This window comes from Hibiscus syriacus, unplaced genomic scaffold (genome assembly GCF_006381635.1).
Source record: "Hibiscus syriacus cultivar Baekdansim isolate YM2019G1 unplaced genomic scaffold, ASM638163v2 tig00112215_pilon, whole genome shotgun sequence".
In the NCBI taxonomy this organism is placed as follows: domain Eukaryota; kingdom Viridiplantae; phylum Streptophyta; class Magnoliopsida; order Malvales; family Malvaceae; genus Hibiscus; species Hibiscus syriacus.
Window position 1 is genome coordinate 280,870 of NW_024063268.1, and position 72,089 is coordinate 352,958.

Sequence of the window (72,089 nt, forward strand, 5' to 3'; positions counted from 1 at the left end):
TCAGTTTACATCATGTATAATAATCATTTTTACATTATTTGTGTAGCACCTAAATCTAAATCTGACCCAAAATTCAGAGGATTTGAATATTACACGGAATTACCAAAGTGGCTAACCATTTTTTTTGAAATCATTACTCATTTTTAAAATAAAACATCCATCAAATTTATAGTCGAAAACATAATCATTTAAGTTTTACAAACAAACGAGAGTTACGACTAAGTTACACATAAGGTCTATGAAATACATGCCCTCTAAAATAACTAAGATGTTTTAAAGTAATTGCTCTTGTACGATGCCTTGTAGGAAGTCTTGGTCTAAGTTTGAGTTGGACTGAGTTTGGTTTGAGCTAAAAAAGACTTAAAAATACATGTTTTTGAGTTGGGGTCAAATTTAGAGGGACCAATGAAGTAAGTATACCCTTGATAATTTCAAATTTTGAATATCATTAATGGGTATAAGGTTACACGGTTGAGAAGAAGGAAAAAAAGTGCCCATTTTCTTCTTATTTTCTTCAACCTTTTTTGTCTTCTTTTCCTCTTCATCTTCCTTCATTCCTTCCCAAGTTGAAGCTCAAAGGATAGAACTTTTTTAAGCTTATCCATAGTCTAAGATTCTTGAGATAAGTGTTGTAATCTACATTACTAGAGTTATATTTTAAGCTCTCTTTCTCATTAGTTGGTCATGATGGTGGCTATAGGTGGGAGTTTATACTGCTTTTAGAAACCCTTAGCTAACCACCTTTTTTTTATAGTTTTGAGCCTTTGGGAACCTTCTTAACTTGCTTTTAGGTTCCTAAGTGAGTTAGTAACTCTATTATTTGTTTTTAATTAGTTAGAGAGATTGGAGAAAGCTAAAAGAGCAAAGACAAGAAAAAACTAGTGCTTGGTTGAACCTTGGGTAGTTTTCGACAACTTAGGATTAAGGTAACACATTTCTAATTCATCCATACAACTTGTAAGTCATTATGTGTGTTTGGTTAGCTAGTATGAGTTCATAGAGCATGTAAGTAGATTTGTGGTTAAGTATGCCTTGTGATAATTTATATGTTATGCAACATGGAAAATGACCTATTATGACCCCTTTTAAGTTACGCAAGTTTTAAATAACGTTTAAAAGACTTAAAGAGGATTAAGGGTAAAATTGAGGATTAATTTTTGTGTAACATAAAATATTTTTAGGTTTGAGTATCGATACTAGATGAACAACACCAATGTTTTTCTTTACTTAGCCAAAATAAAGGGTTTTGACTGGGTAGTATTGATACTCTATTCTTAGAGTATCGATACTATTCATTGTGTATCGATATCTAAGGGTGGGGTATCGGTACCATCATTAAATTATGAATTTCAGTAGCTATATTTGGTATCGATACTTGGGAAGTATCGATACCACACAAAGAAAAAGTGTCAATACCCTAAGTAAGGGTATCAATACTGATTTATTTTTTCAAATTTCAAATATAAATTTGGTATGTACTTATAACGGTATCAATACCCTAATAGAGAAATATCAGTACTCCATATAAGGATATCAATACTATAAGGCATTTTTGGAACATTGAATATAAAACTAGTATCGATATTATAATCCATGTAGTATTGATACCATCATAATGAATTCGGTAAGAAGTCTAAATTTGAGTTAAGGGCTGAAGATGAGGTTTAAAACTACGAAAACTACTCTAATAAGTTTACAAGTGAGAACAACAAATATCTACAGTAAAAACATAAGAATATTATGAAGTAACATGTCATAAAACTTATGCCCTTATGTGACGCTTGAGAAACAACAAGCATACCCAAGTTACTTTAGTAAGTATGTTGGTTGTTTTGTTTGGTTTAAAATATTCATATATATATATAGTAAGTGTCAAGGCATTAAATTTCCTAGCTGGTCGTAGATACTCGAGTACTTATAAGGAGTAAATTAGTCGGCTGTACACTTCTGATGCAGAAACTTTAAATCCCACCCAAGATACCTAAAGGAACCATTAATAGGCAAGAAGGATGTGAGCCCTGAGATGTAGTAAACACTCCGACCACACCAATATGCCTACCTCAATATGTGTGTTTATTATTTTTGCATGTTTATGTCTATATCTGGTGGCATACCCATATGATGAACACATGTAGTATAGTAGAGTTATTTGTATTACCCAAAACATCAGGTCAATGACCATAGTGAAAGGATTCAAAAATTTAGTGGGTTAATTTGAATAAATTGAAAAGTACAAGGATTTAATTTAGAAATTTTGTTTAAGTCTTATTAGTAAGAATGGAAGAATGAAGGGGCATTATGGTCTTTTAGAAGGAAATGATTTTATTATTCATTTTATTTGGGATATTTATTAAGAGTTGAATAGTAGAAAAGGGAAAGAAATCTGAAAATAACTTGGTTCTCTTCTTCTTCTTCTTCCTGTCGTCCATGTGCCCTCCATAGCCAAAGGTAAGATTCCTTCAAGTTGGTTTTTCCTTTCGTTTATAGGTTGGTTTTGAAGCCTTAAGTGATATAGAAGCTTAAGGAAAGCTTAAGAATGAATAAAATTAAGAGATTAGTGATTTTTTGGAGATTTAATAAAATGAGTTTTTAAGTGATTTGATAAAATAGAGTTAGTTATTGAAGTTTAGAGGCATATTTGACTTGTCAAAGAAGTAAATAAGAGATTGGGAGCCTTAGAAGTGATTAAAAACATGTTTGGAATTTGGGTGTGATTCTTAGTTTTGAGTTTTCTTTGGAGATTTTGGATGTTAAAAGGAGATTTATAGATGTAAGTTAGTTTGGATAAGTGATAATGAGTTTAATGGTATGGTTAGAAAAAAGAGTAAGAGATTTAGGTGGAATTTGTGTAAAATTCGAAATAAAAGAGGTAAAATATGGGTAAGGGTATCGGTACTGTAAGAACAATATTGATACTATAAGGTTAAATTTGAGGAAGGATGATGAACACGATGAATAATATCGATACTGATGCAAGTAGTATCGATACTGATGTGGAGGTATCCATACTAAGAAGAAGGTATCGATACTGTGATTGGAAAAAGGATTCTAGAATGCTAGAATGGTATCGATACCGAAGTGGGTATCAGTACCGTAGAAGAGAAGTATCGATACCAAAGGAGGGGTATCAATACTATTTAGGTTGAAATGATAAGTTAGGGTAAATTTTAATAGAATTCAAATTTAATAGTACTTTTGAGTATTATACTTTGGATAAATGTTAGTAAATATACTAACATCATATTTTTATGTGTGATTATGGTGCTTGTGTAGATCATAATCAAGCTCCTAAGTCAAGCAAACAGAAAGGCAATGATAAAGCCACATAATAGTCGGACTACATTTGAGCATTATAGTAAGACAAACCAGGTGAGTGCATTTATTATGTACTTTTATGTTATGATAGTCATTGATGCATTTTGTTTAATGTATATGTTACAATTACCGTATTGACACTATGTGTGCAACCCCAAGAAATTCATAATGAGTTTATGAATTTTCGTATTGGCATTATGTGTGCAACCCCACAAAATTCATAATGAGTTTATGAATTTTTGTATTGGTACTATGTGTGCAACCCCACGAAATTCATAATGAGTTTATGAATTTCCTTATTGGCATTATGTGTGCAACCACAAGAAATTCATAATGCGTTTATGAATTTCTGTATTGACACTATGTGTTCAACTCCACGAAATTCATAGAGTTTTTGAATTTTCGTATTGACACTATGTGTGTAACCCCATGAAATACATAATGAGTTTATGATTTTTTCGTATTGGCACTATGTGTGTAACCTAAGTAATTCATAATGAGTTTGTGAATTACTATATTGGCACTATGTGCGCAACCCAAATAATTCATATTGATTTTGTGAATTACCGTATTGTCACTATGTTGCAACCTACATAATTCACAATGAATTTATGAATGACTGTATCAACACTATATGTGCACCCCAAGGATTTCAAAAATGAATTTGTGAATTTCCATATTGCTATTTAGTTGTTAATTCATGTACCATGCATTCTCATTCAACATATATTGGGAAAATAAAAGAATAATTTATATAAATACTGATTGATAAGTATGATAGGCATACTAAATATGGTTTTATAGGTAATGTGAAAAAAACTTGGTTTACCAAACAAACTTTTTGTATTATTATGATTTATACAAGTTAATTTGTATTTTGATATTTATGATATACTTATGATTTGATTTCACTTCATTATTATTATACCTCACTAAGTGAATACTTAGCGTCTGATTGATTTTCACATGTAGGTAAAAGCCAGGATTAGAAGTAGAGAGTACAAAGCAACATCCAAGGATCAAGTATTATACTATATTATCAGTAAGACATCCTATGATGAAATTTTGACTCAGTTTAGTGTCATGTACTTATAAATGTCCTATTAGCTCTATTTAAATATTTTGGAAACTGGTTTGTAATAGATTAATTGAATCGTCGTATACTGATTTTAAATATGGATAATATGAACTAATTTTGCTAATTGGAGTAGACGTGTTTATTATATATATATAATTGAAGAATGTCTTATAAACTATATTATTAAATTGTTTCATCTAAAGAAAGTGAAATTTTACTGATTTTCAAGTACCGAAAATGTTTCAAAAGTTATGTGACATCTATGACTCGTGTACAGAAACGTATATGGGAAATGTTTGTTACATTTATTGGTATCAGAGCTACAGGTTTAGCCGTTTTTGGACATGACATGAGTATTAATTTTGTTAAGAATGTATATATGCCACTAGGATGTCAAAAGTTTACTGATAGTTGTATATATATACTGAGATGATGTTTATTAGGGAGTAAAGTTACTCTTTACTAATGTAAGATGATTTTGACTGTGTTTAGATATTGGAAACTAAAAATAAAGGTAAAAAAGTTGATGATGTTGAAAAGAAGGTCGAGATCAAAATAGACCTAAAAAGAATCCGACCGGACTTTAATATCACGCCTTATAAGAGTAGAAGGTGCTAAGGATTTTCCTCCATTCTGTGGAAGTAATGCCCCAGCGTTTAACGATGTTTCTGTATTTGAGGAATCCATTAAAAAGTTTGAACGGTTTATAAGAGAAGTTGAATCGGATGTGGATCCAGAGGAGATTTCTGAATCTAGTGATGACTCTGAGGTTTCTTCAGGTAAGCTTAAATAATTGAGAAATATTTAAGAATTAAATGGTTTAAAGCATTATTGAGTTGAGTAAGAGGAAATGAGTGAGTGGTAAATATGTTGTCCACCAAAAGCTTAAAGAAAACTGAGTTATTAGTGAATCAAATGATTATGAGTTTCTATGAGAATAAATGTTAAGTTTTAGGAACTTGATAGAGTTACCTTTTGAAGGTAAATTTGCGAAAGTGGATTATCTACCTATTTCATGCTACAATGAAGTAATGTTTTGATTTAGATTGATTCTCGAGGACTTGAAAAGTGTCAAGTTCATAATGATAGGAAAAAGAGTAAATTTGTTTACTAGTGTAATTTTAGCATTAACTGCTATGAAGTTATTGCTACGAAATTGTCAGGTCTTCTTATTAAATGATGTGGATATTTAGACTTTCTTAGTTGAGAGTGAAAATGTTTCAACTACTCGAGAATATTTTCAATGGATCCAGAAAAGCTAGATGGATTACCTTCAGAATGAAATAAGAAATTTTAAAATAAAGATATTATATTCAACTTGATCTCGAGTGAGATGATAGTGGTAAACCCTATGGGTCATAGGGCAAGTGTGACATAGACATGTAGTAAATATCCGATAAAGATTTAAGGGGTTATGTTCCCGGTGAATCTAATGGAATTATCATTTAACACATATGAGATCATATTGGGTATGGATTGTTGTATCCCCTTATGGTTGGGTTGTTTTCTTAAGAAGCGATTACTTCAGAAAGATACGGAGGATTTGGAAATCATAGTTATTGGAAGAAAAACAAAATCATCTCCCAATATGATATCAACAATGATTGCAAAGAAATGATGTCAGAGAGATATATAGTTTTTTTTTGTTAGTGTGATTGATACTTAAGTATTTAAAGTAGGATTTTATGATATTCCCACAACTCGGGAATTTATAGATATCTTTTCAGATAAATTACCTGGGTTACCTCTAGATTGAAGGGTGGAATTCAAGATTGATGGTTAGCAGGGTATTGAGCATGTTTCTATGGGTTCGTATTGAATGGTTTTGATGGAGTTAAGAGAACTAGAGGCTTAATTACAAGAGATGATTGCTCAATATTTCTTCAGACCGAGTGTTTCACCTTGGGGAGTATTTGTGTTATTGGCTAAAAGAAAGATGAATCTATGTAGTTATGCATAGATTATCAATAGCCAAAGGAGGTAACAATAAAAAGAACAAGTACACTCTTCCAATGATTGATGATATTTTTTGTGTATTCAAAGTCGAGAGATAAGCATGATGCTCATCTTTATATTGTTCTTCAGATTCTTCGAGAGAAGAAGTTGTATGCCAAACTATTCAAATGTGAATTATGGTTGGCAGAGATTGCTTTTCTTGGCCATATAGTCTCCTCAGAAGGCATAAGAGTAAATTTCAAAAAGATTCAAGCTATAGTGGATCGCCAATCCCCAAAGAATGTTTTTGAAGTTCAGAGTTTCATGGGGTTTATTGGTTATTATAGATGGATCGTGAAGAACTTTTCAATGTTAGATTCATCGATAACTAAGTTGTTATGAAAAGATTCGCCGTTTGTTTGGTCAGAGAAATGTCAAGAAAGTTTTGAAATATTAAAGAGAATTATAACAGAGGCATCATTGCTTGTACAACCTGAGTATAGTAAATATTATGTAGTTTTTAGTGATGCATCTCATAATGGATTGGGATTTTTTCTTATGCAAGAAGGGAAAGTTGTGGCCTATGCCTCGAGACAGCTGAAAACTCATGAGAGAAATTACCCGACACATGACTTAGAATTGGCAGCGGTCCTGTTTGCTTTAAAGATTTGGCGTCATTATTTGTACGATGAGTGGTTCCATATTTATACATATCACAAGAGCCTAAAGTACTTGTTGACTCAGAAAGAATTGAACTTGAGGCAGAGAATATGGATCAAGCTTTTAAAATATTATGATGTGATCATCAGTTATCATCTAAGGAAGTCTAATGTGGTAGTTGATGCACTTAGCCGAAAGACTTTTGCAGCTTTACGGGCTTTGGATATGCGTATTTCTTTAAAGGAAGATGACGCCTTGATTGTTAAGCTTAAGTTATAGTCGATGCTATTGGATTGGATAAAATAGCTGCAAGGAAAAGATATAAAATGCTTGACAATAACTGCACAAATAGGAAAAAAAAATGAGACCAAAAACTTCAAAATTAGGACTGATGGATATTTATATTATCGTGGAAGACTTCGCATTCCAGATAATGAAGAACTGAAGAAAGATATTCTTCTAGAGGCACATTATAGTCAGTTGACTATGCATTCAGGTGGAAACAAGAAGTACTAAATTTTAAAGAGTTAGTTTGGTGGCCTTGTTTGAAAAGAACCATCTCAGAAATTGTGGCAAAGTGTCTGACGTACCAATAGAGGAAAGTTGAACATCAAATATCTTCTGATTGTTTTAATCGATCTCGATTCATGAATGGAAAGTGAAAATGAGTCACTTTGGGCTTTGTTACAAGGCTATCTTTGACACCTAGCAAAAAAGACTCAATATAGGTGATTATTGATAGATTTACCAAGACAACGCACTTCGTTTTGGTACGAACATACTATTTGATGGATAAATATGATGAGTTATGCATATAAGAGATAGTTCGACTGCATGGAGTGTCAGTATCGATTATATCCGAAAGAGATCTAATGTTCACTTCAAGATTTTGGAATTTCTTACATAAAGCTTTAGGTACTCGATTGAATTTCAGTATAGTCTTTCATCTGCATACGGATGTTTAGTCGGAGTGTATTATACTAATATTAGAAGATATGCTGAGGGCGTGTGTGATTGATTTCTAGGGATCGTGGGAAAAATATTGTCTTTAGCAGAAATTGTCTACAACAACAGTTATCAATTGAACATAAAGATGATTCCTCTAGTTAAATTGTTTTGTTAAAAGCATAAAGTTTTAAAATTCGAGGACGATTTTTCTTAAGGGTGGGCGAATTGTAATACCCTAAACATCAGGTTAGTGACCATAGTGAAAGCATTTAAAAATTTAGTGGGTTAATTTAAATAAATTGAAAAGTATAAATATTTAATTTAGAGATTTTATTTAAGACTTATTAGTAAGAATGAAAGAATGGAAGAATGGAGGGGCATTATAGTCTTTTACAAGGAAATGAATTTATTATTCATTTTATTTGGGATATTTATTAAGGGTTGAATAGTACAAAATATGAAAGAAAGCTAAAAATAACTTAGTTATCTTCTTGTTGTTCTTCCCTTCATTCTCGTGCCCTCCATAGCCAAAAATAAGATTCCTTCAAGTTGGTTTTTCCTTTCGTTTATGGGTTGGTTTTGAAGCCTTAAGTGATATAGAAGCTCAAGGAAAGCTTAAGAGTGAATAAAATTAAGAGACTAATGATTTATTTTATATTTAATAAAATGGGTTTTTAAGTGATTTGATGAAATATAGTCAGTTATTGGAGTTTAAAGGAATATTTGACTTGTCAAAGTAGAAAATAAGAGATTGGGAGCCTTAGAAGTGATTAAAATCATGTTTGGATTTTGGGTGTGATTCTTAGTTTTGAGTGTTCTTTGGAGATTTTGGATGTTAAAAGGAGATTTATGGATGTAAGTTACTTTGAATAAGTGATATTGAGTTTAATGGTTTGGCCGGAGAAAAGAGTAAGAGATTTAGGTGGAATTTGTATAAAATTTGAAATAAAAGAGGTAAAATCTGGGTAAGAGTATCTGTAATACCCCAAATATCGAATCAGTGACTTTATTGAAAGAATTTAAAATTTGAGGATTTATTTAACAAATTGATAAAATATGAGAATAATTTGAAATAGTTGTTTAGACTAAATTGTAGAAATGGATGATTATAAGGGCATTTTGGCCCTTTAAAGGGAAAATGAATTTAAAATTTATTTTAATGAGATATTATGTAAAGGGGGGAAGGGAAAATAGGTTACAAAAAGGTTATCCTCTTGTTTTTTCTTCTTTCTCTTCCTGTAGAAAAGCTCTCCTCCATAGCTAAAGGTAAGTCTTCAATTTACTACTTTATTCCTTCGTTTTGTGTTGGCCTTCGAAGCATTAAGTATAATAGAAGCTTAAGGAATGATTAAATGAGATTAAAACTATGAAATGGAGGAAATATTAGTGATTTAAGAAAATGAGTTTTAAAATGATATGTTGATATATGAGTGTACATTGATGTTTATTGGTAGAATTAACTTGTCAAAGTAGTAAATAAGAGATTAGAAGCATTGGATGAGTTTAAAAACAAGTTAGAAATTTTTGTGTGATTCTTAGAATCCAATGATCTTGAGGGGTACTAGATGTTTTAAGTATTAAAATGAAGGAATGATAGTATGGATAGTTAAAGAAGAGTTTGATAGTATTGTATGGTGTAAATATAACTAAATTTGACCCCATTTATGTAATAATCGTGATGAAAACTAAAAAATATGGGCAAAGGTATCGGAACTGAGAGAACAATACCGATAATATAGGCTAAAATAGGATGAATTATCTTAGTAGTATCAATACTGATTTAATCAGTATCGATACCGACGAGGTAGTATCGATACCATGATAAGGGTATTGATACTAGGAAACATCGAATCTAAAATTGGTATAGATACCGGAAGAGGGTATCGGTACCATAGTATAATAGTATCGATACCATGGTAAGGGTATCGTTACCAGGCAACATCAACTCTAAAATTGGTATCGATATCAGAAAGTGGTATCCGTACCATAGTATGGTAGTATCGATACCATGGTAGGGGTATCGATACTGAAGAGCCAAAAATGTTAAGATATGCTGATATTGTTGTAGAAAGGTTAATAATATGTACTTTTGATTAATGTTTAAGTAAAATTGTTAGGAAATATACTAACAATTTATATTATACATGTATTTAATGAATATGGGATAGATCGAAATCAAGCTCCTGAGTCGAGTAAAGCAAAAGGCAAAGGCCAAGTCCTGGAGTAACTATCTTTCCATTTAGGATATTTAAGCAAGGCGAGCCAGGTGGGTGCATCTAATTGTGTAACTATATGTTGTACTAATTATATATGTATGATTGCTTAATATGTATGTGGTGATTTCCAAATAGGCATTATGTGTGCAAACCCACGGAATTCATCATGAGTTGATGAATAACTGTACAAGCACTACCTGTGCAACCCATGAAATTCATCATGAGTTGATGAATAACCGTACAGGCACTATGTGTGCAACCCACTGAATTCATCATGAGTTGATGAATAGCCGTACAAACACTATGTGTGCAAACCCACGGAATTCATCATGAGTTAATGAATAACCGTACAGGCACTATGTGTGTAAACCCACGGAATTCATCATGAGTTGATGAATAACTGTACAGGCACTATGTGTGCAACCCATGAAATTCATCATGAGTTGATGAATAATCGTACAAGCACTATGTGTGCAACCCACGGAATTCAACATGAGTTGATGAATAACCGTATATGCACTATGTGTACAACCCACGGAATTCATCATGAGTTGATGAACTACTATATAGGCACTACATGTGCATCTTAATAAATGAACATGGATAGGGAGTTGGTAAATTACCATGTTAGCACTAAAGGTACAAATGTATAAGGTATAATAAATTAAAAGAGTTAAGTGATATTATGAATACTTATTAGAGTGGAAACAATTCAAAAATAAAAGATAAATGGCCTAATTGTGCATTGACAGAAATGTGTCAATTATGCTAGTTAGATGAATGGTTAAGTACCGTTGAGTAAAAGATTAATGGCCTAGCTGTGCCTTTGACAGAAAGGTGTCAATTATGACATCTAGATGAAAGGCTAAATACCTTTGAGTAAAAGACTAAATGTATAACAATGTATAAAAAGCATGAAAGGATATCATAAATGAAATGTATAATAGTATCTAAAAAGGGCATGAAGTGATGCCATAAATGAAATGTATAATAGTATCTAAAAAGGGCATGAAGGGATGCCATAAATGAAATGTATAATAGTGTATAAAATGCATGAAAGGATGCCATAATTGAAATGCATATTTGTGTATTGTAAGCATGAATGGATGCTATCAACGAAAATAAAGCATAATGACTAAAAAGATAAATGAAAAAGAAAAATATAAATATAAAAGAAGATAGGTATGTTAGGCATACGAAAAGTAATTAAGAAAATTATGAATGAAATATGATTTAAATGAGGATGAGTATGGGATCCTTAAAGAATATAGGATTTAATACGAACTAAATAAATGTGACATACTTATGTACACAAAGGTTACTTTACAATATTATGTCTCACTAAGTAAATACTTAACGTGTGTTGTTTTCACGCGTAGGTAAAAATGGAGACCAATTAAGTAGGTAGTGCAGCAGTCGCAGTAGATATCATCTGTTAAGGTTGACTCTCATCAGTAACAGTAGGAAAATCATGTTTATTTTGAACAATTGCTGGCATGTAATCAAATTTAAATAGAAATGCTCTAGAATGTATATAAAGTGGAAATTTTGGTAGTATATTTCGATGATTGTTTTATTATTGTTCTAAAATGTTTTAATTTAAATTTTGAATAAACTTTTAAGGGTTTTTAAAAGACAAACTATTTTAAAAGTGATGTGACATATGTATCTCATGTACGGAAAGGTATACGGGATATAAGTGTTACATTTATTGGCATCAGAGCTACAATTTTAGTCGATTCTCGACCAAAATCAGGTTTAATTGAACCGAGAAAAAGGATTACATGCCATTAAGATTGTCAAAGTTACTAATATGGTGTCAATTAGAGTGTGATTGATGCCACTCCTTAGTAACTTGAGTTTTATTTTTATGTATGTTCTAATAGATATTGGAAACTAAGGTCAAAATAAAGAAGTTGATAATATTGAAAAGATGGTTGAGATTACAATCAACCCAAGAGATCTGACGTGACTTCGGTATCATGTTTTAGAAGGGTAGAAACTGCTAGGGATTTTCCTCCATTCTGTGGAAGGAATGTCCCAGTGTTTAACGATGATTCTGTATTTGAGGAATCTATAAAAAAAAAAAATGAACGGTTTACAAGAGAAGTTGAATCGGATGAGGATCCAGAGGAGATTTCTGAATATAGTGATGATTTTGAGACTTCTTCAGATAAGCTTAATTAATTGAGACATATTTAAGTGAAACATTAAATTGTTCAAAGTGTTGTTAATTTGAGTAAGAGGAAAGGAGTAAGTTGTAAATGCATCGACCACTAAAAGCTATAGAAAGATGAATTATTAGTGAATTATTATTTAAAATTGAGATTAATTCTCGAGAACTTGGAAAAGTGTCAAGTTCGAAATGAAGGGAAAAGGAGTAAATTGGTTACTAGTGTAATTTTAGCATTAACTTCTATGAGGTTATTGCTACAAAGTTGTCAAGTCTTCTTATTAAATGATGTGGATAATTAGACTTTCTTAGATGAGATAGAAAATGTTTCAATTGCTCAAGAATCTTTTAAATGAATTCGTACAAGTTATAAGTATTATCTTAAAAAGGAAATGAAAGGTTTTAAAAATAAAAGTATTTTATTCAACTTAATCTCGAGTGAGATGATAGCGGTAAACCCTAGTGGGTCATGGTACAAGTATGAGTTGGACAGGTAGTAAATATTTAATAAAGACTCTCGGGGCTATGTTCCCAATTGATCTGATGAAATTGTTATTTGATGATTTAAAATCATATTGAAAATAAGTTGTTGTCTCCAAAGACGATTAATTCATAAAGATGCAGAGGGTATGGAAATTATAGTTTTAGTGAGAAAGCAAAATCATCACTCAAGGTGATATCGATAATGATTATGAAGAAAATGATGTCAGAAAGATATATACATATATATATATATAACTTTTATGGTTAATGTGATAGATACTCAAGTAATTAATGTAGAAATTGTTTGATAATTTCACAAAAATTGGGAAACTATAGAAGTCTTTTCAAGTAAATTGATTGCGTTACCTCCATATCTTAAGGTGGAATTCAAGGTTAATGGTTATTAAGGTATTGAACAGGATTTTATGATTTAGTATTAAATGACTTAAGTGAGTCAAGAGAATTAGAGTCTCAATTATAAGAATTTATTGATCAAAGTTTATCAAATCGAGTATTTCATCCTTGGAAGTATGTGTGTTATTAGCGAAAAGAAAGATAAATCTATGTGATTATACTTAGTTTTGAGAGTTAAATAAAAACTCTTTGAGAGAAGAACTTGTTTTTCAAAATATTCAAATGTTAAACTTTGGTTAGCAGAAATAGTTTCCTGTGACCATGTTGTTTCAGTATAAGGTATAAGCGTAGATCTTAAGAAAAAACTCATGTTGTAGTAAATTGGAAACTCCCAAAGAATGATCCTAAAGTTCGGATTTCTTTGGGGAAAGTGTTTACTATTGAAGGTTAGTGAAAAACTTTTCGACGATTAGCTTTGTTGCTAACCAAGTTTTATGGAAAGATATGTCTTTTTATAGAACGAAAAAGGGTCAAGAGAGTTTTGAAATACTAAAGATGATTGGAATAGAGACACTAGTGTTTATACAACTTGAGCTGGGTAAAGATTTTGTGGTTTTTATTAATGCATCTATCAATAGTTTAGGAAGTGTGCTTATGCATAAAGGTAAAGTGGTGGCATATTCCTTAATAAAGATAAAGACTTATAAGAGGAATTATCTACGCATGATTTAGAGTCAGCCGTAGTCGAATGTCTTAAAAGATTTGACATTATAATTTGTATAGTAAGTGGTACTATAGTTGTGTTAATTACAAAAGTTTTATGTTGATCCAAAGAGAAAAGTGATGTAGTAACAAGAAAGTAGTAAAGTTTTCTGAAAGTATCGCTTTGGAAGTAAGTATTGCAGTTGGGACTGAGTTTGAGAATTAATGAACCTTAATAGATTTTATCAGTTAGCTTTTATCTTCTGAACTGGGCAAGACCTATAATGTTTTCGTGTGTCATTGCTTATTAATGACCAATCAAATCCATTGCATGTTCTTATTTTGGGGAAAATAGAGATTCGATTAAAATTGAATCATGAAAAAGAATCTGTACAGATTGGGACTAGAGAAATCCAGAGACTGTGTAGCAAAATAATCCCTCTAGTTGTATTATTGTGGTAAATGAAAATAAATTAAATTCGAGGATGAATTTTCTTAAGGGGAGAATTGTAATACCCCAAATATCGAATCAGTGACTTTATTGAAAGAATTTAAAATTTAAGGATTTATTTAACAAATTGATAAAAGAAAAGAGTTATTTGAAATAGTGGTTTAGACTAAATTGTAGCAATGGATGATTATAAGGGTATTTTGGTACTTTAAAGGGAAAATGAATTTAAAATTTATTTTAATGAGATATTATGTAAAGGTGGAAAGGGAAAATAGGTTACAAAAAGGTTATCCTCTTTTTTTCTTCTTTCTCTTCCTGTGGAAAAGCTCTCCTCCATAGCTAAAGGTGAGTCTTCAATTTACTGGTTTATTCCTTCATTTTTTGTTAGCCTTTGAAGTATTGAGTATAATAGAAGGTTAATGAAAGATTAAATGAGATTAAAACTATGAAATGGAGGAAATATTAGTGATTTAAGAAAATGAGTTTTTAAATGATATGTTGATATATGAGTGTTCATTAATGTTTATTGGTAGAATTGACTTGTTAAAGTAGTAAATAAGAGATTAGAAGCATTGGATGAGTTTAAAAACAAGTTAGAAATTTTGGTGTGATTATTAGAATCTAATGATCTTGAGGGGTACTAGATGTTTTAAGTATTAAAATGAAAGAATGTTAGTATGGATAGTTAAAGAAGAGTTTGATAGTATTGTATGCTGTAAATATAACAAAATTTGACCCCATTTATATAATAATCGGGATAAAAACTGAAACATTTGGGCAAGGGTATCTGTACTGATAGAATAGTACCGATACTATAGGTTAAAATGGGATGAATTATCTGAGTAGTATCGATACTGATTCAATTAGTACTGACGAGGTAGTATCGATACCATGATAAGGGTATCAAAACTAGGAAACATCGAATCTAAAATTGGTATCATTACCGGAAGAGGGTATCGGTACCATAGTATAGTAGTATCGATACCATTGTAAGGGTATCGATACCAGGTATCATCGAATCTAAAATTGGTATCGATACCGGAAGGGGTATCGGTACCATAGTATGGTAGTATCGATACCATGGTAGGGGTATCGATACTGAAGAGCCAGAAATGTTAAGATAGGCTGATATTGTTGTAGAAAGGTTAATAATATGTACTTTTGATTAATGTTTAAATAAAATTATTAGGAAATATACTAACAATTGATATTATACATGTATTTAATGAATATGGGATAGATCGAAATCAAGCTCCCGAGTCGAGTAAAGCAAAAGGCAAAGGTCAAGTCCTAGAGTAACTATCTTTCCATTTAGGATATTTAAGCAAGGCGAGCCAGGTGAGTGTACTTAATTGTGTGACTATATGTTGTACTAATCATATATGTATGATTGCTTAATATGTATGTGTTGATTTACAAATAGGCACTATGTGTGCAAACCCACAGAATTCATCATGAGTTGATGAATAACCATATATGCACTATGTATGCAACCCACGGAATTCATCATGAGTTGATGAATAACCATACAGACACTATGTGTGCAACCCACGAAATTCATCATGAGTTGATGAATAACCGTACAGGCACTATGTGTGCAAACCCACGGAATTCATCATGAGTTAATGAATAACCGTACATGCACTTTGTGTGCAACCCACGGTATTCATCATGAGTTGATGAATAATCGTACAGGCACTATGTGTGCAAACCCACGGAATTCATCATGAATTAATGAACTACTGTATAGGCACTACATGTGTATCTTAATAAATGAACATGAATAGGAAGTTGGTAAATTACTATGTTAGCACTAAGGGTGCAAATGTTTAAGGTATAATAAATTGAACTAGTTAAGTGATATTATGAATACTTATTAGAGTGGAAACAGTTCAAAAACAAAAGACAAATGGCCTAACTGTGGATTGACAGAAAGGTGTCAATTATGCCAGTTAGAAAAACGGTTAAGTACCGTTCAGTAAAAGATTAATGGCCTAGCTGTGCCTTTGACAGAAAGGTGTCAATTATGCTAGTTAAATGAAAAATTAAATACCTTTGAGTAAAAGACTAAATGTATAAAACACATAAAAGGATATCATACATGAAGTGTATAATAATATCTAAAAAGGGCATGACGGGATGCCATAAATGAAATGTATAATAGTGTATAAAATGCATGAAAGGATGCCATAATTGAAATGCATATATGTGCATTATAAGCATGAATGAATGCTATCAATTAAAATAAAGAATAATGACTAAAGAGATAAATGGAAAAGAAAATATAGAGGAAGATAGGTATGTTAGGCATAAGAAGAGTAATTAAGAAAATTATGAATGAAATACGGTTTAAATGAGGATGAGTATGGGATCCTTAAAGAATATAGGATTAATACGAACTAAATAAATGCAACATACTTATGTATACACAAAGGTTACTTTACAATATTATGTCTCACTAAGTAAATACTTAACGTGTGTTTTTTCACACGTAGGTAAAAATGGAGACCAATTAAGTAGGGAGTGCAACAGTCGCAGTAGATATCATCTGTTAAGGTTGACTCTCATCAGTAACGGTAGGACAATCATGTTTATTTTGAACAATTGTTGGCATGTAATCGAATTTAAAGAGAAATTCTCTGGAATGTATATAAAGTGTAAATTTTGGTAGTATATTTCGATGATTGTTTTATGATTGTGCTAAAATGTTTTAATTTAAATTTTGAAATAAACTTTTAAGGGTTTTCAAAAAAAATTGTTTTAAAAGTGATGTGACATTTGTATTTCATGTACAGAAAGGTCTACAGGATATGGGTGTTACAGTATCGGTACTGTAAGAACAATACTAATACTATAAGGTTAAATATGAGGAAAGAGGATGAACACGATGAACAATATCAATACTGATGCAAGTAGTATCGAACTGATGTGGAGGTATTGATGCCAGGAAGAAGGTATCGATATTGTGATTAGAAAATGGATTCCAGAATGCTAGAATGGTATTGATACCGAAGTGGGTATCGGTACCATAGAAGAGAAGTATCAATACCAAAGGAGGGGTATCGATACTATTCAGTATAAAATGTTAGGTTAGGGTAAATTTTAATAGAATTCAAATTTAATAGTACTTTTGAGTATTATGCTTTGGATAAATGTTAGTAAGTATACAAACCTCATATTTGTATAAGTGATTAAGAATGCTTGTGTAGATCGTAATCAAGCTCCCAAGTCAAGCAAATAGAAAGGCAAGGATAAAGTCGCAGAATAGTCGGAGTACATTTGAGCATTATAGTAAGGAAAATCAGGTGAGTGCATTTATTATGTACTTATATGTTATGATAGTCATTGATGCATTTTGTTTAATGTATATGTTGCAATTACCGTATTGGCACTATTTGTGCAACCCCATGAAATTCATAATAAGATTATGAATTTCCATATTGACACTATGTGTGCAACCCCACGAAATTCATAAGGAGTTTATGAATTTCCGTATTGGCACTATGTGTACAACCCCACTAAATTCATAATGAGTTTATGAATTTCCGTATTGGCACTATGTGTGCAACCCCACGAAATTTATAATGAGTTTATGAATTTTCGTATTGGCACTATGTGTGCAACCCCAAGAAATTCATAATGAGTTTATGAATTTTCGTATTGGGACTATGTGTACAACCCAACGAAATTCGTAATGAGTTTATGAATTTCCGTATTGGCACTATGTGTGCAACCCCACGAAATTCATATTGAGTTTGTGAATTACCATATTAGCACTATGTGTGCAACACACGTAATTCATAATGAGTTTGTGAATTACTGTATTGGCACTATGTGTGCAACCTACGTAATTCACAAATAGTTTGTGAATGACCGTATCAGCACTATATGTGCACCCCAAGGATTTCAAAAATGAGTTTGTGAATTTCCATATTGGTACTTAGGTGTGAATTCATGTATCATGTATTCTCATTCAATGTATATTGGGAAAATAAAAGAATAATTTATATAAATACTGATTGATAAGTATGTTGGGCATACTAAATATGGTTTCATAGGTTATGTGAAAGAAATTTGGTTTACCAAGCCAACTTTCTGCATTATTATGATTTATACGAGTTAATTTTTATTTTGATATTTATGATATACTTATGATTTGATATCACTTCATTATTATTATGCCTCGCTATGTGAATACTTATCGTGTGATTGATTTTCACATGTAAGTAAAAGCCAGGATTAGATGTAGAGAGTACAGAGCAATATCCAAGCATCAATGAATATACTACAATATCAGTAAGACATCATATAATGAAATTTTGACTCGGTTTAGTGGCATGTACTTATGAATATCCTATTATCTCTATTTAAATATTTTGGAAACTGATTTTGTAATAGATTAAATGAATCATCTTATACTAATTTTAAATATGGATAATATGAACTAGTATTACTAATTGGAGTAAATGTGTTTAAAATATATAATTGAAGAATGTCTTATAAACTATATTATTAAACTATTTTATCTAAAGAAAAGGAAATTTTACTAATTTCAAGTACCGAAAATGTTTCAAAAGTTATGTGACATCTGTGACTCGTGTACGGAAACGTATATGGGAAATGGGTTTTACATTATTAGTATGGCGGTAAGCTTGGGAGCTCATCGTTCAAAATATGTTTATGTGTGCAGGTTCTTAGGAGGATCGATGAGGAACTTATTTCTTCGCCTGCAATATAGATCGTTCGAGACATATAATACATCTAGAGTTTGTTTTAGATGGCATGTACTGTTCATAGACCTTGCGTATTCATGTTGTAACTCTATTTTTGAAATAATTATTTGATACATTTGAGATGTATTTGAGAGCTTTCCTCTTTTGTAAAGCTCACTATACATTTGGTTTCATCTTTATTTTGAATAATGATTTTGATGTCAATTGTAAAAGAAAATTTTGGGTTAGCCACTTCGGTGGTTCCATGTAATGCTCAAGTCTTTTGATCTTTGGGTTAGATCAAATTATAGTGTTACATTAAGAGGTATCAGAGTGTCAGGTTCAATCATTCCTTGGACCCACGAGTTAGAGTTAGTAAGCGTTTGTATATACATGCCTCTAGAGTGTCAAGAGTATTTTAATATATGAAATGACAATAATAACCTTATTATTATTTCTGAATAATAGAAAATCTTTGGTCGATAATTCCACTCCTAGTCATTAGGGTAGGGATGTAAGCCGCTTCTTCTTCACTGACGACACCACTAATAATTTTGTCCTAGATTCGAAGGAATATGAGATTCTGAGGGTCAATGAGGCAACCTTCTTTAGATACGTGACTTTAGCACTTAGGGACATCGTACATGTTATCCATAGGGCACTAGCTGCTCCAACTGCCCCACCAACACCTCAAAACCCACTTGTTGTAACATTGTAGGAGTCTCAGGTCAAGAGGCTCTATCGGTACAAGACCACATACTTTCTTGGTTCCAGGGATAATGACCCCATCTTAACATACAAGTGGCTTTGTGAGATCCCCTGTACTCTTCGTCAACTATACCTTACCCTTGAATGCAAGCTCGACTCGCTCTACTAAATGGTGATATCATAGATTGGTGGCAGACAATGGAGATGGTATTAGAGTCAAAAAGACCAACGTGAAAGTATTTCTTGTTTGAGTTTTGACAGAAGTACACTGAAAAGGCTCACACCGATGATTTAAGGGATCGATTCTTATATCTAGTCTAGGGTGATCAATTTGTATATGGGTATGAGCAAGAATTCATTCGATTGAGCTAATATGCATCAGAGTTGGTGGTGATTGAGGACTACTGTTGTAGGAGGTTCAATGAGGGCATTCATCTCAACATCCTCACCTACTTGGCGACTGACTCTTCTAGGACTTTTTGAGTTGACTCGTTAAGAGAAGATGATTAAGAGGGTTTAGAATATCAGAGCTAGATTATCAAATGGTTTAGCAGGGCAAAGTCGGAGAGCTTTAGAGCCAAAAAATCTTCAAAGACTTTGGACAATAAGGCCAAAGACTCTCAAGGATCGTGAAAGTCCCTAACTAGTCAGTTTAGGAGGCCAGGGCAGAGTGCAAACCATATAGGTAGATTTGAGTCCCGTAGAAACCCTTGTCATCATCCTTTGAGACGAGCACAAGTGGATCGATGAAGACCCAATTTTATCCAAGTTACTTATTCTATGGTAAGAGGCATCTTGGGGTGTGTCACCGGGGGTCAAAGGGTTACTTCAGTTGAGATTTGTTAAAGCATTACATCAGAGATTACCCTGATGCTCAAAGGGTAACTCCTACTTTGACTAGAGGTCAACATCCTTCATTCAGTGAATCCAGGGGTCTTTGAGAGGTGGTGACACCGTATTCAGATACTACAGTAGGGGAAACGCTAAATTAGTAGCCAATTCTAAGCAGGGAGTGACTTCAAGGTAGTATGCAACAAGGGCGCAAAAGGAGTATGATACTACAAATGTAATCTCTTGTACATTTAAGGTATTTTCTATTATAGATACTGCCTTAGTAACTCCAATAAAAACCTTCAGTGGCAGTAAGGCCTCCATGTCACCAGCCACCTTGGGAGCTTTACTCGATAAGGATTTTCACGCATGCACCTTCATATGAAGGCCTCCACGTCACAAGCATCTCCACCGTGGTTCCCCTCTCTTCATGTGAACTCTTCGACAATGGTCCCCTTTTATTTTGGTATCATCCATGTCTTTGTCACGAGGCCCCTAACATTCTTCTACAAATCTAAGATGACCGGGGGGCTCTAACAACCTCCTACAAGAGATGAAAGAAAAAAAAACAAAAAGTATTATATAACATGCAATCAGCAAGGAAATAGGGAGAATGAGCAATAGATTCGAAAGTAAAAATAACCAGAGAAAGAGGACTTCGAAAAAAAACCCATTGTCAAAACCAAAAATCAACAACATATTCAAAAAGAAGAAACAAACCAAAAATAAAAAACGAGAGAAGAATAAAGGGATTCGAACAAAATATAAAAAAATGGGCAGCCATCTCAAAAGAAAAAGGAGAACCAAACAACAAACAAATGAAAAGGAAAGAAAAAGAGAAAACAATGGTTGATTTTTACTAGAGTTTTGAATGTTTTGAGGTCGGAATGAGGGATCTTTTCTTTTTTACTTGTCGCCTTCATTATCGTAGGAGGTAGTTTGAGCGAAGGAGATCACCAATCGGTGCCAAGCAAGCGACGACCGATCCCTCTTGAAAATCCCTCGCTCATTAAGGATTAGAGAGATGAGCATCTCTCTCCTTTTGTGAACGGTGATAGAACGAGGGTAAAAAGTTTCTTAATCCTATGTTTTCATTTTATATACGTCACAGAACGTCACCATTTTGGAGGTTTAGAGATCTCTGATTTTGGCGTGTGGGTAAATCATTTGATAAGACCCTCTTTATTTGTAATATTTCTATTGTGGTCATTGAATGAATTATTAATTTTCTGATTTTAAGCCTATTATTTGTGCTTCCTTTCATTTATGTCCTCGTCCGTTTATAATTGTTGTTTTGTTAACATTTTAATTTTGGGACTGCTGATTTATCAGATATTCATTATAAGTACTGTTTAGGGTTTTTTTATTTAGTCCATGTACTTTTTGTCACTTTATTTTAGTCCTTGTATTTTTTTGTTATTTATTTTAGTTATTTTTTTTATATATATTTGTATATATTTTTTAAGTGATGTTATGGTATATTTAAATTAGATATTAAATATAAATATATGATATAGTATTACGTGTACATATAATTTATTAAATATAGTGTTCTTATATACCTTATTATACATATATTTATAGTTAAAAAATATTATTTTAGCATTCTAATTTTTTTACAAGATCTCTTTATGTTCGATTAATCGATGGAAAACCTCCAAAAATCTATAGTGTCCTTCTGATGGTTATTCGAATAAAAATGTATCTTTCCTATATTTCATGGTATTTAAAAAATACATAATTTATTTTATTTTATTTTCAATTAAGGTATTTATTATTATTATTTAGATACCCATATTTTATAATAATTTAATTACTTCAATTAAAATCAAATTAAATGAGAAAATTCTCGAACGAAGAGCGGTCCATGGGAAAACGTCTAAAATATCTAGAGTTCGATTTCTTAAGACGTACAAGTGAAAGAATAACCATGTTACCTTTTAACATAATTAATAAATATTTTGTGTGTTAATTTACTTGTTTAAATTTGTATATTATTGACATTTTATTTATTATTTTCATGACATTTATTGTTATTGCAATCATTACTCGTTCATTAATTTTCTCATTTTTTTTAAAATCAAAGACAATATTGTTTTGCATCGTTGGTTAATGGAATTGCGTCTAAAATAACTGTATTTCAATTTCTGTTAATTTATGTACTAAGAGGACATCATTTTTAAATAAAACCAAGTAAATTAAATACTTTTCATTGACTCAAATATTTTTCAAAAAAATTGCTCTTTTCTAAATTCATTCTTCAAAATTAAAGGATTGTAATTTAAATTTTGTACTTGGATATGTAAAATTTCACTACTTTGACAATGTATAATGGAGAGGCACCATTTGGGCGTTGCGTGGATGCTTACCCTTCCCCATGCATAATTGACTCATGAATTCTTAAAAATTAATTTATGGTAATACATATTAATTTTTATATTTTAAATGATTTTTCTAAATTTAGTTAAAAAATTGTTTTTAGTTATTCGATCGACCTAACACAAAGGTTGATGACGACTTTAAAATTATTTTTCAAAAACAAAATTCAAATTTTCTCAAAAATAAGTCATAAATTAGGAACAACATCAACGAACAATCAATCACTCTGTTGCAGCTACTGGTGCTTGAACCCATGACCTATATGAATAACAATGATTCCTTTAACCATTGACATAAGTTGGTTTATGTAGAACTTTATTATTATCTGAATATGAGTTGTGTACAATATTTTCTCTAAACTTCATATTTATAAGCATAAAAAATGAATATCATATAAAACTCTAAATTTAATGGATATTAAAATCCTAATAATAAAATATATAAAACATTTACCTTATAAATAAAGATATACATCTATGTAAATAAATATTCATAACAATTTTAATTATAAAAAATTAAATGCTTAATGATTTATTTGTACTTCAAATATATAGCTTTTTTTCTACTTTGATCTTTTAAGAGGTTTTTCTTACCTAAATTAAATTTAAGTATCCCATTAAACGGTTCTTGATTTCTCATTTTAAAAATTGACAGAATCCTTCAACTAATTAAAACACACACAATATTACTTCTAACTTAATTCTTGATTTGGTATATAAAGTATACCAATTTTCATTTTAATCCTTAAAATTCGACACTAAAATGTTTTATTTGGATTTTAGAATAATTGTGTTTTAGTATATGTTGTATAACATTATTAAAGTGGTATTGATATTAAATTGTGTTTTACTGTTGATTTATTTATTTGTTAAATGAAATTATTTGTGTTTTGATATTATTTTATGGGTAAATCATATATATGATGGTCATGTTTGAAAATGTTTTCATTTTTGTATGTTTGAAAAGTTATACTATAATTATAAACATTATTAGTTTAATATAATAGGGTCAACCAACCATTAACTCTCACTAAGAGAATAACAAAATGATGGCATGATATATCCAAAAAGATGTAAAGTATTATATAGAATCATCCTCCATTAAATATTAACGACAAGTAGTTTGATAGACAATAATTAAATAGATAGGTGGTTTGATTGATAAAATTAAAAGATCGATGATTAAAATAAAAAGCGACAATAGCTAAGTGGTTATAGGTATAGTTTACCCTAAATTTTATTACGTCTTTATTATTTATACATAATAAAAAATTTATAATTAATATTATAAACCTAATAAAAAATTAGGTAAATTACACAAATGGTCCCCGACTATAAGACATTAATTTATTGAGTTCTAGACTATTAAAAGTTATAAAATAATCTCTCAATTATTGGTTGTTATTATGTTAAGTCCTTCGACTATTAAAAGTTATAAAATTATCACCTAACTATTCATATATTTCAAACTCATTATTTTCGTTAAAAATCTGATAATCGTTTGAGATGGACATTAATATGTTAATTGAGATATGATAAACTTTAAAGACCAAAATACTCTAAAAAATAGAAACCATAATAATTATTTAATCAAATTTTATCAACATTTTTATCGTTACACCTTTTTATAATCGTCTAGAACTTTCATAGCCGTGTTTGTCGCCGTAAAAGCACCAATAAATTATGCAAATTGACAAAGGAAGATTCAGGGAAATGATAGAGAAAGGCTAGTTGGAGAAGTTTTAAACCTCAAATAATAATAATAACAACAATAATAATAAATCATATGTTTGATAGAGAAAGGAAGGTTGAGGGAAAGCTCCTCAACTACGAGGGTTGGTGCTTTTTAGTAGATATCCATCCAAGTACTATAATTCAGTACAAATAAAAGCAACCAATTGCTATCATACTAATATGGCGTCTCACCACGAGTTTAAAATAACCAATCAAAGTAGTAATAGTACACAAGCATGCCTTCATGCTTCTTGCTGATACATAATAACACAATTTCAAATGTTAATAAACTAATAATATATGTATTTGACTTTACACGAATCAAGTGATTTTCATGATAAATGAACAATGACTCAAGTTCGAACATCATAGATACTAAAAGCGTGAGTGTTCAATATTAAAAAGATAAGAATCATCCTTGAACTGTTACTGTCTCATAGTTGCCTCAAATTAATAAAAAAAAATATTTGACTTCTTTTGGTTCTCAATTTGTTCATTTGAACCGGACAAAAACCGGTTTCTATAGTCCCGAGTCAAAACCGTGGGAATATCTATTTATTAATTATTCACACAAATTGTTCTTTTCTTCCAACCATGAGTAGCACAAATCAACTACAACATCAAAATTCTTTTAGGATAACGACTAAGTCCATCCACTCTTCCGTTTCTTGAAGTGTCAATAATCCCCATTGTATTGCCAAAAAAAATTATTTCAATAAATTATTTAAGGATTATTTATTAAAATACCCATAATACAGTAACGATTTTAACCTTAATATATTCAATGGTCAACAAATTTATTAACATATACAATTCGTACGACAATTTGAGCACACAAATAATATGATTGAACAAAATTATTATCTAAATACAACCCCTCTAATACATTAAATAAATTAAACTACTATATAAGAAAACCATATAAAAGTAAGAACAATAACATACTTTTTAATCTCAAAACAACCCCAAAAAATGGAATAAGGGGAAATTTCAAAGCAAGATAAATAAATACAAAGCAATAAAAAATACCTCAACACTTAATGCCTAATTACCCTTTTCATCACAATGTTTTTTTTTTTCTCATACAAAAATTAATATTAATCCGAAATTACACAAATTTCTTGGATTATTTTGCCTCTAACCGATGATGGAGGCACATGGAAGAATATTTCGCCTAACCGTTGGCCTCAGTATTATTTTACTAAAGCATAACTTGATTTTATTCACGTAACACATGATGAATCCTTATTTCTCAATCATTTTGTATCAACATTTTGATTAAGTCCATTGTAACATGGACACATTATTTTCCATTGCTTAGCTGTCTCAATTCTATTATTTTAGGGGATAATTTTTAATAAATATTCTATAGATATGAAAATTTCAAGGCTAAACTACATGTTTAGTATTCAAATTATCATTTTGATTATATTTTGGTCATTCAATTATTTTTTTCAAAAGCATATTTAATTTTTAGTTTTGGTTTCATTTTGATCACTCACAATTAAAAAAAATTAGCGGTGATCCTGACATGTCACCACAAAATAATACCATATCGTCATTGAAAAAAATAAAAATATCACGTTAGTAGTTATGTTAATTTTTTTACGACAAAATGTATCACAATGTATGATTTTTTTAAAAAGTTAAGTAACCAAAACAAAATAAAAGTAAAAATTGGGGTGCTAAATGTGCAGTTTACCCAATTTTATTTGGTCTGAGTTTAGATAAATAATTGATGGAAAATAGATAAGACAAGTCATTATTATATAATATATATATATATATATATATATATATATATATATATATATATATATATATTGGAGGACATTATGATAACATATAAAGAGGAGGAATGCATAAGCAATTTTAGATTTATATGGAAGGTATGCGCGTCAGTTTACTAGGATTTGTTGGGTGGAGGAATGGGAGTGGGAAATTGAGATTGAGATTTGTGTTTGGAAGCTGCCAAGGAATTTCGATAGTAGAATTCATTAAGTTTTAGAAGAACCCACACTGAGTCTACTACTTTCAATGGAGCCAGAATCTGGAATCTCCATTCCTTCTCCTCCTCGAAATCCTTCCCCGGTTAGTCTTCACTTATTTATCTATTTCTAAGATTTTGAATCTTATTCTCTTCTTTTTGATCTTATTATTTGTTTTCTGCTTCTTTTTAATCTGGATGCAACTCGCTTAGCTTTGTTCAGTTTATCGGTTTCTTCTTAATCTCAGCAACACTTTGAATTCAGTTTAGATCGTAGTTTCCTTCTTTATTTTAGTTAGCTGTTTGATTGAGTTAGCATATATTTTTATCAACGATTCACACACTATCAATCAATTTCTTTTACTAACCTATCTTATGCAGTTCTGCTTCTTTTACATGCTAATCACTGCAACAAAAGTATCAATCTAATGCCTACTGTTGAAAACAACTTTTTGGAAATCAATATGTGGGAATAGCAATAATTTGCAATATGCATATGATAACTTTGGCTTTAATTCCTAATATTAGAACTCTTTCCTGATTTTTTTTTCTATTTGACCACTGCTTGAGTTGGAGTCTAGGGTTTATGTATGTTTCGGCATAAATCATGGCATTAACATTTTTTTTTCATTTGAAACCGTGAATTGTTAAGTACCTGTATTAGTTTGCAGCTTTCGTGGGTCAATCTCTCCAGGAACCTAATATTAGCATATCAGAGCTTGGGGGTGGTGTATGGAGACCTGAGCACTTCGCCTCTTTATGTTTACTCTAGCACGTTCATAGGGAAGTTGCAGAACCATCAGAATGAAGATGCAATATTCGGAGCATTTTCCTTTATTTTTTGGACCCTTACATTGATACCCTTTCTTAAATATGAGTTTATTGTGCTGAGTGCAGATGATAACGGAGAAGGTGAGGTTAACCATTAAACTTCACAGTGGATATTACTCACTTATAAAATTTTGGCTAACTATTCACAAGCTTTTATATATGAGTTCTTATCAGGTGGCAGTTTTGCTCTCTACTCGCTTCTTTGTAGGCATGCTAAGTTTAGCTTGCTTCCCAATCAGCAAGCAGCTGATGAAGAGCTATTTGCCTAAAAATATGGCCCCTCAGCACAGACCACTGGTTTTCCATTGAAGCGATTTTTGGAGAAGCATAAAAGGCTAAGGACAGCCCTTCTTGTTGTGGTACTCTTCGGTGCTGCTATGGTCATAGGTGACGGCGTGCTCACTCCAGCAATATCAGGTAGATATTAATATGGCTAACTAAAGTTGAATATTGCAAATTCTTAGGTTATTATCTTTGTGGCTGTGCATTATACAGTTTTAATACTTTTTCTTTCCTGGAATTTTTCTTTACCATACATGAAGCGCGTAAGTATAAAAAAATCATTGATGCTAGCTTTTATCATGTTAATATGATTGTGGATGAAGGTTCTCAGATTGAGAAGAAATTTCGATGAAGAGCTCTTCTGATAATTTGCATATGAAAAACACAAGAGATTTCTATGAATAACTTTGCTGATACTTCACCTTTTATAGGCATGTTTCAACAAGTTGACCCAAAACAGATTTTCTTTCCAAAGGCAAGATTTATCTTGCAAGTCTAACGTGGCTCAACAAAACTGCTGACGTCACTTGTCCAGCTTCATCCTCACGTGCTTTCATACCCTTATCAAGGAAATTGACCACTTCCAGTTGCTATGTCATTTATAACACGAGTATGTCAACGAGGGTATTTAGGGAATTTCCAAGGGAACTAAATCCTAGAAATTCCCATTATAAATACCCCATCATAGCTTTTCAAAAGGCGGCGCAATAAATGAGAGAATATACCCTAGGCTTGGAATAAACGGCTGCAGCACCTTACTTTCCACCGTTTCCACTCGACCGTCCTTGGTGCCCTCTATAGCCAGGCTTCATCGGAGCAGCGGCCAGGCCCTCGAGAGAGGTCGGCCACTAGAGCAGGCGTGGTGGTGGTCAGAATGTCACGGTAGAGCTCTTGTTTTGGGAGTGTTTTGCTCCTTTGTTCTTCATCTTCATATACTTTTAAGGGTTGTACTTAAAAGAATGATTTGTGGATGATATTCACCGCACCATGAACTGTTTTACATGGTGTTGGTTATTGTTTTGTTGAACGTTATTTGCTTGTTAATGAATGATGCAGTTTGTTTATGCTAAGTGTTGTTTTGTTCACTGTTTAAATATTCTGCTGTAGACACTCATTTTCGTCCATATATTTATATTTATATATATATATATATATAATATAGTTTCCAAACAGTTTTTTGAAAATACGTATTATATAGTTTTTAAAACATTTTTGAAAAAATATATAATATATAGTTTTTTAAAACATTTTAGAAAATATATATAATATATAGTTTTTAAAATCATTTTGAAAACATTTTGGAAAATATATATAATATATAGGTTTTAAAATCATTTTGAAAACTTATATAATATATGGTTTTGAAAACATTTTGAAAACATTTATATATTATATAGTTTTTAAAAAACATTTTGAAAATATCTAAAATATATAGTTTTTTTAAAATATTTTTGAAAATATATATTATATAGTTTTTAAAATATTTTTAAAAACATATATAATATATATTTTTAAAATATTTTGAAAATTTATATATTATATGGTTTTTGAAAATATTTGTATATTATTTATTATTATTATTATTTCTGTTTTATTTTATTAATTTATTTTACTTTTTCCAGGTCCAAAATTAAGGTCCGGGTCAAAGCCCAACCAAGCATACAAGCCTGACCCAGCAAGCAAGCCTGACCCAGCAAGCAAGCCCGGTGGGAGGTCCAAATGGGAATTAGGGTTTTTCAGCATTAATCCCAGCGTCGCATAGCCCACAACCGTCAGATTGAGATGGGATCAATGGTCAATATTGTAAGGCATTTAGGGTTTGATTAACCCTAAAAAAATCATCACGTCGCGGCCAGATCTAGACCGTTAGATCTGACCCAATCCAACAGTCGAGATCAAGTCAATGAGGGTTCCAGAGGGTTAAACGCCAACAACCACGCATCGATCAACACCAGGATTTCTGGCCGGGGAAATCGGGACTGACCCATCCCGAAATCCTGGCCAACGACGAAGTGTGCTACCGTGATAATCGAAACCAACAAGCCATTGTCAGGAGAAAAATGGTACCAACACAAAACCCACCACATATCGAACAAGACAACAACATCCACACAAAGGAAACCAACATCGATCACTGAACACAAGAACCATTGTGACAACAAGGATCCAACAAAAAATATAAATAACCAACCACAAAACACATCGAAACACCACAGGCAGCCAAGAGAAATAATACCATAGAAAGGATCGAAAAAACAAAAACAGTGAATACCACGAAAACCAAACACCGAATATCGCCAAACAAATAAGAAAATCTCAAGGAAAAAGCATTAAAAAGGGGGGGGGGAAACCATCGATCGCCGTCAAGCAAAGGTAAGACCTGAGGAGTTTTCTTAGATCTACTTCGATAGGGGTTTGGTTTGGGCGTTTAGAGGCCGATTTTGGGTTCACGGGGTCGTGAGGCTTATTTTGATGTACTCGGGATTTTCCCGGCCGCCGCCTCGGTGGCGAGTGGCCAGAGAGGCGGTCGGCGCGACAGAGAAGTCACCAAGCGGTGGCGGCCATCGGGGTCGGTTGGGCTAGGTTGAGAGGATTTGGAGAAGTTTGGGGTTGAAACTTTTAGTGAAATGAGGAGAATGAAGAAATTTTGGGGTTTTTTACTTATATATCAACCCGTTGGGTTGAACCGTATCTAACCCGACCTGACCCTATAAAGGGGGTTCGCGTGTTTTTGTAACAAATAGGGGGAATCGCATTTTTGGTTCCCCCAATTTTTTATAAATTTCATTTTGATCCCCATATTCAATTTTTACCATAATTTTCTCTTAAATTGTATCCCCAGGTTATTATTATTTCAATTTAGTCCCCTGAAATTTTATTTTTGTTATTATGTTTTTAAATTATTAGTAGTATTATTTTCTTATTTATTTCTATTTAGTTATTTTTAAATAACTTTTTTTCTTTCGATTTATTTAAATTTTCTTTATTTGTTTCTTTATTATTATTTTTGTTTTATTTCTTTGTTATTTATTTATTTATTATTTTTTATTTGATATATTTTTATTTATTTATCTTTTATTTGTTATGTTTTTACACTTTGATTTCTATTTATTATCTTTTATTTATTTAACATTTTTTTACTTCTTTTTGGTAATCTCAATCGATCAAATGTAAGAAATTCGAATCGGGTTTTTTAAATTTCAATTTAAATTTAAATTTTCGTAATTAAAGACAGCCGAAAAATTAATTGGTACCGAAAGGGCGGTTCAAGAGTGCTAATATTTCCTTGACCGTAACCGACTCCCGTGCCCGACACATTTCTGTTAAAACACAGATCAGGTAAGATGGTGTCTGATCTACCTAAATATCGTTTTAAAGTGATCGGTGGCGACCCTAACCCAATTATTCAAGTCGAAGCCCAATTCCAGAATGGACCGAAAGACGATTGCGATAGCTTGGCGACTCTGTTGGGGACAGGTAAGTGAGTCAAGCTAGAATTAATTTTCGGTTGTCTTTTTATGCGAAAATAGTAAATTTTAATTTTAATTTATTTATTCGATTCAAATTATTTACCTTTGATTATTTTTCAAGTAAATAGTTGTACTGACTTTTTTCCAATGATTTCAGATTTTCAAAATTTTCATCTCATGCTCTACACCTGAGCTCTGAACCCTATTTAAGTGGGGTGAAAGCGACGCCTTCGTGTGAATTTATTCATCGTGCGGGCCTAGAAAAAAGCCTTCGGGATTCATATAACTTATTTCTTCGTGTGAATTTATTCACATGCGGGGATAAGGGAATGTTTCCTCTCGAGTTTAACTTAGTCCACATAAGTTTGTAATGGGCTTAGGACTAAGGGTCTGGCAAGCCCAAGGGGGCACCAGTGAGGAGACCTCGAGTACCTTTTTAGAACCTAAATCGGGAGATTACAGGGAATTAGATCCCGTGGGGTAGGACTTTTCATTTTCATCATTTTTTATTATCATTGTCTCACTAACTTTTTCCCTTCATTTTTGTTCTTTTTTCATTTTTCATCATTTATATCATTCGAAAGAGGTGTTGATCCACCAAAAATGTGTACGTTAAACATAAATAATTTGCATTAATGGACAAAGGGGTTATAATACAAGAGATGAAAACCTCAGAAGTCCAGCTATGGTCAAAGAATACTCAGAATGGATCTCGATTTACACGAAGCACGTCAAAAGTCAACTTTTCCAAAACGGAATGGTGAAAATTGCAGGGGCAAGACAAGAAAAATGTTACTGACTCAGAGAGTCCTTTAGAAGACTATGAGAACAAGATGGAGAAACCCTAGCTGAGCTGGATGTCATTGCTGACAAATTCAAGAAGCAAGCTTCGGATAATTCCTATCGATGGAGGTTTCCAATGGCGCTGTCGTTGGGAACAGGCTCAGCAGAGAGTGAAAGCCGGAGATGCAGTCATTCGAGACTTTTAGGAGCAATCATCTCGTCACTTGCACAGTTTAGCCAGAGAAACCAGAACGGTTCGACAGAGCATTCAACCAGTGACAGAAAAAAGGTAGAAGACGATTCAACCTGTCAGAAGTTGTTCGGGTTCTATACCTTTAAAATGTTTTTTGTCTCCTAAGAATTAACACTTTTTCCCTAATAAGGATTATTTATAATAACAAACACATATTTCGGATCAATGCATCGAACATTACATGCATTATGCATTTAAACATATTTTGCATTTTGTTATTTTCATTTCTTTACATTCGCATTAACTAATAGAAGCATGTCTCCTCGAAAGGAAAAAACCCTGGACATACCGCCTCAAGCACGGACACTCCCGAAGCAAAAATTTGTGCATCTGAGGGTAAATTAAAAGGAACCCTGACATGTGAAACAATTGAGAAATAGGGAGCCAGTGCAGATAAAGGCCCTAATCCTCGACATTATGAAAACAGTGGGGCATCCTAATGAGAATTTATTCCATTTTGCAGCATCCTGTTTGGATTGGTTTTTTATTTCAACTTTCTCATATTTCTTTTCGAAACCTATTTTTGAACTTTGACATATTTCTTTTTATGAGGATATTTCAATGAATTTACACTGGGCATTGAATTAATTTTACAACTTGAAATTCTTTGAATGTCAACTGAATCAAAAACTCTGTAAATGATCGGAGTTACAAATCTTTGACATTGTAAATGATTAAAAGATAATGACATTTGATTTTACTCCATAAGGAACACTCAAACCCATACCCCTTCTCTTTTAAGAACCGATATAGCCTTTTGCTTTTTATAAGGGAATGAACAAGAGGCTTGGTATTAGGTATGCATAAGAGCGGACAACATGGGGCATCTCTTGTGTATGACATTATTGTACTTTCATTGAGGACGTTCAGTGATGACAATGATCTTCAGAGATAGAATAGTCAAGTAAGCAAATCTAGTTTATGTCAGTTGTTTGGAAATTGAACTCTAAAGATGAGATTCTTTGACTTTAAAAAAACCTAGACTATAACAGATTCTTCTTGACAAACTTAAGAAATTGGATATGTATACCCTAATTATAATATTATATATATACAATAAAGCTTGAGTTGTCCCTCTAAAGTAATTGGTTAAACGCCCCGGATTTATGGATAAGATTCAGCTAGCCTAATAAAGGTGATTATAATATACAATAAAGCTTGAGTTGTCCCTCTAGAGCAAATGGTTAAATGCCCCGACTTTATAGATTAATATTCAGCCAGCCTGATAAATGTGATTATAATATCTATACAATGATATTAGGTTGTCCCTCTAGAGCAATTCGTTAAACGCCCCGGTTTTATGGATTCAGCTAGCCAGACAAAGGCATAATTAAATAAGGAGTTTCGGTAAAGATGGACTAAGGGAGTTCAAAAACACCTGTTATAGTCAATTTCACACGAGCACTCAAGAATTTCATTTTTAGACTGATATTTATGCACTACCTTGGTTAGAGGAGCTTACAAAACTTGAACAAATGGAAGATTTCAGAGAACCGAAATAGAAAGTCTAGTAATTGATAATGCTAGTTGCGTCATTTTGTCTGCATCCAATTAAAATGCCAAGCCAAAGAAAAAGCATGTTGCAATAACTGAAAAATGACATTTTTTATGACTGAAACCTTTGGTTAACCTAAAGCCAACTTATCCACTTGAATATTTGTCAAAGAGCTATAACTCTGAAAGCATTAAAAGAGTTATTGATTCCTTTGATATTCTTTGAACTCATGTTTATGATTTGATTCGATTTGATTACGAGCCTAAATTAAGGGGCAATGTTTTACAGAATTCTTCTATTTTCATATCCTTTTTCCCTCCTAAATAAGAGAAAGGAAAAATAACATTTTTAAACAGGACAGTCTCAAATGTGAAAGGCTGCAACCCGAGAAGAAAATGAGACATGATCGATTCCAAGGATCAAGATTGGCAGACAAAGCACGAGACTCCGTCCAAGGCTAATTCATATTGCATGCATCTTAGACATACTTAAGAGCATTACATTTATCATTTTTCAAATGCATAATTTTTTGCAGCTTTCAGAGTCAAGTTTTGACTTCATGACGAAAGATACTCGATTCGAAAGCTCCTTTAAATATCGATGGTGGTTGCTTGACTCAGCAGTGAGAAGCTACACCTCAACCGATTTGACATATCTACAGATCTCAGAATTAATTTTAGATGGGTTCGAGAGTCAATTCAAAAAGAATCCAGATCAGTTTAACTCAATAACGAGTAGCAGGTTTCTAGTTAACATTTTCAAGCCAGATTTCAATTCCACAACAGAAGATATCTGGCTGACATAATTTATCAGTGGGCTTTCCCGTGAAGGGGAGTCATCCAAAAATCATATTACTTGGTTCAGACCCACTCAAAGGAACCACCTGAAGAATTATGAACGGCTTAGACCCGTGAAGGGAAGCCCTTTTTTAAAGAAACTATCGGCAGTATAACTCAAGGCTAGAAGGGTTATCTGGCAACAAAAGACCTTCGAGTTTGATTACACTCAGCTCAAAGGCACATCATTTGCAGCATAGCTCAAGGTGAGAAGGGTTATCTACCAACAAAAGACCTTCGAATTCGACTACGCTCAGCTCCAAGGCACATCATTTGCAACATAACTCAAGCCTAGAAGGGTTATCTGCCAAAACAAGACCTTCGAGTTTGGCTACGCTCAGCTCTAAGGCACATCATTTGCATCATAGGTCAAGGTTAGAAGGGTTATCTTCCATCAAAAGACCTTCGAGTTCGACTATGCTCAACTCCAAGGCACATCATTTGCAGCATAACTCAAGGCGAGAAGGGTTATATGCCAAAGACCTTCGAGTTTGATTACACTCAGCTCAGAGGCAAATCAAATTTACAACATAGCTCAAAGCAAGAAGGACTATCTGTCAATAAAATTGTCAAGTTCGATTCCATTCAGCTCGATGACACCTCAATCACACTACTGTTCGGTTACAATCGAGGTTTTCAAGTCGAGAAGAAGACATGGGTTAATCGTGCCTTAGTGACAAAAAACTGTTTTCTGGCAGCATAGCTTAAGGCAATAAGGGCTATCTTCCAAAGACCTTCCAATTTGATTACACTCAGCTCAAAGGCACATCATTTGTAGCATAACTCAAGGCTAGAAGGGTTATCTGCCAAAGACCTTCGAGTTTGATTCCATTCAGCTCAAAGGCGCATCATTTGCAGCATAGCTTAAGGCAAGAAGGACTATCTGCCAAAGACCTTCGAGTTTGATTACACTCAGCTCAAAGGCATATCATTTATAGCATAACTCAAGTCTAGAAGGGTTATCTTCCAAAGACCTTCGAGTTCAATTACATTCAGCTCCAAGGCACATCATTTACAGCATAGCTCAGGGCGAGAAGGGCTATTTGTCACCACAAGACATTCGAGTTCGATTACATTCATCTCAAAGGCATATCAAATTTACAACATAGCTTAATTCGAGAAAAACTATCTGTCAACGAAAATTGTCGAGTTCGATTTCATTCAGCTAGATGAAACATCAACCACATAGTTGAGTCAAGAAACTATTTTTCAGTCGAATTTTTAAACCAAGGTTTTTAAACCAAAAAGAAGACCGAAGTTGATTGCAATTTGGCAACGAGAAGCCATATTCTGATTTCAAATTTCGAATTACGGCTTCAATTCCATATCATTTCAAGATGGACTCAACTTCGCAATAGATGAGTCATTCGCAACGCAATTTGACAGGGAGTTATTCTTTTAAAGTCAATTTTTCAACTCCACCGAACAAAAATTTGTGTCTTTTTGTCATTGTCCTATTTTTCGTTCCAAGAAAAAGGACAAAGAGGGGCAGCTGTAAACACTCATTTTCGTCCATATATATTTTTTTACACACACACACACATATATATATATATATGTATATATATATATTATAGTTTGCAAACAGTTTTTTTTTGAAAATACGTATTATATAGTTTTTAAAACATTTTGAAAAAAATATATAATATATAGTTTTTTTAAAACATTTTTGAAAACTATATAATATATAGTTTTTAAAACATTTTAGAAAATATATATAATATATAGTTTTTAAAATCATTTTGAAAACTTATATAATATATAGTTTTGAAAACATTTTAAAAACATTTATATATTATATAGTTTTAAAAAAACATTTTGAAAATATCTATAATATATAGTTTTTTTAAAACATTTTTGAAAATATATATTATATAGTTTTTAAAACATTTTTAAAAACATATATAATATATAATTTTAAAACATTTTGAAAATTTATATATTATATGGTTTTTGAAAATATTTGTATATTATTTATTATTATTATTATTATTCCTTTTTTATTTTATTTTATTTTTTTCCTGGTTCAAAATCAAGGTCCGGGTCAAAGCCCAACAGAGCATGCAAGCGTGGCCCAGCAAACAGGCTCGGTGGGAGGTTCAAATGGGAATTAAGGTTTTTCAACATAAGTCCTAGCGCCACATAGCTCACAACCGACAGATTGAGATGGGATCAATGATCAAGATTGTAAGGCATTTAGGGTTTAATTAACCCTCAAAAAATAATCACACCGCGGCCAGATCTGGACTGTCGGATCTGACCCAATCCAACGGTCGAGATCAAGTCAAGGAGGGTTCTAGAGGGCTAAATGCTAACAACCACGCACTGATCAACACCGGGATTTCCGGTCAGGGAATTCGGGACTGACCCATCCCAAAATCCCTGGCCAACGACGAAGTGTGCTATCGTGATAATCGGAACCAACAGGCCACCGGTGGGGGGTATAAATACCCCCACCAAGCCACTGCCAGGAAAAAAAAGGTACCAACACAAAACCCATCGCAGATCGAACAAGACAACAACATCCACACAAAGGAAACCAACATCGATCACAGAACACAAGAACCACTATGACAACTAGGATCCAACACCAAGCCGAAACAACCAACCAAAAAACACATCGAAACACTACGGGCAGCCAAGAGAAATAATACCATAGAGAGTATTGAAACAACAAAAACAATGAATACCACGAAAACCAAACACCGAATATCACCAAAAAAAATTGCAAGGAAAAAGCATTACAAAAAGGGAAAACCATCGGTCGCCGTCAAGCGAAGGTAAGACCCGAGGAGTTTTCTTAGATCTACTTCGATAGGGGATTGGTTTGGACGTTTAGAAGCCAATTTTGAGTTCACGGGGTCGTGAGGCTTATTTTGGTGTACTCAGGATTTTTTCGACCGCCGAAGGTGGTGGCCAGAGCGGTCGCGAGAGGCCGGAGCGGCGATCGATGTGGCAAAGAAGCTACCAGGCGGTGGCCGGCCATCGGGGCCGGTTCGGCTAGGTTGAGAGGATTTGGAGAGGTTTGGGGGTGAGAATTTGAGTGAAATGAGGAGAATGAAGAAATTTTGGGGTTTTTTTACTTTTATATCAACCCGTTGGGTTGACCCGTATCCGACCTGACCTGACAAAAGGGGTCTACGTGTTTTTGTAACAAATAGGGGAAATTGCATTTTCGGGTCCCCTGATTTTTATAAATTTCATTTTGATCCCCATATTCGATTTTTACCATAATTTTCTCTTAAATTGTATCCCCGGGTTATTATTATTTCAATTTGGTCCCCTGAAATTTTATTTTTGTTATTTTTTAATTATGTTTTTAAATTATTAGTAGTATTATTTTCTTATTTATTTCCATTTAGTTATTTTTAAATAACTTTTTTCTTTCGATTTATTTAAATTTTCTTTATTATTATTTTCGTTCTATTTCTTTGTTATTTATTTATTTATTTATTTTATTTGATATATTTTTATTTATTTATCTTTTATTTGTTATGTTTTTGCACTTTGATTTCTATTTATTATCTTTTATTTATTTAATATTTTTTTGACTTCTTTTCGGTAATCTCAATCGATCAAAGGTAAGCAATTTGAATCGGGTGTTTTAAATTTTAATTTTAATTTTAATTTTCGCAATGAAAGATAGTCGAAAAATTAATTGGTACCGAAAGGGTGGTTCAAGGGTGCTAATCTTTCCTTGACCGTAACCGACTCCCGAGCCCCACACATTTATGGTAAAACGCAGATCATGTAAGATGGTGTCCGATCTACCTAAATATCATTTTAAAGTGATCGGTGATGACTCTAACCCAATTATTCAAGTCAAAGCCCAATTCTGGAATGGACCGAAAGACGGTCGCGACATATGCCTTGACACTGTAAGAGCTTTTGAGAGATTTCTTGGTTCCTTGGGAAAACATTTCTATACTTTGTAAGAGCTTTCAAGCGATTGCCCTTTTTCTAGGAATATATGTCTAATATCGAAAGAGTTAAGGTAGATCTACATGAACAACAGAACTAATCTGAGATGGTGAGGTTCTAATCTACCTTAGAGATAAGGAGAGGGTTTTATTTGACTAAAAGGGGTAAATACTTGAGTAAGATAGGCAAAGACTACAGTTTACACTGAGGGGTATTGCCACATCAACAGTTTGACAAACCAAGGGTTGTAGCTCACGCCGAGCAGTATTTTTGTAGCAACTGTCCTTGAATACTCTTGTAATCCTGCCGGGCAGCCTAAGCATAGCGTACTAAATCATTCTTAGTGTAAAAAAAACTTTCACCATAGTAAAACCAACCTAAGTGCTCCGTAAGTAGTCTGATTTGTGAGGTTTTTCTGAATATATTGAACTCAACAATTTTATTTGTTTACGTTTGCATAGTTTTCTTGTCCCGACCAAACTTTTTTGCACACCATACTTTACAATATTTCTTGCCTCGACAATATTTTTCCATCTGTTTATACCATTTGTTACAGTTTGCCTTCCACTTTGACAAGAACTATAGGATTATATTGTGACACTTAGTTCTAGCTGTAGCAAAACATTAAAAATTCCCACCAATCCCTGTGGAGACGATACTCAACTTACTATTATATTACTTGCATCGATTGTGTACACTTGCACAAATTTGCTTGCCTTAGCATATACATTTACTAGAGATCACAAACCCCTAATCAAATTTCATTAAAACATAAACTTTCCTTAATTTTAGGGTTAGGATGAAAATCATGTAGCCATTTCTAGGAGATTTGTACATGTTTTGATCATTAAACAAGCTTGGAAACGATTCTACAACCTCAATTACCTTTAAATTCATTATAAATTCCATAAACTCTAATATGAACATAAACCCTAGAATTTGGGATCTTTGAACTCAAGCAAGATTAACAGGCAATATTGGTACCAAATGATAGAGCTCATCGAATAAAACAATTTTCTATTTCACGTCTTAATCTGAAAACCTAATAAATCAGCTTAGAAATGAAAAATTCTCTTACCTAGGGTATGAATGAAACAAAATGGAGGAGAAAGATGATCAATTTTTCATGAAATTTTAGTTAATTTCATGTTAATTTATCATGTTTTTAAGTTTAAATGAATATAAAATTGATTTAATGAGAATAATAATTTTACCATTAATGAAACTTGATAATTACATTCATACCAAGACACATAACCCTTATCATCTTTATAAACTCAAATATAAATAAATTAATTTACCCTTTATAACTTTGCCCATGCAACTTTTCCAAAATTTCAATATTGCCATTTTTTATCTAATGGTCCAAATTGAACATGGAATAAATTGTTTCTCAAATCCAATACTCCATATTATATTCCATCATTTTAAAATGTGGAAATAATATTTCTAAACTTAATTTATTATCCTTCAAGTTTTCTCAAAAGTTTTATTCGATCTGATTGACGAATGTTTTACCGGACTTTAACAACTTATAGTTTTTTAACACAATTTTTGGATCAAGAATATGTTTTCCATAAAACCCCCTCTCAAGAGTAAAATATTCATTTATGGAATAAAAACTCTTTTTGGGAAAATTACCACTTAGGTCCCTAATCTTTTCTTAATTTTATACTTTGGCCACTAAACTTTTAAAATTTACATTTTAGTCACTAACCAAATTTTTTGGGTATTAAAATTCTCCTCCCCTATAGATTTCTTTCAAGCCCACCATCTCAAGGTTTGACAATGGTGGTCATGATGGGGGTTTTAGAGAGGTTTTGGGTTTTAAGACCCTATGATGATTCCAATTCATTCATAGAGGTTGGAAATCTTATTTCTACTCCTTTAAAGTCTTTAGATGAGTTAGTAACTCATTTCTTGCTTTTGATTAGTGAAATAAGTTGGAGAGAACTTCAAAGAGAAGAACAATGAGAAGTTTGTGCTTTGTTGACCTTGAGGTGTTTTCTAACAACTAGGGTCAAGGTAACACACTCTTAACTCATCTATAATGCTTGTAGATCATTATGTATAGATTGCTTGCTTGTATGAGTGTATGATTGCATAATGGATATCTTTGTTTTCATGACGGAAATATGGTGTTTTGATATTTCTTATGCCTGAAAATGACATATTATGATTCCTTTAAACTCTCATAAATTTTTTAAATAACATTTTAGGTCCTTATGAGGGATTTAGGTAGGAGTGAAGTGAGTTACTCGTGAGAAAATAAAAGTTTTCTAGGTTTGGGGTATCAATATTGGATGAACAGTCCTGATATTGTTCATCTAAGACCAAAATCAAGGGGTTTATTCTTGTAGCATCAATACTTTGTTCATAGAGTATTGATACTATTATTATTATACCATCATTAGGGGTGTGATATTGATACCATCACTAAGTTTCAAATTCCAGTAGCCAAGTTTTGTACTGATACTTGGTTAGTATCGATATCTCGTAAAGGGGAAATATCAATACTCTAGGTAGGGGTGTCAATATTGGGTGGAAATTTCTAAACATCGAATCCAAATTCGGTATCGATACTCTTAAGGGGTACTAATACTCGTAAGAGATAAGTATTAATACTCCACCTAGAGATATCAATACTAGAAGACTTTCAAATTCCAGAATGTGATTTGGGTACCGATACTCGGGGTAGTATCGATATCATGAGAGAGTAGTATCAATACTATAGGATTGACCATCATGAATAAAGAAGGACTAGAGGTCTGTTTCACTTAGAAGGTCGGGTGAGGAATCTAAGGGTCAGAAACCCTAATAATAAAAGCTTGTAAGTGAAAACTCTAAATCACTACGTAATAAGGATAAGTACGTTATGAGGTAATATTCCATAAGACGTATACCTTTGTTTGACATTCAGGAAAACATTGAGGATGCCCGAGCTACTTAAATGAATGACGATCGTCTAATCTATATGTGTGTGAAATATCCAGATATATCCCCCAGTGCTAAGACACATTAGTATCAGTGCTAATGCACTTTTGTATCAGTGTTGAGGCATTTTATTACCAGTTCTAAGGCACTTTAGTTATATGATGATATTGTCACTATACTCCGTAACTCTAAACTACACATAATGCTTTGTTGTGATCTATGCTTGATGTATTTCGTTGCTCCATTACTATACTTCCTAGCATACTCTTTTGATGGATTCACATAGTATAGTAAAGTTATTTGTGTGGCATTGAGCTTCTAGCTAAACATTAGGAATTGTTTTCGTTCGTAGGTTCATATGTGCCAGTTTGAGGAGCTTATTATTGTGGACTCTGGATTCAGTCAAGTTTCAGAGTATGTATCGATTATTTTAGAGGGCATGTATTTCATAGACCTTATTTATAATTAAGTCGTAACTCTTTTTGTTAAACTCGTATGTTTTGAGATGTTATATTGGGATCTCCTCATTTTGTAAAACTTGAATGTTACATTTTCAGTTGTGGATTTAATGGATGTTTATCATGAGTACGATTAATAATTAAAAAGTTTAACCACTTCGGTGGTTCTCTGTAATATTCAAATCCTTCATTTTTTTAATTCAGATCAGATTTGGTTCTTATAGTTGTGAGGCCTGTCAATTAACAAAAGTTGAACATGTAGCTAAACCGAAACTTCTCCAACCCTTACTTATTCCTAATCATTTTATGGTGCATAGTTTTGTAGAATAGAATGGATCAAAACAGAATGAAATAACAAGTTGATAAATATAAGAACGAAAGACATTTTACCATTGGAGATGACATTTTATGAGATGACTATCCAGCTCAGTTGGTAGAGAACAAGGTTTTTAACCTTGAGGTCGTGGGATCGAGTCCCACGGAGGGCATTTCATAATTCAGAGGTCTTCTACGGAAGTTGCTCTCAACCTGGTGTTGGGGGCAGCCTACTATCTTACCCCCCCTACCCCATTACATATGGGAACAAGGGACAACAATTTTTTATAGCTTTATCGCTAGACATTGTTGGTAAAATAGACTGCAAAACCACACCGTTAGAACTGACAGGAAAGATAAACAGTAATTGAAAAAGAACAGATTGGTAAACCGTGTCGTTGTATAACCACTGCCTTAGAAACGAATTTGGACCGATGTGTGTAATCGCTGTAGTAGGCGGACCGTCCCCCGAGGTTAACACGGTCGCTCCGAATTTCGTACACCCGAAACTAGAGTGGACTGCTGATGGTATTGCACTTCTGATTGGAAAGCACATAGAGAGAACTTTAGAAAACACTTGGAGAGTGAATTCTTAAATGTTGAGAGTGAGTTGAGAAGCTGAATATAGCTCTCTATTTATAGGCTAGAAATAGTGTTAAAATCGTCCATAAAATTTCAGGATTAAATCTCTTCTTTGTAATAGCTGAAATGTCTAGATGAACCTGACTCAGAAATAGTTCAGTTTAGGTTCATTGCATCATTATTCAGCTGTTATAACTCCCGAAATTATATCATGTAACCCCTGGAATTAAATCAAATAACTCCTGTAACTCATGATATTAACAGCTTGTCCCCTTTGTACAAAGCTGGAAATCAGTCCAGATACATCTTAAAGTTTTTTATTTAATTTAGGAAAAGCTGTTTAATTTCTGATAACTCTCATAAACCAGCTATTATCATTTAAATTTAAACAGTCCTCAGTAGCCTATAAATATCAGTTGAAATCTTTCACATTTTTCCATTTGTTTCTTTCAAATAGAAATTCCTCAAGAACTTTCTCTAAAACAATAGTATCTGCGCGGACGTGTCGAAGACACGTATTACCACGAACACGACCACGACCATGACCACGAGTCGAGCCAAGCCGAGCCGAGACGGACGGCGGCGGCGGCGGTACGCGAGAGTCCCCTTGTTCTCTTTCACTCAACAAGGAAGTGGGAAATCCAAACCATAAATACCCATTACCAATATTATTTCCAATACTATGTGGGATTGAGCATTACCAACATTCCCCCACTAATGCGAAATAATTCTTCTGAAACTCGAAAACAAACTTTCCAGAAGAGCAATAGCGAGATTAGTTGCTTAAGCACTAGTGAACGTATCTGAAACTAGTACATAGTGATAATGAGCAATCCTTCTCTTAGATAAGTGAAACTAGTCTGGAACTTTCTAAGATGGGGGTAAACTCATAACACACAACTAACCCCTTCATCCACCTGAGTCCTCGATGTGTAAGATATATATATACAAAAGTATATATTTGGCCATCTTACCTCAGGATTATACTAAGTGTGCTAGAAAAATGGCCCAACATTTTTCATAGAAGGTGGCTAACCCTTCTCACTTACATAGGTTATTTCATCAAGTTTATCTCGATATAAACCACCCTTAACAGGGATATGAAATAATTAAGAGCTTTTATAAAAGCTCAACCTCACAAAGGGTATGGTGACTTTCTTCAAGTTCATTATAAATGAACCACCCAAACTCTGGGCTAAGAAGTCATTAAGAATAAATATTCAACCTCATCTATCGGTAAATTCAATAAGTCATTCTCAATAGAACTATCCAAATACTTAGATTTGAATTTATTAAGAGTTTAACAAACTCAACCTTTCTGTTGGTAAGTTCATTATTTCCTTCTCACTTAGGAATACCCACTCAAATTGGGTTATTAACTTATTAAGAATAGATATTCAGCCAAAATTGGTAAATTCATCATTCTCACTAAGACCACCCAAAGCCTGGGCTATGAATTTATTAAGAGCACTTAAGCTCATCTTGGGCATGCACATTATTCGTCATAGGGATAGGAAGTAGGAATGTGCATTATGAATCTTTTCATGGTTTCGTTTGACCACATGGAACTTAGATAACTAAGTTGGGTATCCACCATGAATTCCTCAACCAATGGGCTTGAGACCCATCCCCCTCGACGAATCTAGGACCAGCTTCTGACTTAACCCTTTGGTAAGCGGATCTACTAGGTTCCTTTCCGACTTCACATACTATAAAGAGAGCACTCCATTCTTTATTAAGTGTCTAACTGATTCATGTGTTATGCAAATGTGTCTTTTCTTAACATTGTAAGCTTGGTTCTTAGCCACACATATCGCAGCTTGTGAATCACACAACAATGAAACTGGAAGAGTCGGTCTTCCCCACAACGGAATACCTGCTAACAAGCTTCTGAGCCACTCGGCTTCTTGCCCAGCTAGGTCAAGATCTATAAACTCTGACTCCATGGTAGAACGAGCAATAAAAGTCTGTTTTGATGATTTCCACGAGATTGATGCTCCACCCAAAGTAAAAACATACCCACTCGTAAAGCTTACCTCATCATTATCAGAAACCTAGTTGGCATCACAATATCCTTCTAGTACCACAGGAAAGCCAACAAACTCAAGTTTCCAATCCAAAGTACCCTTAAGATACTTCAGTAAGCGTTTAAGAGCAATCCAGTGCTCACCACTCGGATTATGAGTATATCTACTCAGTCTACTCACAGCATAAGCAATATCAGGCTGAGTATAGTTCATTAAGAACATTAAGCTCCCAATTAATTTAGCATATTCAATTTGGGAAACGCTACTTCCTTTATTCTTAACTAGATGTATGCTAGGGTCATAAGGAGTTCGAACAGGGACGACATCAAAACTGTCAAATTTATTTAGCGCTTTCTCTATATAATGTGCTTGACATAAAGAAAATCCCTTCTCAGTTTTGGTAACTTTGACTCCTAAGATTACATCTATTTCTCCCAAATCTGTCATCTCAAACTTAGTGGACAAGAAATTTTTAACTTTGTTAATGAACTCAATGTTAGAATTGAAAATCAACATGTCATCAACATAAAGACTTATGATAACACATTTAGTGTCAAACATCTTCGAATACAAACAAGCATCCGAACCATTCATAACAAAACCAAAACTAAGAATAGTTTTATGAAATTTCTCATACCACTGTTTAGGAGCCTGCTTAAGTCCATAGAGTAACTTTTTGAGTCTACAGACTTTGCCTTCCATACCAGGTGCTTCAAAACCTAGTGGTTGCTCCATGTAAATCTCCTCATCTAGATCTTCATTCAAGAAAGCAGTCTTAACATCCATTTGATGTACCTGTAACTTATGAATAGAGGCTAGTGCAAATAATGCACGAATCGTTGAGATTTTTGTAATGGGAGAGTATGTATCAAAGTAGTCTAAACCAAACCTTTGAGTGAACCCTTTGACGACTAACCTTGCCTTGTACCGCTGAATCGAACCATCTGACCTTAGTTTCTTCCGGAAGACCCATTTGTTGGAGATTGGTTTGAATCCCTTAGGCAAGTCAACTAATTCCCAAGTATGATTAGACATTATCGATTCTAGTTCATCATTAACAACGCTTTTCCAAAAACTAGCTCAATAGATCTTATAGCTTCTTCAAAAGTTTTAGAATCATCATCTAACAAAAAAATTTGAGCTATAGGATCTGAAATGGAGTCTAAATCATTTATCTTATAAATAAAGGAAGTAATAAAGTCTGGTCCAAAAGAGGTTTCAACTATTTGCCTTTTACTTCTTCTAGGCTCAAAATCAATTTGTTCAGAAGACCTAGCAGGATTACTAAAAGAAGTTGATGGAATATATTATATTTTTGTTTCAATATTTATTCTCGGTTCCTTTAAAGGAAATTTATTTTCAAAGAAAACAACATCCCTTGACTCACAAATAGAATAATCTTGTAAAAGCATGAATCTGTATGCATCACTATTCGTAGCATACCCTATAAACACTACATCAACGGTTTTAGGTCCGATGGTGGACTTCTTAAAGTCTGGCAAACCCACTTTAGCCAGACACCCCCACACTTTCAGGTATTGTAAATTAGGAGTGTATCATTTCCATAATTCATATGGGGTAGAATCTAATTTCTTATGAGGAACTCGATTCAAGATATGAGTTGACGATATAATGGCTTCCCCCCACATGTTATCAGATAACCCTGAACTTATTAGTAAAGAATTCATCATCTCTTTTAAAGTTCTATTTTTCCTTTTGGCTATATCATTCTGTTGAGGAAAATAGGGGGATGAAGTTTCATGAATTATGTCATTCTTTTCACAAATATCTTTTAAGAAATTAGATCCAAATTCACCACCTCTATCAGATCTAACCCGTTTGATTCTCCTATCTAACTGATTTTCAACTTCTGCCTTATAAATAAGAAAGAAGTTTTCAGCTTCATCTTTAGTCCTTAGGAGATAAACTTTTGTATATCTTGAATAATAATCTACAAAAGTTATGTAGTAGTGTTTTCCTCCTTTACTTTTAGTGTTTCTAAAATCAGCTAGATCAGTATGAATAAGTTCTAACAACTCAGTCTTTCTATTAGAACCAGTCTTAAAGTGAGGTCTAGTATGCTTAGCTTCTACACAAATCTTACATTTGTTAAAGCTAGTTGTGTCTAGTTTAGGCAGAACATTCATATTTATTAATTTCTTTAAAGAATGAATATTCACGTGTCCTAATCTAGCATGCCACATATCAATGGATTCAACAATATAAGCAGAAGTGGTAGCTTTATTTTCATTAAATTGAGTTTCTATGACAAATAAATCATTGCTTAAAAACCCTTTCCCAACATAATCACCATTTCGGGAAAGTACAAGTTTATTTGCCTTAAAAACTAACTTAATGCCTGCCTTATTCAGAAGCCCACCACTTATCAAATTTCTACGTAAGGCAGGTACATACAGAACATTATTTAAAGCCAGAGTTTTACCAGAGGTCAGCTTGAGTAAAACCTTGCCTTTGCCTAGCACTTCAGAGCTGCTAGAGTTCCCCATATACATACATTCACCTACGTTCCCATCCTCGAATTCGGTGAAAATCTCTTTCCTTGCGTAGAAATGCTTTGAAGCGCCAGTGTCAACAACCCATTCCGAACTGTTTTCCACCAGATTGACTTCTGAGACCACCGCAGCAATGATCTCATCATCTTCTTCTACAACGTGCATCTGTGGCTTGTTTTCATTCTGGCGGTCTGAGCGGTGTTGGCATTGGTAAGCTTTGTGGTCGGGTAAACCACAAACATAACACTTGAGCGTCTTTCCTTAAGGTTTGACCTTTCCTGACTTCTTGAAGTTGGTAGCCTTCTGAGGTTTCGTCTTCTTGTCTTGATTCCAACGTTTCATGATCTTCTTAAATTTAGACTCAACCAAGTTAGCTCTAAAAGATAAATTACTCATAGAATTAGTAAGCTTATCTTTTAAACGGTTAGCTTCTTCAATCTTCATATGGCCCACGAGCTCTTCAAGCAAAATTTCTCTCTTCTTATGCTTAAGAGAGTTGCGGTAGTCAGACCAAGACTTGGGCAGCTTCTCAATGAGAACATTGGCTTGCAGCACCTCGCACATTTGCATCCCTTCGACGATGATGTCAGCGACTAGGTTCTTATAGTCATAGACTTGATCCATTATCGACTTGTCATCAGTCATCTGGAATTTGAGCCATTCGCCGACAATGTACTTCTTGATGCCAGCATCGTCTGCACCATACTTTTTATCGAGAGTATCCCATATTGCCTTGGCACTCCTTTCTCTAAGGAACATATCAAATAATTTATTTGACATGTGACTGAGCAGATGTCCTCGCACCGTTTTGTTGTCTTTCTCGTATTTCTCGTAGGTAGCGAGTGCAGCAGCGACAGTTGCTAGGGCAGCATCATTGAGGACCGCATCAACATCATTATCGGTAGCTGGGGTTGGCGGCATGGTAGGTGGTGGCTTGAGCAACACGTAGTCAAGATCAAGTTGCTCGAAGAATATCCGGATTCTTTGGACCACCTTCTATAATTCTTTCCGTCAAGTGCATCGAGCTTGGAAAGATCGAGTATCAATTTGTTCAAAGGTGTTGACATGATTGCAGTATATTTGAATTCGTTTCTAAATTGTTGGTAAAATAGACAGCAAAACCACACCGTTAACACTGAAAGGAAAGATAAACAGTAATTGAAAAACAACATATTTATATATCATTTAGTATAAGAAGAAGATGATGATGAGCGTTTCAAATTGAAACCATACAATAAACAGATTTGATAAAAATTGGGGGTGAATGAATGGCGTCATCTCTGCTCGGCCTCTCTTCTTCCACGTCACTACTCTCTTCCGCTACTCCCCTTAACACCCACCCTCGCTTCCCTCTCCGGCACCGCTTCGTGAGATCCCTTTTCTCTCAATTTAGAGTTTCTAATATTTTCCCCTTGATTTTCTAATAAAAATCTTCGGAGCTAAAATCGAAGTTTTCCTTTATTCTAGCGATGTAATGTGGTGGAGCCGATGAAGTTCGTCAATGGAAAGCCGTACTTTCCTCTCCTCACCACTGACCCTGCGTTGCCAACCTTTTTGTCCCCCGACTCCCATTTTCAAAACGATACGAGGCTCCGTATTTTTTTCTGGCACTGCTAACCCTGCTCTTGCTCAGGTTTTATATTCAACTCAAACCCTTTCCTTCTTTTGGATTGTTTGGATTATCTATCTGATAATTATCTAGATATATAATAATATGAGTTGTGTAATTGATGTTTCTGCATTGGATAGGAAATAGCATGCTATATGGGTCTGGAGCTTGGGAAAATCAAGATAAAGTGATTTGCCGACGGTGAGATTTATGTTCAGTTGCAAGAGAGTGTGAGAGGGTGTGACGTGTACCTGGTGCAACCCACTTGTCCCCCTGCCAATGAGAATCTTATGGAGCTTCTCGTTATGATTGATACTTGTCGTAGGGCTTCTGCCAAGAACATTACTGCTGTCATTCCCTACTTTGGATATGCAAGGGCTGACAGAAAGGTAACTCACTACACCCGACTAATAGATTTTGCTAGATTGTGTTACCTTCAGTTCAAACTCGGCTATACTATGGATTGCTTGATCAAATGGAATTCAATTCCAGATTTCTATTTGAATTATTATTTTAGGATTCTCTCCATTTTGGTTTTAAATTGTAAAATTTTATATCATTTCTTATCGTTCTAAATGATAGAAAGTAACTGCTGTTTGATTCATATTAATTTCAAAGAAGCTAATTTTGTATTAAAGTAAGTACATCATCACTTTGGTTGATTTATTTTCCTTGGTTTTGGTTCTTCAAGTACAACATATTGGCTTTTTATTTTTTGGAATTTCAAAATATCCCATTCAACCATTTCCTTGGATCTAAAAGAAAGTAAGAGAGAATTCCATTTCCAATCCTGAAACTTCAAATATCCTTTAAATGAAGAGGCACATGTTGAGATGATAACTGCATATGCATTCTTCACTGGACGCGTAGTACTGCTTGATTGGTTATTTTTATCCACTGTTCTTCCAGAACCAGAGGCGTGAATCTATTGCTGCCAAACTTGTAGCAAACTTGATTACTGAAGCAGGTGCAAATCGTGTTCTTGCTTGTGATCTTCATTCGGGGCAATCCATGGGTTACTTTGATATCCCAGTAGATCATGTATGGGGAGGTAATTTTTTCGCATGCTATCTATATGGCTTTGGTATTCTATGTTTAGAGGTACAAATCAATACTAGACTTAAGTAATTAGCAAAATCACTGTACGAATCAAGAATCTGAACTTTAGTAATTATGAAAAGCTTAAATTCAATCCTTCTATGAGGAGTTGCTTTTAGAAGCAAATAATGCTATCTATATGGCTTTGGTATTCTATGTTTAGAGTTGCTTTTAGTAATTATGAATTTTTATTGCAAAAGCTTTATCTCCTCCTGTATCAGTTCTTGACACTGGCCTGTTCTATCATCTATGTCAGCAACATGATATTTATGAAGTTTTTGCTCACTGCAAATATTTCTTTCTGCAATTCCAGTCTGTGATTCTTGATTATCTTGCTAGCAAGACAATTCGTCTGATGATTTGGTGGTAGTCTCACCTGATGTTGGTGGTGTGTTGTTAGAGAACGTGATTTTGCCAAAAAATTATCGGATGCACCTCTTGCTATTGTTGATAAAAGGCGTCATAGGCATAATGTTGCAGAGGTAAGATCTAAGTTGTCAAAGTTGTTTAATGCATAATCTCAATAGAATAACGTTTTAAATATTGTAATGTAGTGGCTGTGCACTTGTATGTACATGGAAAATTTTTGGATGTTATTACAATAACTATCTTTAGCCCATTATTTGCTTCTAATTTCAAGCTTCTCTTTCTCGTTTAAACTTTTGTGCTGTAAAAGTAATATGGTGCTATTCTAAAATTGAACTTGAGATTAACAAGCAAATATGATCTTATAGGTAATGAATTTGATAGGCGATGTGAAGGGAAAGGTTGCAGTGATGGTGGATGACATGATTGACACTGCTGGTATTCTTCTCTTTATCTCTTGGGAAAAATGTGATTTCCGATGATATTTCTTTGTGCGACTATATCCCAAAAATCAGAATATATTAGCCTTGCAATATATTATTTTGTCTTTATCAGCGTTAAGTTGTTAACATGAGAATGCTGCTTACTGAGTCTTCATCAGATGTTAAGTATCTAATTGTGGGTTTTAACAGGGACAACCATCATAGGTGCAGCTCTTTTACATCAAGAGGGTGCCCAGGAAGTTTATGCGTGTAGTACACATGGTGTTTTTAGGTATATGGTGCCTGGTTCTTTATCAGTACACATGCTGTTTTATCAGTGTTTTTAGGTATATGCGTGTAGTACATCAATTTCGGTGTTAGTGAATGGATCTCCTACTGAGGAATTCCTTATTAGTAAAGGATTGAGACCAGGTTGCAGTTTGTCCCCTCCTTTTCAATTTAGTTGGGGAACTCTTAAACTTAATGCTGATCAAGGCTGCTGATCTAGGTCTTTTTCAAGGGTTTAGTATTGGTAGGGTTGAAAATTCCTTCCATTTGACACATTTGCAGTTTGCTGATGATTTAATTCTTTTCTGAAGAGATTCTCCAATGCAGATTTTAAATATTAGGAGAGTTTTGAGGGTGTTCGGTGTAATGTCAGGGTTGCATTTAAACTTGTCTAAGAGCACTTTGTTTGGTGTTAATATGGATGTTGTCACGATCAATGAGTGGGCTGAGAAAGCGGGCTGTGGAGTGGGGTCTTTTCCCATGACTTATCTGGGTTTGCTGATTGGTACAAGGAAGAATTCTGAGGGTATGTGGGATCCAGTAATCCAGAATTTTAACAAGAGACTTGCAGGTTGGAAAGCTAATTCATTGTCGCTGGCGGGAAGACTTGTATTGGTTAAATCAGTGTTGTCCTCCTTGCTGATTTTTTACCTTTCTATTTTCAAAATATCACTCAAAGTGACTCAGAAGTTGAACTCTTTGATGGCTAACTTCCTTTTGGGAGATGATCATGCTAGGAAACGAATTCACTGGGTGAACTGGAAATCGATTTGTCAACCTTCTGAAGAGGGAGGTTTGGGAATCTTTGATCTAAGTTTGATAAATAGAGTCCTACTTGGTAAATGGGTGTGGAAATTTGCTAATGAAAAGAATAGCCAATGGAAAAAGTTGATTTGCTGCAAAAACAACGTTAGTAGCCTGTCTCTTTCTATTTCAAGGGCTGCTTCACCTTTAGATTCTTGGGTATGGAGAGGTATCTTGAATAGCTATGCGAAAAATGATAAGATTGGAGAATGTTTGAGAGTTAATTCAAAGCTACATGTGGGAAACGGTAGGTCAATAGCTTTCTGGACTGATGTTTGGGTTACTAATTTGTCTTTAAAAAATCAATTCCCCAGAATTTTTGCTTTGTCGACTAATAAATGGGGGAAAGTATCTGAGTTTGGTGAGTTTGTAAATAATGTTTGGGTATGGAATATTCAACTAAGAAGAAACCTTTGTGATTGGGAATTAGACCAGTGGATTGATTTAATGACGTTGATTGACAATTTTAAGCTTTCTAGTTCTGTGGATGATTTTCTGGGCTGGTCGAGAAAGGGGGATGGCTTGTTCTCAGTCAAGTCTTGCATATTGACCCTATATGGTAGTCTTGAAGGGAGTTTTGATTGGAATAAGTGGGTTTGGGCTGGTTTGGCCCCTCCTAAAGTCCAAACTTTTTTGTGGCAGATTTGTCATCGCAAATTAGCAGTGAGAGTGGAACTAAAAAACAGAGGGATTCCCATGGCGGATGTGTTTTGCCCTTTATGTCATTCCCATGAAGAAACCATAGAACACCTGTTCCTATGGTGTTATGTTGCTAGGGAAATGTGGATCAATTTTCTAAGGTTATGGGAAATCTCTTCTGTTCTGCCTCAAGATCCTTTGTCCCTTCTTTGTTCTTGGTCGGACCTTAGGTAGAATTCTAATATTTGGAGGTTTATCCCGGCTGTTGTTTTCTGGTCAATTTGGAAGGCAAGAAATCTGGTTGTGTTTGAAAACGGGAAAGTTGATAGATTGGGTCTGTATTTTATTATTAGATTCAGGTTGGTAAAATGATTTTTAGCTAAACATCTTACTGTTCAGATTCAGACTGACCTACTAATAGAGGATCCTTTGAGGGCTGATAAATTTCATCTTTCTTCTACTCCAAAGAAGGCTATTGGCTGGACTCCTTCGGATGTGTTTAAACTGAATGTGGATGGGGTTGTTTGTGGGGATGGGTTACAAGGCGGAATTGGAGGTATTTTGAGAGATTCTAAAAGCTACTCCTTAGCCCTTTTCTCTACTGCAGTAGGGCCTGGTCTTCCTATTTTGGCAGAAATGAAAGCTATTAAAGAAGGAATTGATTTCTTCTATTCGTCTGATTGGGCCAAAAAGGGAAGACTAATTATAGAGAGTGATTGCAAAATTACAGTGGATTGGTTCTAAAATTGCAAACTGTCCCTATCTTTTTCAGTGATCTGGTGGAGGAAATTGGAACTACAATTTTTGATAAAGGCTGTGTTCTAAATTGGATTCATAGGAGCTGTAACTTGGAGGCTGACAGGCTAGCTAAGCAGGGGATTGGTTGAGTGTTGAAGGTTTTTTTGATGTACTGTTTTCTGTGTTTACTTCGGGTTGTATAGGCTCTTCTTTTGTAATTTTTTCGCTAGTTTGGTAATCAGGACGCACCTTCAGTTGCGGGGACCTAGCTTTCTAGGTTTAGGCTAAGTTAGTGTTGCTGTTTTTGGTTGTTTTAGGGCGTTGTATGGTTGTATGTTTTACATAGGGGTGTTGTCCTGGATGTATCTTATGTATTGAAGTTGTTGAATGAAATTTTAAGGCGCTTTTTTCCTTCTTCCAATGATTAAGGAGCTTTCTTCAAGATCCATTAATTAAGAAGGAGGTTTTTAATGAGGCCTTCAATTCTTATCAAAAAAAAAAATATCGTTAGCAGAAGTTGCTTCCTTATATACAATATTTAAGCAGTTTCACAATTTGGACATCTCATAAAAGTTTGAATTTGTTAATACTCTTGGAGAAGCTTTAGAAGGCTTGTTCATCCCAAAACTGTTAAAGTTTGGGATTTATTAATGAATTATGTTTGAAATGCTATTTAGGTAACGACGGTTTAGTTTTGTGTATCTAACCTTTTTTGTTTGTGTGTTCTATGACAAAAATGCAAAGGGAAAATTGTTATATCCTATCATATTAGTAAACATTCATAACCGTGTTGATTCATTTGCCTGGTTTCAGTCCTCCTGCAATAGATAGGTTGTCAAGTGGTCTTTTCCAAGAAGTAATCATAACAAACACCATCCCAGTGTCAGAGCAGAACTATTTTCCTCAGTTGACAGTTCTCTCTGTGGCAAACCTTCTCAGAGAGACCATATGGCGTGTTCATGATGACTGCTCTGTAAGTAGCACCTTTTAGTATAATCTCTCTAATAACATGAACCAAATTTTCTAACTTACTAGGAATCTGTACATGAATTAATTTTGTTATTCTACTTTCATGGAACAAAATTTGATATTTGTTGTTTCTTTATTATGCTCTAAACTCTATTCAAGTTATTCTAATCTGGATTAATCTGTGTTTCATATTATTTACATTGAAATATTTGTGGTTGGCAGGGATGGTTTGAACCCTATTCAACCTTGGGCATTGATTGATTTCTGAACTTGATATGCCAATTGGTTCAATGCAATTGTACGGAAATCTGGCTGCAAATCATTTTATATAGTGTTCGGGAGTCTTACAGTGCATAGGTAGGTATTCTAATTTATCCATACAAGTTGGAATGAATGAAATGCAATTATTTTTTCGCGGATTATGTGTTTGTATATGGTTGTATTTGGTTTTAAATAGAAAAATGTAATGCAATATCAAGTGTTAATAGAAGCAAATGACCCTTTAAAGTCCTACCATAGCCAAAGGAGCAGTTTGGGACAACATCTAGTAACTTGTGTTACGAACTTGCTATGGCAATATCAAGTGCTACAGACTTGATGATATAGTTGTTCCCTTTAGTGAAGAACACTCCAAATTTTTTGTTTTAAGAAAACCATCACCATCCGATATAATCATCAATGGATATTAAAAAAATACTTGCTCCCATATGCACACATCGGACCACACAAATGAGTGTGTACAAGCTGAAGCTTTTATGAAGCTCAGTAAGCTTTATTTACATTAAGTGAAAGCTTAGCTTGCTTCCGTTTTTGACACAACATGCATATCCTTTACTAAAGCTTTGTTGAACATATATTCTAAAGATGAATAAATGAAGTGATCCAACCTCCTATGCCATAAACGTGATTGATTAAAAGTGAAAGCTTGCACTTCAGTTTACTTCCATCTTATTAGGAAACTTTTCTTAATCATCTCAGTAATTAAGATTTTCGCACCATTTTTGTCAAACACATCACAAAATCTATCATAAAAATTCAAGCTATAATTTTTCTCAAGCAACTGATTAACATTAAGAAAACTTTGACTAATTTCAAGCACAGAAAAAAAAATCTAAAATAAGTTTTGTACTTGAAGAAGCCTTAACAATTGCATCTCATTTACCTCAACAAAGCTACCATCCTCTATCTTCACCCTTGATTTGTAACTTCTTTTGAGCACTTTAAATAAGTTTACATAAGGAGTCATGTGATGAGTACATCCACTATCAATTACAAGCTTCTAGTTTATTTATTGTAACACAACATACTTCATGTTGAAGTGTCATGAATGTAATTTTCTTCTCCAATTTGAGGTTTTCAGCGACTTGCACTTGTTGTGGTTGGTACTTAATTTTGACCTTGCATAATTTTCTACATGTCCAAACTTTTTACGTGATCTACATTGAACACCAAGCTTAAACAAATAATATTTATTTGAATAGCCTTTCTTGTTTGCTTTTTCTATCCTTGTTCTTATTTCTTTAGTTGCCCTTCTCATTGTCTTTTCTTTCTTATGACTTTTTTCCTCCAAAAGATACTTTTCTCGCTTTGTTTTGTCAGAAAAGCATCCTCCGTTCTTTAATCAAAGCTTTTCTTTGCTCCATAGCTAACTAATTCAATTATGGATAGTTGAGATATATCCTTTGAATATTCTAAGGAAGAAATTTTATATTCAAACTTTTCTGACAAGCCAACCAACACCTTCTCAACAACCCTCTTCTCCGGGAGATCTTCACCAAACAATCTAATATGTTCACTATCTTCATAAGTCAGTTTGCATACTCTTTAACAGACTACGATTATTTCATTCTAAGTATATCATATTCTCTTCTTAGATTTAGAACTTGCATTTGCTTTGTCTTCTTACTCCCTTAAAACTCACCCCTTAGTTTTCCCAAATCTTTTTGCTCGTTTCACATGCTATTATACGAGTGAATATTGTTTCACTGACTGCAACATGTATAATAGACAAGACTTTAAATTTCTTGACACACTCTTCTGCATGATGATTCATTCGTGCCATTGTGGGATTGTTTCATAATGGTGGAGGATCATTTCTACCTCAAACACATCCCAAAGGTCTGAACTTATAATATATGTTTTCATTTTGACAACCCACAACTGATAATTTTGTCCATCAAACAAAGGAGGAGCACCAACTTCAAAGATGCTAGAAGACATAACAAAAAATTGTGCACAGTTTGGTCTTTTAATGAAGTGTAAGCTCTAAAGCCACATGTTGTGAGTTTGAAAGAGCATAATAATAAACAAAAACTTGGAAGGAAATAATAATATGTGACTCATTCCTTTTAATATTTATATAACAATACAAAAAATTATAGTCAACAATTACTCCGTTAAGTTCATCAACATGTTTATTGATTTATCAATAAAAGTCCAAAAACATTTTCTTGTGATATTTGTCCTCTTGCAAAACAAACAAAAAAATATTTATCCACCTTCGCCATACAAAACATCCAAACCATTTGCAATGATTTACAATGACGTTTGGGGACAATCTCGAGCAGAAACTTTAAATGGATTCCGATTGTTTATCTCTTTCATCAACATCACACTCGAACTACTTGGACATATTGCATGAAAACTAAGTTTGAGGCTAGTGATATCTTTCAACGGTTCCATAAGATGGTTGAAAATCAATTTCAGAATTCTATAAAAAACATTTCATTCTGACAAAGGGAGTGAGTACTTTACCAAAATTTTGGGTTCTTTCTTTCAGGAAAAAAGGATCCTTCATATAATCTCGTGTGTTAACTCTTCTTAACAAAATAGGGTAGCTGAGTGAAAAACAAGCATCTTATTCAGGTCACTCGGCGTCTTTTGTTCTCTACGAAAGTTCCTCTTTTTTTCGGGTGTGCTCTTTTAACTTCCACATACTTGATTAATTGATTACCCAGCAAACCCTTAAGCTTTCAGTGTCAACGAGAGGTATTCCTTCAATATTTTCCCTATTTTAAACCTATGGCTTCCTCTTTACCACTTTGAGTCTTTGGTTGTACTATCTTTGTACATAACAATGTTCCTTCTCGATAAAAGTTAGATCATCGAGTATTTTTAGTGTGTTTCTTGGTTACTCTTCCACTCAAAAGGTTTTTCGATGCTATTGTCCTCGAACTAAGAAATATTTTATTACAATGGATGTCACCTTCTTTGAGAAAACTTTTTCCCCTAAAAAATTATAATTTAGGGGATTCGTATAGTGAATTTTAGTTGCTTCAGCCATCTTATGTGAACCAACCAACATTAAACCAGCCACATTTGGACCAACCAGCCATGCCACCACCAACCATCCTTTGACCAAACAACATTGTCGAACCAGCCAGGATCACCGAACCCTCTAGAACCAGAAAATTTACCGAGTCAATCCCACCTAGATCGACCAACAGTACCAAACCAGCGTACTTCGCCTCAAACTAAAAATACCAAATTGCTTTTTTACAAGAGAAGAAAAAAACCAATGCCTGAGCCTACTTCTGAACCTCAACCCAAGTCTCCCACACAACATGAACACTGCCATAAACCTAAACAAAGCTCGAATCCCTCGGGAGATAAAGAAGGTAATTCGAGTCCCTCTAATGAATTAAATGCCTTGATTGATAACAATAATTTTTTTATTGCTCAAAGAGGGGAATTAGGAGATGCATAAATCATCTGATTAATAGATTTATTGGATACAAAAAACTAATGCCTTGTTTAAAGAATTTTACAGCCAACGTAGATAACATTATCATTCTAGATAGGATGAAAGAAGCATTGAAAGACCCTAAGTGGAAAAAGGCTAAAGAGGAAGAACTAATCGCACTCATAAACAACAACAAATAGGTCATAGTTGATCTCCCGAAAGAAAAGAATCTCGTTAGTTGTAAATGGGTATTTACGGTGAAATACAACGTATATGGCAATATTAAGCGATACAAGGCAAGACTAGTGGCGAAAGCTTTTACTCAGTCCCAGGGAGTTGATTATCAAGAAATATTGCTCTTGTGGAAAAATTAAACATTGTAAGGGTGCTACTATCATTGACAATCAATGAGGACTTGGGGCTTCATCAATTAGACATTAAGAATGTCTTTTTAAATGACAACTTAAAGTAGGAAGTGTATATGCGAATCCCACCAGGAGTGAAGAGTGGTATAGGAAAAGTATGCCGACTACTAAACTCTTTAAATGGACTTAAACAATCTCCAGAAGCATGTTTTGAAAGATTCATGAAAGTAATTATTCAGTACATATACAAGCAAAGTCAGTCAGATCATACCTTGTTCGTCAAAACAACTTCAAACAAGAATAAGGCTATTTTGATAGTCTATGTAAATGATATCATCATGACTAGTGATGACTCTGTGGAGATAGAAAGATTGAAGAAGCTACTGACAAGGGAATTTGAGATGAAAGACTTGAGAAATTTTTTTATATTTCTTAGGCATGGAGGTTGCAAGGTCGAAAGAAGGGATAATGATCAATCAAAGGAAGTACACTCTAGATCTACTATCAAAGACATGAATGAAGGGGTGCAATCCAACCAAAACTCCTTTGGAAGCTAATCTTAAGTTAAGAAGAGAAGAATTGGGAAGCCCAATAAATAAAGAACAACACTAAAGGCTAGTAGGTAAACTCATATGTTTATCTCTTACCAAACTTGATATAGCCTTTTCTGCCAGTATTGTGAGTTAGTACATGAACGATACAAGAGAAGAACATTTGGAGGCCGTGAACCAAATTCTGAGATACTTGAAAATGACACCGAGACATGGATTGTTTTTTAGGAAGAGTAAAGATAGAACATGGAGAATCTAATCTAATTCAAGCTAGCTAGGAGAATTAACTAATTGAAGATCTACAACCAGTTATTGTTCGTTTTTTTTTCAAAAATCTCGTCACTTGGAGAAGTAAAAAAGCAAGATGTGGTATCTCAAAGTAGTGTATAAGCATAGTATAGAGCAATGGCACACGACATTTGTGAGGGAATTTGGCTACAAAGACTGTTGGCTAAATTAGTTTTATGTTAAAATAAGTGTTTTAAACTTCAAAGTGACAGTAAATCAACAATAAGCATTGTGAAGAATCCAGTTCATCATGATCGAACGAAGGATGTGGAGATCGATAGACATTTCTTCTCAAAAAAGGTGAATGGTGGACTGGTATAACTCAACTATGTTCCTATCAAAAACCAATGGGCAAATATCCTCACCAAGGCGCTTCCCAAAACTACCTTTGATGAGATCGTCTCCAAGCTGGGTCTTTTCAACATTTACTCCCCAACTTGAGGGGGTGTGAGTTGTACGATTATATAGGCTTACCTAGTAGTTTAAAGGCTTAAATATACAAAAGGTGCCTAATCGATGTCCGTTTTTCCAGTTTAGTGCCTAACTTTTTTTATTCTAGTTTGGTGTCTAACGTTTCATTTCATTACTCAAAATAGGTCCAGTCGTGATGGGCCATTAAGTTTGATCGTTACCCATTAAAAATGACAGCTAACATTTTTTGGGGTAAAATATATAAATAATCCATAAACTTTTAGGGCGTTACATTTTGGCCACTCTGAAAATTAAATATAAAGTAGTCGGAACTTACCCTGGCGGCAGACGGAGGGAATGATAGTAGCTGGATTTTGGTTGGAAGAAAGCGGGGAACCAGGTGGCGGTGGCGGTGAGGCGAATGAAGCTTGGGATTGGTGCGAAAATCACGAAAATAGTGGCGGTGGTTTAGTGTTTTTCGACGAAGCTTTAAGTAGTTCTCCACAGCAAACGATGACTATTCACTGTGTGAGGGTGGTCAGGTATCGGTCGCGGGCGGACGACGGTCACATTGGTGATGTCTGTTCGACCTACGGTGGTCGGAATCGTGAAGAATATCAATGGTGAGTTTTTAGGTTTTCGACGGAGCTTCAAAGGGCCACCCACGACGATCGATGGCGGTTTATAGTGAATAACCAGAGGGGTTTTGGTCGGGGGATGGTGGAGAACATTTTGGTGGTGGTGGTGCATGCCACTGTTGGGAAACGACAGCAGCAGCAGAAGAAGAAGAAGAAGAAGAAGAAGAAGAAGAAGAAGAAGAAGAAGAAGAAGAAGAATGAGGGTTTATCGGGGTGACCAAAATGCAACACCCTAAAAGTTTGGGGATTTTTTTATATATTTTACCTTAAAAATATGTCAACTAGCATTTTTAATGGGTTAACAACCAAACTTAACGGCCCATCACTACTGGATCCATTTTGAGTAACGGAATAAAACGTTAGGATTAAACTCGAATGAAAAAATGGTAGGCACTAAACCGAAAAAACAGGCATAGATTGGACACCTTTTGTATATTTAAGCCTAGTTTAAATTAATTCTAATGCGAACTATTAGCATGTTGTATTAGAGTAAAATATCATAAGGTAATCTAGTTCTAGTAGGAAACTTACTCCATAATTTCTATATAAAATAGGCTTGTACTCACCAGATTCATTATGCAATTAAGAGAAGAATTGTCTCTTTCATATCTTTCGGTTCTCTCGATTATCTATACTTCTATTTGTCAATCGTGTTACTATCCTCACTCTGTACGTATTCTAATTATCTGATAATCTGGAACAAATTAGATTCCCTATATATTAGCCTCTGATATTGTTAGTCTATCAAAACCATTCCTATTCATAAATAGAATGAATATCTAAAGCAACCTATAGATTATATCTCAATTGTTTTTGGGCCTTAATGAGTTGGTTTACATGAGCATAATTAGATTTTCAAAAACAGTACATTTTTTTTAACGTAGATATACAAATATTATCTTAAAGTTATAAATTTATTCATTGTTGATTGATAAGTTGAACAATGACCGTAGATGTGGTAGGACGGTAGTTCCGTTAACGTTGGTTTGATTTTCTTGTGAAATGTCTTCGACCTTTTACTTTCTTAAATATGCCTATTTACAGTGGTTTGGACATGTATCTAGAAGTCAGCAAAACTCGGCTTGATTCGACTCAAGAAAATTCGATTCGAATTGAGTTCGAGTTGTAATTTCAAAAATTTGATTCGACTCGAAAAAATTTCAAATTCAAATCGAGTTGAAAAATGCAACTCGAATAACTCGAAATTTTTGGTAATTAATAGATTTATTTTCAAGTTAGACTCAAGTCCTTGAACTTTGTATGATATATGTATATCACATATGAAACAATTATGAAGAAATATATTTATATTGTATATATGATAATAGAAAATCACTTAAATCAAAATTAAATAATATTATAACATTATAAATATTTATAATTAAATTTAAATAAAAATTCAAAAAATCTAATTGACTCGACTCAAAAAAATTTCGAATCAAATCTAAATTGTAAAATAAAATTCAAATAACTTAATTTTTTTACTCGAATTAACTCGATTAAACGCTCACCCTAAAATGTATAGATAGAAAGTTGTGCGTCGGTATTAGTTGGACCTCTTATGAAGTGACGACTTTAAATTGATTTTTCACCAAATGAGACCGTGCGTACCAAGGATTGTTGGTAATCATACGCGAGATGTGGTCGTTATGGTCGTAGTTGGTCAACACGTAGTCACTGCAGTATATTTCCGCATGTTTGAAGGTTCACATCAATACAGGTAGATGGTGATCGTACGAAAGATGTGTTCTCGAGGGTCGTAATTGATTGACATGTGGTCATTGATAATCGCTTGCGGGATACGTTAACGTACTTGTTGATACGAAAGTATATTAATAAACCTCAAAGTTGATGCAATTGGCAATTATTCTATTATTGAGATGTGGGGTAGTTGAGGCTGAAGCACTAAGACAATTCAAAAAAAGAAGAAACACTTGTTGGTTACCTACCACATCATTAACACTGGGTTGTTGGAACAAATTATTTGTGTATGAATAGGAAACTCAACACAAATATGCATTATTCATCAACCAATTATATCAGCTCACCTCATGAATATGCATTGTCCATTAATTATTCCTTAATTTTGTTTTATGATAAAATTTTCAACTTTTGGGCAAATAATTCATAGATGTACACCCCATGCTGTCACAAGCTCTTCTATTTCTGTTGCATATAAAAGTTTAACACTACAGTTTCCAGCAACATATGATCAATAAAAAGGAAAAGAAAAAGGGGCTTGGGAGAATTAAATGAATCTGGAAGAGGCTTTCTCAAAACAAATAAAAACAACAAAAGATAAAAACAATGTCCTTTTGCTGCAAAGATTGAGCAAAAAGGAAAGATGTTGATTGTGTGGACGGCCAACGGCAACCGGAACCTCGGTCCTGCAAAGAGGACAAGTGGATCGATACCGAAACCAAGTATCGATGCAATTAACATGGAAGCAGTGGTTGCATCGAGGAAGCCACCGGAGCCTCTCCCCTTCTTCGGCTTCATATAGACACACACAACAATAGGGTACATTTTCTGATGTAGCAGCAGCAGCTTTCGTTTTTGTGGGATAATATGTGTAAGGGAAGGTGAAGAACACATTGAAGATGGAGTTGAGCAATACAATCATAACAAGAATGGCGAAGAAGATGATGAAGACAGAGGTGTTGCTCCTGCGGCAGCAGCTACTTGTACGAACCAACCAACTGCATAACTCGCTAATCAGTTCCAACTCAGTTCTCATGCCTACTTCCTATCCACCACATGAACATGAATGGAATTGTATTGAATATTTCTCGTCTTGCAATCCCTTGATAACATTTATTCGTGTTTTCCAATACCATATGTATATATAGAGAGAAAGATGTATCTATGGAACACAAAGATATCATCCACCCATAATATTATTAAACTACATTCACTATACTTCTTATGCAAGATTTTCATATGTTCTTTGTGGCGTTCAAGCATAACACGCACACATATTTGATGAATAGCACATATCACAAGTTTATACCTAATGTTGCATGTGGTTCATAAATTCCTGTCCAGTAGCCTCTTCATTTGTTTCTTTCTAGGTATAACATTTTTTTTAATAGCATGGATGATTACAAAATAGCGTATGTTTAGATTTTTTTTATCATTTTATAATTTTAGACACGATTGTTCGAATCTAAGATCTCTAGGAAGAACAATATTCTCTTCGCTTGATAGATTCTGAAACGAATAATTGAATAGGTTTAAGTTAGGTATGTTTTACAGAACTTGCTAGTTAAACATTGCCTTGTGGATTAACATGAACGCAGCCAATGTTTTGGAAGCCTCCCCAAGTCCAAATAGTGAACCACAATCTTAGGGGGTAGAAAAGGTGTACCAACGGCACCACTGCTTTGGCTTTGGGTTATTAAATTTGAACTTGTACGTTCCCAGTTGCGACACGTTACACTTATTATTTTAGGGGTGAAAGAGATATAAACATACCATACCTTATAGATTAGACGATACATACATAAATACCATAAATAAATATCATTAATTTAATTTGTCAATACAAATGTTGCAAGTAATTATCTTAATTGTTATGTTTATTGCAATTTATGTTTTGTAGGGCTACGAATTGACTTGTCAACAATGTCAAACTTATCAAGACATGACATAACAAAGTACTTATCTAAGGAAACAAATCATATTATTTTTTGCTTTGTCCTTCCAATATGGGTTAAATTATTAAAATAATATTTTTTACGAAAATACCATAAAAATAAAATGGTTTCTATTTTCTTTAATTTTCATAAAATAAAGTTGTGCTTACATAACGTCTTTTGATAGTCTATTTTGAAGAACATTTACTTACGTGACACGTCACATGCAAAATGTAAATTATGTTCATACTTCATGTGACATATCTCGTAAATAAAGGTGCTACCACGTAAGTAGGCGCTACCATGTATGCATACTTTCGTTCTATCTTACATAAATGAGTATCAATTTGAGAAATAAATTTTTTTAGATATTATTTTAATAAAAATTAAAAAAATATAATTTTAATAATTTAGCCTCCAATATGGCATTCCATTTCTAGGTATAATTATTTTACAATAATATATATGAAATTTACAACTCCATTCTAGGGATTTTGAGTCATGATTTAGCCATAAAGTCGAACATCCTTAATTTGTCCAATCAAAATCCAAAATGGAACCGATAAATACCCACAAATGACTAAAAGCGTCATCATTTTATTCATTCATTTCATTTAGACTTGGAATCGGAATTGGGGTGAAAGGATGAAACTAAGCTTCTTCTCCACAACAATTTCCTAACCATTCCAATTCCAATCCTCACTAATAAATCATCTATACATATATAAAGTCGATGCACATTTTTTACACAAATTCCTATCCGGAAATGCAACAATTATGCTATTGATGTTACCAGAGACAGAAAAATTAAAATCCGCTATTTCTTTCCCGGATTTTGAATCGGAATGAAAGATATCGTATCCACCAAGTAATTAATCCTTCTTGTAAACTAGTGTTGGATATCCTGGACTCCACATGTTGTTCTGCACATATTCTTGAACTTTGTCCTGCACCATCACATTACATGCATATAATTCTTCCGATTCACGCGTTTGAAGCACAGCAACATTCATGTTTCCTTGTCCTGGTATTTTTTTGAAGCTCTCGAGCATCAATGTCACGATATCCTTTTGCCAGATCCTCTTCTATAGCTTCCTGCACCACAGCCGCTGCAACCTCCTTTGTCATGTCTCTTATCCTACAAAAAAAAAAAAAGGCTAACAAACAAACAAATTCATCAGACTTGGGAACTTCGATATTGGAGGGAATACTATATATATATATTGAAGACTCAACACTTACTTCGATATTGTAGGGAATGTCATGCCCCCTGAGAACTTCCTCTCATGTTATGTAGGAAGCTAGACTGTAATTGTTAATTTAAGATGACGTGAGGCGGTATCCAATAGGGGTGTAAAAAGTAGACCCAACCTGTAAAACCGACTGAAACCGACTCGAGCCGAAATTGTTTTTGACCTGTGCTGTGACAACCCGAATCGACTCGAGTTGGAACTAGTGTTGACCTGTGTTGGTAAAATAGACTGCTGCAAAACGCGGCATTAGCATTGACTGGAAAAATATATATTGAAAAATATAAATAAAGAACTGATTAACCGTGTCGTGGTATTAACCACTGCCTTATAAACGAATTCATCCCGATGTGTGTAATCGCTGCAGTAGGCAGACCGTCCCCCGAGGTTAACACGGTCACTCAAAATTTCGTACACCCGAAATCGGAGTAGACTACTGGTGGTATTGCACTTCTGATTGGAAAGCACTTAGAGAACAAGTTTAGAAAACACTTGGAGAGTGAATTCAGAATGTTGAGAGTGAGTTGAGAAGTTGAATTTAGCTCTCTATTTATAGGCTAGAAGTAAGGGTAAATTCGTCCAACAATAAAATCAAATTAAATTTGATTTTAATTCTGAATTTAAACCCTTTTGTAACTCCTAAAATATCTTTATGAATCCATCTCAAAAAGAGTCCAGGTTCATTGCATAAAAACTCAATAATTTTAACTCCTGAAATTAAATCATATAACTCCTGTAACTCCTGATATTAACAGCTTGTCTCTCCCATGAACAAAGCTGGAAATCAGTGCAGATACATCTTAAGTTCTGATTTAATTTAGGAAAATAACTTTAAAATTCTTAGTAGCCTATAAATATCAGATGAATCTTTCACATTTTTTCATTTAATCTTTCATAGAAAAATTCCTTAAATATATATTATTCGTGTGGGTGTGTCAAAGAAACGTATTACCACGCCTTGTTCTCTATCACTCAACAAGGGAATGGAGAATGTAAACCTTAAATACCATTCCCACTAGTATTTCCAACTCTATGTGGGATTGAGCATTACCAACATTCCCCCACTAATGCGAAAGAATTCTTCTGAAACTCGAAAACAATCTTTCCAGAAGAGAAATAGCGAGATTAGTTGCTTAAGCACTAGTGAACATATCTGGAACTAGTACATAGTGATGATGAGCAATCCTTCTCTTAGATAAGTGAAACTAGTCTGGAACTTTCTAAGATGGGGGTAAACTCATAACACACAACTAACCCCTTCATCCACCTGAGTCCTCGATGTGTAAGATATATATATACAAAAATATATATTTGGCCATCTTACCTCAGGATTCTAGTAAGTGTGCTAGAAAAATAGCCCAACATTTTTCATAGAAGGCGGCTAACCCTTCTCACTTAGATAGGTTATTTCATCAAGTTTATCTCAACATAAACCACCCTTAAAATGAATATGAAATAATTAAGAGCTTTTATAATAGCTCAACCTCACAAAGGGTATGGTGATTTTTTTCAAGTTCATTATTAATGAACTACCCAAACTCTAGGCTAAGAAGTCATTAAGAATAAATATTCATTCTCAATTATCGGTAAATTCAATAAGTCCTTCTCACTATAACCATCCAAATACTTGGATTTGAATTTATTAAGAGTTTAACAAACTCAACCTTTCTGTCGTTAAGTTCATTATTTCATTTTCATTTAGGATTACCCACTCACTCTGGGTTATGAACTTATTAGAATAGATATTCAGCCAAAATCGGTAAATTCATCAAGTCTTTCTCACTAAGACCACCCAAAGCCTGTGCTATGAATTTATTAAGAGCACTTAAGCTCATCCTCGGCATGCACATTATTCGTCATAGGGATAGGCAGTAGGAATGTGCACTATGAGTCTTTCCATGGTTTCGTTTGACCATATGGAACTTAGATAACTAATTTGGGTATCCACCATGAATTCCTCAACCAATGGGCTTTAGACCCATCTCCCTCGACGAATCTAGAACCAACTTCCGACTTAACCCTTTGGTAAGTGGATCTTCTAGGTTCCTTTCCGACTTTACATACTCTAAAGAGAACAATCCATTCTTTATTAAGTGTCTAACTGATTCATGTCTCATGAGAATGTGTCTTTTCTTACCATTGTAAGCTTGGTTCTTAACCACACATATCGCAGTTTGTGAATCACACAACAATGAAACTGGAGGAGTCAGTCTTCCCCACAACGGAATATTTGCTAACAAGCTTCTAAGCCACTCGGCTTCTTGCCCAGCTAGGTCAAGAGCTATAAACTCTGACTCCATGGTAGAATGAGCAATACATGTATGCTTTGATAATTTTCACAAGATTGCTACTCCATCTAAAGTAAAAACATACCCACTCGTAAAGCTTACCTCATCATTATCAGAAACCTAGTTGGCATCACAATATCCTTTTAGTACTGCAGGATAGCCAACAAACTCAAGTTTCCAATCCAAAGTACACTTAAGATACTTCAGTAAGAGTCTAAGAGCAATTCAGTGTTCACCACTCGGATTATGAGTATATCTACTTAGTCTACTCACAGCATAAGCAATATCAGGCCGAGTATAGTTCTTTAAGAACATTAAAATTCCGATTAATTTAGCATATTCTGTTTGGGAAATGCTACTTCCTTTATTCTTAAAGATATATATGCTAGTGTCACAAGATTTCGAACAAGGACGACATCAAAACTGTCAAATTTCTTTAACACTTTCTCGAGATAGTGTGCTTGACATAAAGAAAATCCCTTTCCAGTAATTTTGACTCCTAAGATTACATCAACTTCTCCTAGATCCATCATCTCAAATTTAGTGGACAAGAAACCGTTTGTTTTGTTAATGGACTCAATGTTAGAACTGAAAATCAACATGTCATCAACATACAAAACTTATGATGACGCAATCAGTATCAAACATCCTCGAATACACGCAAGCATCCGAACCATTCACAACAAAACCAAAACTAAGTATAGTTTTATGAAATTTCTTGTACCATTGTTCTCATATAGATCTCCTCATCTAGATCTCCTTTCAAAAATACAGTCTTAACATCTATTTGATGTACTCGCAACTTATGAATGGAGACTAGTGCAAATAATGCACATATCATTGAGATGTTCATAACGGGAGAGTAAGGATCAAAGTAGTCTAAAACAAACTTTTGAGTGAACCCTTTGACAACTAGCCTTGCCTTATACCACTGGATCAAACCATCTGGTCTCATTTTCTTCCGGAAGATTCATTTCTTACAAATTGGTTTAAATCCTCTAGGCAAGTCAACTAATTCTCAAGTATGATTAGACATTATCGATTCTAGTTCATCATTAATAGCACTTTTCTAGAACTAGTATCGATAGATCTTATAGCCTTTTAGGATCCTCTTATAATATTTAAGCTATATGATCAGAAAGAGAGTCTAAATCATTTATCTCAGAAATAAAGGAAGTGATAAAATTTGGTCCATATAGCCTTTTACTTCTTCTAGTCTCGAAATCAATTTCTTGAGAAGACCTAGAAGGAATACTAGAAGAAGTTGATATAATATTTTCTATTTAAGTTTATGCTTTTAATCTACATTTTAAGACACCCCCACATTTCTAACATTTTAGGATATCCATAAGTGTCTTGTAAAACGTGTAAACAAATACTCACTCATACTAAAGTAAAGTTTGTTATGAGTTTTAGCCATAAAACTATATTTTAACAAACTCAAGTTTTGTTTACACATAATTCTCAAAGTTTTGAGAAGTTACAAATCATTAAGATTAAAATGCATAAACCATTATGAAATAGATAATCTCTTTTCTTTCCTCTACTTAGGAAATCACTTAGAGATTTAATAGCTACAACACACTTTTAGTAGCAATAGAGTCTATTATATACTCATTCATGATATTCAACATATTAGCCTTAAAGAGATCATCATATATTTTATTTACTATGACTAAATTTGGTACTCCACTCAACCAAATTAATCTCTACTCTTTTAACTTCTGCACTAAGTTTTAAGAGTTTTTATCTTGTCATAGTATTTTATAAATTGGAATAGTGAGCATAGTAATGAACAATGCACCAGGTAGGTTTCTATGAAAGAGAGGTGGTGCACTAGGCACGCTTAAGTACCAAGTCTTCATAGAACCAATCCTAGACGTGCACTTTCTTACTCATCACACTATTTTCCAATAAATTATTTATAGATTTTCTCTTTCTTAAGGCTTTCTTAAAGAATTATGCTTGATACTTTTACTCACAATAGTATCTTATTAAGCATATATATTTTTGGCCTCACACTACCACCCACACTACCACCTGAGCCTTAGTAGTACTACTGTAGCCGTTACTAGTGGTTTTATCTCATTTCATAGTATCCGCTGAGTTTTAAAGACTATCTTAAAGGCTCGTGCAATCTAATTTATGCATCATTATAAGCATACATTAATAAGTAACAAATCTAAATAGTCTAACCTCGTAGGTAGAATCATAATTTCCAAATAGACTTGTTCATTCTCACCATGCATGCAACTTCATTCTTTGCATCATCATTTGAAGAATTTTCTCGTTCAAAAATCATCATCTTCATGATTCTCCAAAATTGCTACCGTTTTGTTATCTTTATAAATTTCTCAAAAGAAATTATTAGTATGACAAGAGAGTTGACATTTATTTTCAACTTAGTTTTCAGGAACAATATAATATTACCCCACATGGGAATAAATAATTTCATATTTCCACATGAAACAAATATCATACATGCATTATCTCTCATATCAAAATGTCAATGTTCATAACATTATAGTTATGTCACTTCTTGATTATACCATGCAAGTTTCAAAACTGAACATTTAAAAATACTAACATTTATATAGCTATTAACTAATATTTATATAGCTATTTAATAAATCGTTCAATCTACTATTGAAACTTAAAACATTTAGATCATATAATGACTACAATCAACATTCATGTATAAGATTAAATGTCATGAAACCCCCATCAATAAATGTGTAATCATGCATAACTTTAAAGTATTTTAACCAACAAATTTTAAAGTCATAACCGTTACAATTGATTTAAATAACCATAAAACTACTTCAAATGCTATAATTTAATAGCATATTAATGAATTTTTTTAAATCAAAAAATTCAAAATCCTTCCTTATCATTACAAAAACCGTTATGGCTAAAACAAATAAATCAATTGCATTTTATAATTAATCTACTAAGATAACATCTCCAAATAGTGAAACAGTTATTAATTTTTCCACAAAATTAACCATCCAAAGAATTTATTATTTCAATTAAGCATGCAATAAGTTTTTACCATTGTCATAAAGCTAAAAACAATCCAAAGAATATGAATTGTCTACTCAAATATTTTACTAGTTAACCGAATCAAAAAAAAATTATTTGATATTTGAAGGGAAAACAATCTATACGTTTTGTAACCTTCCTAAAGCACTAGTAATTATAATTGCATCAATTAATGGCCCCATGAAACATATTAAATCATATTTGCAATTCAAATACCAAAAAACCGTAAGTAATCATTTCCATTGTTTTAATGTTTTAAAAGCAATTCCATGTGGTTAAACATTTATCAAATTGCTTTAAAGAACATTATAACATTAAATTAAAACTAGGAAACATATACTTAATTTTAAAGGATATAATATTATTACCTTTAATAATAGCATCCTTTGTAACTTATGAATTTTTCCAGCCTGCCAATGAGACTTCTCATTTTCTTTCAACCATTTTGAAATTCACGAATATTTCTGAACACCATCAGTATTCTCAATCAAGTTCAACAACTTCTTCATTAGTTGTTCGAATGAGTATTGAAACAATATTTGGAATTCGTTTCTAAATTGTTGGTAAAATAGACTACTGCAAAACGAGGCATTAGCATTGACTGGAAAAATATATATTGAAAAATATAAATATAGAACCGATTAACCATGTCGTGGTATTAACCACTGCCTTAGAAACGAATTCGTCCCAATGTGTGTAATCGCTGCAGTAGGCAGACCGTCCCCCGAGGTTAACACGGTCACTCCAAATTTCGTACACCCGAAATCGGAGTGGACTGCTGGTGGTATTGCACTTCTGATCGGAAAGCACACAGAGAACAAGTTTAGAAAATACTTGGAGAGTGAATTCAGAATGTTGAGAGTGAGTTGAGAAGTTGAATTTAGCTCTCTATTTATAGGTTAGAAGTAAGGGTAAATTCGTCCAACAATAAAATCAAATTAAATTTGATTTTAATTCTGAATTTAAACCCTTTTGTAACTCCTAAAATATCTTTATGAATCCATCTAAAAAAGAGTCCAGGTTCATTGCATAAAAACTCAATAATTATAACTCCTGAGATTAAATCATATAACTCCTGTAACTCCTGATATTAACAACTTGTCTCTCTCATGAACAAAGCTGAAAATCAGTGCAGATACATCTTAAGTTCTGATTTAATTTAGGAAAATAACTTTAAAATTCTCAGTAGCCTATAAATATCAGATGAATCTTTCACATTTTTTCATTTAATCTTTCATAGAAAAATTCCTTACGAATTTTCTCCAAAAATATATTATTCGTGTGGACGTGTCAAATACACGTATTACCACACCTTGTTCTCTATCAATCAATAAGGGAATGGAGAATGTAAACCTTAAATACCATTCCCACTAGTATTTCTAACTCTATGTGGGATTGAGCATTACCAACAACCTGTACCCGAGTTTGACTTGGAAATTGTGGATTTGCACCCGACCTGAGAACAACCTGAACCCGAATTGAACCGAAAATATGATACCCGAACCTTAACTGCATCCGACTGATATGAACTCAAACTCGATATTGATCTGGTAAATAACTGGTATTACCCGATCTGTTTTCAACTTAACCTGTTTTCAACCTGACCTGTAAATGATCCGACTTGTTATTGACTTTATTTGA

The 72,089-nt window shown here is 33.6% G+C and overlaps 1 protein-coding gene and 1 pseudogene across 1 annotated transcript; both read left to right on the forward strand.

The window, feature by feature from the left end:
• Positions 1-26,670: 26,670 nt before the first annotated feature.
• LOC120175766 (potassium transporter 4-like) lies at positions 26,671-28,043 on the forward strand. Its single transcript, XM_039182333.1, has 3 exons — positions 26,671-26,769; positions 27,337-27,577; positions 27,671-28,043. The coding sequence occupies exons 1-3, from the start codon at positions 26,716-26,718 to the stop codon at positions 27,763-27,765; spliced, it is 390 nt and encodes a 129-aa protein (XP_039038264.1). The 5' UTR covers positions 26,671-26,715; the 3' UTR covers positions 27,766-28,043.
• Positions 28,044-48,603: 20,560 nt separating this feature from the next.
• LOC120175757 lies at positions 48,604-54,785 on the forward strand (annotated as a pseudogene).
• Positions 54,786-72,089: the final 17,304 nt, after the last annotated feature.

Excerpts from the sequence above, each read along its gene's own strand:
- LOC120175766 (XM_039182333.1), top strand. The coding sequence starts at position 26,716 with ATGGAGCCAGAATCTGGAATCTCCATTCCTTCTCCTCCTCGAAATCCT. Across the intron at positions 26,770-27,336 it reads CTCCTCGAAATCCTTCCCCG|CTTTCGTGGGTCAATCTCTC; the intron begins GTTAGTCTTCAC and ends ATTAGTTTGCAG. Across the intron at positions 27,578-27,670 it reads TGCAGATGATAACGGAGAAG|GTGGCAGTTTTGCTCTCTAC; the intron begins GTGAGGTTAACC and ends AGTTCTTATCAG.